The sequence below is a fragment of the Vitis vinifera genome, chromosome 1 (genome assembly GCF_030704535.1).
Source record: "Vitis vinifera cultivar Pinot Noir 40024 chromosome 1, ASM3070453v1".
Lineage (NCBI taxonomy): Eukaryota > Viridiplantae > Streptophyta > Magnoliopsida > Vitales > Vitaceae > Vitis > Vitis vinifera.
This window is the reverse complement of record NC_081805.1, coordinates 10,397,583-10,455,710: the sequence shown is the minus strand read 5'-3', so window position 1 is coordinate 10,455,710 and position 58,128 is coordinate 10,397,583. Positions and strand designations below refer to the sequence as shown.

General features: G+C 33.1%; 4 protein-coding genes and 1 pseudogene across 5 annotated transcripts in view; 2 read left to right on the top strand and 3 right to left on the bottom strand.

Annotated features, from left to right (window-relative positions):
* The window catches only part of LOC100241580 (disease resistance protein RPV1), a 9,404-nt gene extending 8,313 nt beyond the window's left edge, over nucleotides 1-1,091 (bottom strand). For both annotated transcript variants that reach the window (XM_010654472.3, XM_010654475.3), the window contains exon 1: nucleotides 456-1,091. In XM_010654472.3, the coding sequence (XP_010652774.1) occupies nucleotides 456-937 (482 nt within the window). In that variant the 5' untranslated portion in view covers nucleotides 938-1,091. The remainder of the gene's footprint in view (nucleotides 1-455) is intronic.
* Nucleotides 1,092-17,347: 16,256 nt separating this feature from the next.
* Nucleotides 17,348-22,723, bottom strand: LOC100246714 (5-formyltetrahydrofolate cyclo-ligase, mitochondrial-like; annotated as a pseudogene).
* A 6,333-nt stretch (nucleotides 22,724-29,056) lies between these two features.
* LOC100854096 (CLAVATA3/ESR (CLE)-related protein 25) lies at nucleotides 29,057-31,663 on the top strand. Its single transcript, XM_003631241.4, has 2 exons — nucleotides 29,057-29,989; nucleotides 31,138-31,663. The coding sequence occupies exons 1-2, from the start codon at nucleotides 29,709-29,711 to the stop codon at nucleotides 31,190-31,192; spliced, it is 336 nt and encodes a 111-aa protein (XP_003631289.2). The 5' UTR covers nucleotides 29,057-29,708; the 3' UTR covers nucleotides 31,193-31,663.
* Nucleotides 31,664-34,204: 2,541 nt separating this feature from the next.
* LOC100256981 (serine/threonine-protein phosphatase PP2A-2 catalytic subunit) lies at nucleotides 34,205-41,971 on the top strand. Its single transcript, XM_002268180.5, has 6 exons — nucleotides 34,205-34,843; nucleotides 36,561-36,675; nucleotides 39,835-39,943; nucleotides 40,027-40,104; nucleotides 41,229-41,420; nucleotides 41,521-41,971. Exons 1-6 carry the CDS (start codon nucleotides 34,591-34,593, stop codon nucleotides 41,692-41,694), a joined length of 921 nt encoding a protein of 306 aa, XP_002268216.2. The 5' UTR covers nucleotides 34,205-34,590; the 3' UTR covers nucleotides 41,695-41,971.
* Nucleotides 41,972-43,250: 1,279 nt separating this feature from the next.
* Nucleotides 43,251-47,717, bottom strand: LOC100248470 (uncharacterized). The gene is made up of 4 exons (XM_002272338.3): nucleotides 47,105-47,717; nucleotides 46,878-47,016; nucleotides 44,800-45,108; nucleotides 43,251-43,578 (listed from the first exon to the last, which is right to left on the bottom strand). The coding sequence occupies exons 1-4, from the start codon at nucleotides 47,218-47,220 to the stop codon at nucleotides 43,462-43,464; spliced, it is 681 nt and encodes a 226-aa protein (XP_002272374.1). The 5' UTR covers nucleotides 47,221-47,717; the 3' UTR covers nucleotides 43,251-43,461.
* Between the last annotated feature and the right edge of the window lie 10,411 nt (nucleotides 47,718-58,128).

Below are 58,128 nucleotides of genomic sequence, written 5' to 3'. Positions count from 1 at the left end.
CTGGAGTGGTCACGTCTTCTAGTTTGTCAATAAGCCCTGACTAATAGCCCATGTAAGAAGAATTAATATAAGATACAAGCAATTACATTAGCAGGCTAGTTTTTCCCTCTTAATTTTGATCAGAATAACCTGAATTATGGTTTCAGTCGAGTCTCTCTTAACTGAATCTGACCAGATTTTGGCAGAGCTTCTCTCTAAAAACTGAATCGAAGGACCAGGACTGGAGTTTTACTATGGTTTCTCTCTCTAAAACTGAATCCATAACTCAAATACTAGTGTTTCTCACCAAACCTGAATGAGAAACCCATAACAAGTGCCTATCTTCCCAGACCATGGATCAGTTTAGATAAATAAAAGTAAATAAATTTCTTCCCGGTTTCTCCTACAAAGTCTCATGATCCAACCGAAGACAAATCGTGCGAAACGCGGAAAAAAAAAAAAGAATAAAGGGTTACCCATTGAAAACCCAGCCAGCGATTCCGCCGGCCTTTTCCATAGCCTTTCTCCATCTCAAAACCTTGTCTTCTCCAAATCTTGCCTCCAGCTTTCCAAAATCTTCGTGGAAACGTCCTTTCTGTCGCCGGACGTCCGAAGGGTCCACTTGGTAGAAAACGGGAAGGATGAGTCGGCGGCATTCGCAGACCTTGGCAAGTTCCTCCAGGCACCAGCGAGAGGAAGCGTAATTGGGTGAGATAATAGCGATGAAAGCGGCCGAGTCCTCAATGGCGTCGAGTAGACCGGAATTGATATCGTCGCCTCGGTTCAAGCCTTCGTTGTCACGAAAGGCTCGGATGCCATTTCTGTCGAGCTGGGTGTAGAGATGGTCGGTGAAGTTGTGGCGAGTGTCCTCGCCCCTAAAACTCAGGAACACGTCCCACCGGTGTCTGAATGCCGTAGTTGAAGACGTCGGCGTTGATACAACGACGTCGTACGACATCTTTGGCTTTGCTGAATAGTAGTCAGTCTAATGACAAAAGTCGAGGCCGCTTTTTACTTAATGCTTGAACCATAAGCAATCCGGAGTGGATATTCTCCTCTGTCATCGCGTTTTCCCCACACCTTCCATTCCACTTCACTTTTGACAGAGTTTCAACTGTATCAAATATGAAGTATAAAAGTAACTTTTTTGAGTGTAAAGGCATTCACGTTCCATATATAATTCAAATTAATCAACCAACTACCCCAAAATAAATGTCGAGATATAATTCGTGGGAGTTGAATTCAACCTCTGAACAAAAGTTGCATTCGTTATGAGTTATAAAGTCTTACCAGCCGGATCTTAATGCAAAACTCAATGCAACGTATACGTATTATAATCTCAGGCATGTTTTAGTTACCATGCAAAGTTATTAATACTTCAGTGATGAGTGTATTGTGTTGGCTCCACTTGATTCCTATAATCCTTCCAATAACCGTGGTCACAAGGGCTTCCCTTGGTCAACTAGCTAAGTTTGCAATCTAGAGTGAGGAAAGAGACAGAAAAGACCATGAACCAGTAACGTATGTGTGAATCAAGGCTAACCAAAGTTTAGAAGTGAATCCTGGTTAAGGTCATATGATCTTCATTAATGAACCAGGAAAATACAATGTTCATTAAATATTTGACAAAATATCATGTTCATTGAATAGGATGTAATGTGTCTCTTTCTTTGCCAACGCAACTAATCGTCTTCCCCACGAACACAACTAGTTTATGGGGACCGGTTCGATATGATGAAGGGAGTTAAAAGGCTAACCTATCTATCAGTATGTCTAACCTGTGTTAACTCTAACTTGAGGTCAGGTTAGGAATTACCAACCTAAGACAAGGCCATAAACATTTCTAGTTACCATAGGTTACCAAGGTTCTCATGGGTAATAAAATAATTATTTTAAAATCTATTCCATATAACCTATATTATAGAATAAAATGTTAAAAACTAAATGTCTTAAAGCTCTAAAATACGTCCATTAGTTATTGGTTTAATATAAATGATAACCCACAAACTCAAATTTTAATATTCTAAAATACTTTAAAATTAAACAAAAATGACATAATCATTAGTAGAAGATAATTAAAAAGTGATAAACCTAGTCAAAGATAATTAAAAAGTGAGAAATGTTTTATTTTATTCCATACCATTTTTATATATATTTTTTCATATTTTAAATAAAATAATAGATTATATAATTTAAAAATAATGATGTGAAGGTTGTGAGTTTGGGTGGTTTGCCCAAACCTTCAACTTACATCATCTCTAATATTTTTGGGTTAATATTTTTCTAACATGAGCTTGACCTTAACTCATTCAAACCTTACCCATGGTAGCCCAAACCTTGGGTTGGGTACGTTAGACACACCCAAGTTGCAACCTTAGATTCTTCACACACCTCACAAGGCACCTCTCAAATATATGAGGTAGAACAATTTATTTTCTCCTTTATCTTTGCTTTCCAAATCATTCTCGGTTTTTAGCAACAAAGGTAAAAATATTGGTTTCAATGGATATATCAGTAACCCAATTTTATGGATATATCAAGAAATATTCATGGATATTTTAATACGAAATATTTATAAAACAAAAATTAATCAAAACTCATGAAAATATAGGGAAAAACTCTTTAAAATGACATAAGAAGTAAAATAGACATTTTAAAGTTGTTTTGTTGAAGAGATTAATATATTTGTGATATAATTTGTGATATTAAATTTAATTATATTGTGTGATATTAAATTGTGTCAATCCCATTCAATAGCTTTTAAGGCTCGAATTACAACTCAATAAGCATCATGCTCATCACAATGCATAATTGTTGGGTACATTTACACATCATCATCATCCTTATCCTTATGTATGACATATCTTTGACTTTCTCCCATTGTGTCATGTAATTGAGCTCCAATTTCTTAAATATTTACAGCTTTCACTACTACAAAAATAATCTATGGTGTCACTATTTATGGTGTCACTTTTAAAATAATGACACCATAAGGTTTATAATTAATAAAGGTGACATCATATTAAAAATCTTCAATTGAGGTAGTTAGATGATGTTAGTTTTATATTAATAGTGTCATTTTTCGGGAAGTGACATTATTATAACTTAATGAGCCTACTTGAGCCCACTTTTAGAATTAATAATGAGGGCCAATATATAAAAAGCCCATTGTTTCCACATGACACCCACAATCCAAAAAATCTCAGTATACAAACCCTATATATAATAAAAATCATAATCTTCTTCTACATTTCTCTCACCCATAGTCAACACACTCACAACCGACATTCTTCTCTTTGTGGACTCCCAGGTAAGCCAAAATCTCTTAGATCTATCATCTTTTTTCTTTTATTAATGTCATTATATTGATTGTTTCAACATTTTTGTATTATGGTTTTTATGAACTGCGTTTTTTTGAGTTGTAGGAAAGAAAAACTTAGGTATAAAGTTCTAGTATAGAAGAAAAAACCTGTAGATTAATTGATTTTTTAATTTGAACCAAACACACGATCTACTCCATAAAAACAAGTGGAAAACAAGAAAAAATGAATGATTTTTAATATGTATTTGTGTGAGAACAATAGGTATAGATTTTTTTTTAGATATACTGCCACATAATCTTCATCCCTTCTCAAAAACGAGAGAGAGAAAAAAAAAAAGAATGATTTTTTTGTTTGTATCTAAGTGAGAATGAGATATAAAATTTCATTAAGAGTATCCAACCCCAAAAGGACCAATCTGGGAAGACAATATCCAAGGTGTCATCACTTGCACAATAGCGAAACAAAGATGGCACTTTCTTATGCAAATGCATTAATTTTATCTTATACTGCCATGCTAAACCAAATCAGCCCTTAACGACAACCACACTGTTTTGGGGGGGCTACTTCTGTTCCATTATATTTAAGAGGCCGTTTGGGGTTGTCACAAAATCTTTAAATCCATTCTTTGGATTAATCTGCATGAGGAAATCTGTTACTGTTAGTGACGGAAACCTGTTACTGTTAGTATCGGAGTCAATTGTTTGACTGGGTGGGTTCCAATCGGACCCTAAGGAATAGGTCCAAAGGTCATCCATCAGAGTTAATGGAATTCATTGTTGTTCTTGTGCCTTGATGTGTGAGCCCAACACGCACAGATGCAATAGTATGAGTCATGTGCAGGTAGATTTGAGTAGACACGTCTTGGCATCGGGATGGCTTGAGCAAGGTGTAGTCTCCTACAATAGGAAGCATGGTGAACTGATGCATCACATGACCAAGACTCCTATTGCATGAGACATACTCCTATCACATGAGACTTCAGTCAAAGTGGGAGATTGAGACCTGATACAGGAAGAGAAAAAGACTCTTGACATGAGAAGACTCCTAATCAGGATAGTAAACTAAATCTTCATGCATAAGGAGATAGAGAGATGTGGCATGAGAGTTTTAGATTCAGTAGGACTTGGAGTCCTACTCAAATTTGTCATCTGTTGAGCTTGAGTTAGACTCAAACTAGGACTCAAAAGTTAGTCTCTTAGTAGGATTAGGACTGCTTGGTGCAACCTTTATAAAAGGAGGGCCTAACCTTCTACAAAGCAAGTAAACTACTTAGTAGGAGTCTTTACAGAGAGCCTCTTGTATTCTGTTGGAAATCAATAAGTTACAAGTTGGGGAGAGCCCCGTAATCTATGTGTGTACCTTGTGGTTTGGAGGAAGGCTAGTCTAGAGTGTGTTTAGGTGCTACACAAACACAAAAACTTAGACCCAAAATTTGTGTGTGTGACATTTAGCAACAACACATGATGTCATTGTTTCAGCACTCTATCTCTCACCCACACTCACTCGCTCTCTCTCTCTCTCTCAAACTTTATGCTCTTATCTTTTGTTTTACTATAGGAAACACTCTTAACACATTTTTTGTTGTTTGAGTTCAGGTATGCAATAAATGAAATTTAAATCAAGTGATGTCTTCGCTCTTAATTAACACATTATAATAGTTACAAATTGTGTCATTTCTATTCGATCTCCCCCACATTTGTATACAATGCTTCCAAGCAAGATCTCGTCCTATTGTACCACTCCCATCTACATTTGTACTTGTACTTCCACTAGTTTTTTTTTTACAACTTGTAAAATTAAACCATTAATTTAATTTACCTAAATAAATTGAAAATGTACTAATTAGGTGCTTTAAATACAATTAACATTTAAACTTGACAATATAATTAAAATTTTATATTAAACTATTATTAAAATTAAACTAATAATTTCAAGCATTAAAATTATTAAATTCTACTAATTAAATAATCTAATTGAAATAAAAACAAATATTAAGTAATTGAGCAACTGTGGTTTGGAGTTAATCCACAACTTGAGCATCAAATTCCCAAATTTATAAGATTTTGAGAGTAATCAAAAATAAAATTTGAGTAATAAGAGATCAGGAGACTTTGAATAAATTATGGATAAAATGAATTGAGAATATAGTATTTATAAAAAAGAGCCAAAATAGCAATTGGAATGTCATTTTAATGTTATAATTCATTTCTGATCGTTAGATCAAAATCTGGATGAAATCCGATCATTAGATCTTAAAATGACCATTGGAATCACTTCTCAACCGTTGGATCATATCCCAAATTGAATTTTGGCCCTTGGATAAATTATTGTACCATTGGATGAGCTATAAAAAACATGGGCATAACTAAGGTTGTTGGATCAAGTGGACGCCATTGTTGATTTATCCCCAATTTATCATTGAAAAATCAATGGTTTTTCTAATCCTAGAGCAATTTTCTCCTTGTGTTGTCAAAATATCTCCAATTATCGATATATCATTGATATATCAACAATTTTTTCCAAAAGAAAGAGAAAAATCGTCTGGTCAATGTTTCTTTCTTTCATATCACTTTGGTGGCTTCCAATATATGATATTTCTTCAATATTTTGGCAAAATATCATGATTTTTTTTATCCTTAGTTAGCAACATAGGTGTCTTAGAGAGTTTCTCCTTCACTGTACTCATCTCTTATAGGTATGATTATTTACTTTGGTTATTTCTTTTCTTGTTTGTTTCTCATGTTTTGGCTTCATTTTTCCTCAAGGAATCATAAAAATATGAGCCACTAAATCTTAGGCATGTACATCTTAGGATTTTTCTTTTAAGGTTTTCTTTATTTTCAAGGTAGTTATTGGTTTATTGTTGGAACAATGCCTTAGGGGTTGCCATAAAGGTTACTAAGGTTTTAATTTCAAAAAAAGAATGTTATCTAGGGTTAGAAGCTCCATGTAGTAAAGCCTTTCAAATACATCTTGTTTTTTTATTTGTAACTAAATTTTTTAGGAAAAAAGTGAATTTTCATATTGATGTTCATTTTATTTTGTTTTGTTATTTGGGACTTGTGTCGTCTCTAAAATATCAAAGTTAGTTGGTTTGAGGTTGAATTATTATCTGATTTCATGAAAGAGGGTGATGGAATAACCTAATCAAAGGACAAAGAGAATAATTTTCTACTCTTAAGAGCTCAAATGGTTCGATAGCAATGATTCAAATAAGGATTTAATTTTGCTTGAATGGCTAGAACAGAACTTTCATGTTTATGACATCCCTAAGAGCATTAGAATAAAATTTCTTAAAGACATGGATGAAGTTTCGGACATGTCTCCCTTAAGATTTTCATCTAATTAGACCTACTTTACTTGTAAACACTTTAGATGTAAGATTAAGTTATTTCTAACCATTGTTCAACAATTCCTATTTTACACTCAAATTAATCTAACTCATTGTCATTCGAAGACAATGACGACACTGATGGGTGTTTCTACCTTAAACCACTTGCATTATCTAAACCTAGGACTAAAGGAGATCTTGTTGATATATACCATTAATGTTGAACTCACATGGGACATTTTTATTTTAGTCGATAGTTGTTCTTTGCAGTTCATCTTAAGATTGCTTAACACCAATAAAGGTTATAATTAGGGAAACATAATCCTTTTAAGGGCTTGAGAATGTATTTTAAGAGGCTTCTACTTAACTGTTTGTTGACTAGTCTAGGTAAAAAGAAATAAGTTATTTAAAAATTAGATATGTTTTCATTTTTCTTGTCATGGTTGTTAACCAATCTTATCAATGTTGCAAATCAAAGTCAAAGAGGGAGATATGTTAAATAGTTTAATAAGAACAAATTTGATCAAGTGAATTGTTCATTCCATACTGATGTAGTTAAGCATCATATTGATGTGTACCTCTAAAAAAACTACAACGGTTTTAGAAATCTAGTTTGATTTAAGACCTAACAAATTCCTCACCTACTATCCACAACCGTTGAGGTCACTTCAAGGTTTAATTGGTAGTTAATACACCTAGCCAATTATTAAGAATTAAAGAAGTAAAGACAATAGAACATCAAGCGGAATCAAATAAGAGAGAAAAACAAAGAACTGAAGGAAATATTTATCGAACTAAGAAACAAAAAACAACTACTAGTTTATTTGTTTCTTTAAGGCAAGATGTTGATTGAATTATTCAACTTTAGTCTTCAACAAAAAGCGAGTATTGATATCATTTAAGGAAACATGAGAAACCTGCCACAAGCCATGGGTGAGCTTGCTAGAATTCCAAATGTAACAATAATATTAACCTTTTGCATAAGTGACGAAAGTGCTTGGCAAAATTCTATCATATAATAATCAACAAGAAAGACAATGATATGTGTCAACACTAATTTTTCATCTTCTACTCGCTTACAAGAGGTGACATCGAAACCCCAACCCTCCTCCACCTTAATCGTTTTTTCATAAATTTATTTCTCTTCAAGATAAATCAAGCCATAAAATCTCATCAAACTGAGATAAGTGGCCCTTGCATTCTGGATCATCGAACTCAATAGTGGAGATTCTAGAGAGTTTTTTTACCTAATGTGTTCCTTTTTTTGCATGTAGAAATTCTTTCATTCATCATGACTAGTACTTGGTTGAATTTTTCATAAAATTCTATTTATTTTGATTATAAAGTTTGATGCATGCTAGAGTTGAAAAGTTAGGTTCCCAAATGCAAGAACCATGTTAAGAAAACCAAAATCATTTTCCATGGGGATTTTAGTGATATTTAGTAACCAAAAGATATTGTCGGCTCTTATGAAAGAAGAAAAAAAAATGCAATATGTTGAAAAATAAAAATAAATGAAGTACATTAATGGTGGAGAATGGTCATTCATTAGCGTTAAAATGAAAAAGGAATCGAGAAATAATTGAATTAAATGTTTTCATTACCTAAGTGTGACCTATATTTATGATTGACACCATTGGATAAGTTCCACTCCCTCGATTAATCTAATGACTTTGTAGTTGATTCGAAGCTAACTATGTAGAGACTCTTCACCGTAACCACTACTCTACCAACCACCATATGCTTAGGGCTCTTCAAGCAATTGCAACATGTGATACCAACAATAAAGTTTATGTTCCTTGCCCCAATTAGTCTAAATTCAATGTAGGAATAGTTGCTCTATGTATCCTAATTCACAACAATAAAGCATACAATTCCCTTTTTCCTTTGATTCAATTTAAACACTAATATTGACTAATTTAAAATGTACTAGTTTGAAAACTAAAGTGCATAAAAGAAAATTTTAAATTCAAAGTAACTAAAATACATTTGAACTAAAATTGAAATGACAATACATGGAAATAGAAATGAGAATTTCAAAGTTTTATAAATCAAATTTACATATAAAGTTCTAAACGGAAAATCCCAAGTGCCTGCAACATAGAAAGGATTGCTCTATTACTAACTATAAATCAAAAGAACAAAGAATGTTCTATTTCCTTTATAGTTCTTACTTATTCTCTTCCTCTGGTGAGGACTATTTATAGGGAAAACTATGGTTGTTGATTACTACCAAAAAGTGCTATTTTGTAGACCTAATTATAATGGTTTTAAGCACCTTTGAGTAGTAATCATATTCATTTAACCCAATTAATTCATTAAGGTCCTTAGTAATTGGTTTTAACCATTTTGTGGCAAGTTTACATGTTTTTATCAGCTTATGAATCAATTCAAGCATGTCAAATGGTGGAGGAGCTACTTGGACAAGTTATGGCAAAGCTTTTGGAAGCTCAAATTCATGAAGAACCAAGCTTTGGAGCCTCATATTCCTTTTCCTTAGTCGTTCAAAGTATGCAAGGAAAGAACAAAGGAGAGAGGAAAAACAGAGTGAAGAAAACAGAAGACAGCAGCTGCAGTCTTCTTTTGCACTTTTGGAGCACTTTCTGAAGTCCATTTTCTACATTCTATATACCATTTCAAAGCTCAAGAAGTCAAGAATCCAACGCTTCAAACCGTGTATGATTTGGAGCTGAAATGAGAAAGTTACAGCTTTTGGAAGATGACTGCTCCAAGCTGAAGGAAGGATTCAGCAAAGTGTTGCGAAATCACCCTTTTGTTGCGGAATGATTTCGCAGCCTTTTTGTACAGTGTTGTGGATTCCCTCCTGAAGTTGCCCGACGTATACCGCTAGAAGGAAGCTTGGAACCTCAAGGTGGAAGCCAACTTCGCAGCCTTGCGAGTTTAGCTTGTTGTTGCGAAAATATTTCGCAACCCTCTTGAGTGTCTGCGAAATCTCGCAGACACCATTTTCTCTTGCGAAATGGTTCCTAAAGCACCCCGATATTTGTGACTAACACTTTGGGATATTTTTCTTCAGATATTTTTGTATGAATTTCCATTCTTCTCCTTGTAATCCACCAACCATAAGATTTCTTAGTTAGGAAGATTGGAAAAATGTCTCTATATATATTCCCTTGCATCCACTGTAAGAGAATGATGTAACATAGAAAGATATATAGATATATCATATATAGAATCAACGAACAAAGCACTTGCTCTGTTTTTCATATATATTCTTGTTTTCTCGTTAGTTTTCTTTCTAGCCAACCAAACTCTGAGGATTTTTCCTAAGAGGATGAGAGGCTAAGCTTTTTGTCTCTTGGAGTGAGGAAAGCCGGGTAAGTTTCCACATGCATAAATTGCAAGTTTTGTTGTTTTAGTTTTTAATGAAGAGAAAGTGTGACCCGTTAATGGTTTTTATCTTTTTAGTTAACTTAAAATGCCTTTAAATCACCTGGGCCAACACTTGGTAAGGCAAGTGATCTCCGTCCGTGGAGATTCACTAGTTTATCTCTTGCGAGCTTCTGGGAGGTGACTTCAAGGTAGGATTTTCTAGAATAGCCAACACTTGGTAAGCTTTTGGACTCCAAGGAGACATCCATTAGTTATCTCTTGCGAGCTTTTGACGAGTAATCCAAGGTTAAAGATCATCTTGAATGGTTAAGGCTTAGTGAGAGGCTTAAACCATTGCAAGTTGCATCAGTGAGAGAATTAAAGTGAAATCTAATTGAAGGAGTCTCTGTACAACACCGGTTAGAGATTTGACTATATGTTGAATCTCTAACGCGAGGAAATGAACCATCTGACCAGAGCCGTGTCTTTTGCATGAGGAACCACCCCAGTGAACCTAAATCTCCAAGGAATGCTTTTCTTCCTAAATTATTCCAAACTTTTGTTGTGTTAGTTAGTTTAAGTCTAAACCTTTACCAATCAAAGTTTGTGTTTTACTTCTTAAGCTAACCATGAAATGAAACAAAACCAATTCACTTGGAATTGGTATCATTGAGAGCTTGTTAATTTTTCCCAGTGGATGATCCTAGAGCCACTATACTATAGTAGTTTTTTCTTTGCTACCCTAGTATATGGTGTTATAGGTTATAAATTTTGTTGATTACTCCCTCAATCAAGGAGCACCAGCTGGACACAAATCAGCTGAGACACCAATTGGGCACGAATCAATTGTCAGATTCGTTCAGGTAGTTCAAGCTCAACTTATAATATACAAAAGAATAAGTAGACCATCAATGAACTCATCTCTATTTGTGTACAAAAGAAAGATAGATTAAAGAAAGAAGGATTGTAATCGATTCACATGATATCACAAGGTCATAATGGAAATGATCTAAGGCCAAAGGTTAGGAGATAAAATCGCCAAATAAAGGAAAGCATGAAGGAACATCTTCAAATTACCTTAAAGATGATAGATGTTTTTCTTACAAAATGAAAAGACATGAAAAACAAGATTGCTTAAAACAAAAGGCATGGTTTGCGAAGAAAGGTAATTTCATATCATCAGTATGTTATGAAACTAATTTAATTGAAGTATCTTCCAATACCTAGTGGTTAAATTCTGTTGCAACTATTCATGTTTCAAACACCATGTAAGTATTTCTTACAATCTGCAAACCAAAGATACAAGAAAGGACAATAGTTATAGAAAATAAAGTAGAATTACTACTTAAAGCAATTGGAACTTACAAACTTCTTCTTTCTATCAAATTTTCTTTAAACCTCCACAACACATTTTATGTTCTTGATTTGACCAAAACTTTAGTTTTCATGCACCAACTTGATTTGAAAGAATATTCTTTTAAAATTAGAAAATCATCATTTGGAATTTATAAAAATAACAATGTGATTGGAAATAGAATACTGTGTGATGAGTTATATAAGGTTAACCTTGATTCTTCTTTTTCTAAATCTCTCCTTGTTTTACATGTTGATGTAAAAGTTGGCATCAAACATAGTTGTAATAATGAAACTTCATCAATGTTTTGGCATAAATGCTTGAGTCATATTTCAAAAGAAAGACTTAAGCGATTAGTAAAGTATGAAGTTTTACCAACTCTAGACTTCAAAATTTTTTATACTTGTATTAATTGTATTAAAGGAAAACAAGTAAAAAATACCAAGAAATGTGCCACCAAAAGCTAAAGACTACTGAAATAATACATACTTATATTTGTGGACCATTTTCTCTTTTTGGTTTAAGTAGAAAAAAATATTTTATTACCTTTATTGATGATTTCTTAGATTATGGTTATATCTTTCTAATTAAAGAAAAATCCAATGCTTTGAATGTCTTCAAGATTTTTAATGTAGAGGTAGAAAATTAACTAGATGAAAAAAATTAAAGTTGTGATCTAACAAAGATGGTGAGTATTATGAAAAATATGATGAAATTGGTCATAATTTACGTTCATTCATTAGATTCATTTAAGAAAATGAGATCGTTGTGTAGCATTCAATGTTGGATACCTCAGCATAATGGGTATAGCTAAAATGCATAATAAAATCTTATTAGATATGACAAGGTGTATGATTAGTAATTTAGTCTTTCTCTAATTCTTATGGGGTGAAGCCATGAAAACTTCTATGTATACATTATATCAAGTTCTTACTAAAGTTATTTCAAAGATCCCTTTTAAATTATGAGTTGGTAGGAAACCAAGTTTAAATCATATATATATTTGGAGTTGTTCAGCTGAAGCATATGACTTTACAATCCACATGAAAGAAAATTCAATCTAAGGACTATTAGTTGTTTCTTTGCTGGATATCTTCAAAGGTCCAAATGATATAAATTTTATTCTCCTAATCAATACACTAGGATAATAGAAACAAATATTGCCACGTTCCTAGAAAATGAGATTTCTTGTAGATGATATATGAAATTACATCTATAAAAGTAAATCAAGTCTAGAAATTGGTTGTATTACCTAATGGATTTATCCTAGTATAGTGTAAATGGTATTCAAAACTTAAAAAGACTCCAAAGGTAATATCGATTGATACAAGACTCGATTAGTTGCTAAGGATTTACTCAAAGAGAAGGTATTGACTATAATAAGACCTTCTCTCCAATATCAAAGAAGGATTCATTTAGAATTTTTATGGCACTTGTAGCTCATTTTGACTTAGAGTTATATCAAATGGATGTGAAACAACTTTTCTAAATGAGAATTTAGATGAAGACATTTATATGACATAACTAGAAGGGCTTGAAAAGAAAGGTAAGGAACATTCAGTATGCAAGTTAAAAATTCCATATATGTCCTTAAGCAAACCTCTTGCCAATGGTATATTAAGTTCCGCAATACCATAACAACCTTTAATTTTCAATAAAATAAATTTGATAAATATGTATACTTGAAAGTTAGTGAGAGCAAGTTTATCTTTTTTATGTTATATGTGGATGATATCTTATTTACCACTAATAACTTAGCCTTGCTACATGAAACTAAAAGTTTTCTTTCAAAGAACTTTGAGATGAAAGATATAGGTAATGCATCATTTGTACTTGTAATTGATATTCACTAAGGTGTCAATGTCTCATTGACTTATCTCAAAAAGCTTATAGAAACAAAGTTCTTGAAAGATTTCAAATGCAAAAATATTCACCAAGTCTAGCTCTCATTGTTAAAGGAGATAAATTAAATCAAAGTCAATCTCCTAAAAATGAATTAAAGTATAAGCAAATACAAAATATTCTTTATTCTTTTGTTGTTGGTAGATTAATGTATGCTTCAATAGGTACGCCCTAGATATTAGTTTTATGGTTGGAATTCTTAGTCAGTATCAAAGCAATCTTTGATTGGATCATTGAAAAGAAACTAAAAAAGTGATGTGTTATCTATAAGGTACAAAAAGACCATATGCCTACCAATAAATGTAATGATTACCTTGAGATTATTTGTTATTCTGATTAATCAGACTTTATAGGGAGTACCGATTCTCTAAAATCCACATTTGGATATATTTTTGCTTTAGTCGGTGGTGATATATTGTGGAAGAACATTAAACAATCATAATTGTTTCTTCCACAATGGAAGTTGAATTTATAGCATGCCATCAAGTAACTTCACAAGTTGTTTAGTTACAAAACTTTATTTTAGGCCTTAAAATTATGGACTCTATCTCTAAATCAATTAAGATATATTATGATAACTCTGTCGCAATTTTCTTCTCTAAAAACAATTGGTACTCCAATAAATCAAAACATGTTGAGTTGGAGTATCATGTGGTGAGAGAAGGAGTCCGGTTTCAAAAAGTGTCTTTTAAACACATTGGTATAGATATGTTGATAGCAGGTCCTTTTACAAAAGCTTTAACGCCTAAAAAGTTTAAGAACATGTTCATTCTATGGATCTTACAAATGTTGTATAATTGTTTTTGGACATACAATAATAGAATTTCTTGCTCCCTTGTGCACATTTTATAGGATAATGGTTATTTTTTCCATTAAAGTTGGGACCATCTAATGGATATTTATAGTGTATTGCTTCCTCATTTAAGTTATCTATATTGAGTTAACAATTGTGTGATGCATGGAAGGAATTATATTTAGTTAAATGATATATAACCGACATGATCCATATTTATAACTTCGTAGGATAAGCATGCAATGATTGTACTATTTTATGTGGCCACTTATTGAACTTATAAAAGTTTCAAGTCTCCATGTAGAGATTTGTCCAAGTGGGAGAATGTCGGAATTATTGTCACCTTCATGACCGCATAAAATTAATCCACACTATTCTAAAGGTTTATGACCAAAGTCATAAACCTAATGTATTTACATTTCCCATATTATACATCTAATCTATGTGTGAAGATTAAATGTATATTGTATATGGAAAAATAAAAGATATCATGACCAAAGTCATGAACCTACCAAATTATGTATAAGGTACAATGACCAAAGTCTTGTACCTACATTAAATTTTTCATATACTATGAATGCTACATGAAATTGGAAAAAGTGGATTCATATAATCTAGTAAAAAGTGTTTATTTGTGACTTTTGATGGAAAGTCACTTGATATGGTATAAAAGGGTTATTGGTCCCTCTCTCCCCTCATCTTAAGTTTATGAGGTTTCCTGTCATTTGTATAAACATTAAGTGAGAGAGTAAGAGAGGGAAGATACAAGGTGACAATACCAATACATAGGAAAGTTGATGCCAAAGTGACTCAATATTTTAAACAATCTACATAAGATTATAATCTTTATCACAATGTTACAAGGTGAGTTTTGTAGATCTATTTTGATTCATTAAACTAGAATTCAAGAGACTTTATTTCCTTAATTTTCTAACATCAACATATATTATTAGGTATAAGTAGTAACTATAACACAAAGTTGTTCGTTTTCTCTTCGAAGTTGCTTAAAGGCTTCCTATGCCACCTCAATTTAGTAGTGATGTTTAGCTTGTTGCGCCTCCATTTGAGACTATAGTGCATGCAAATGATCTGCAACACTGATTGTCTATAGATACAAATATGCTACACTGACAAGATTGATAGGTATAGTGGCAAAAGAGCTAAATAAATGCAAAACAGAATATGCTAGGATTTTGTTTTGCATTCCCATAAACAATACCAAATTATGGTGGCTTTACTCAATCTCGAGCAACTTTGTCTGACAAACCGGTTTCACTAAGCCACTTGCCTCCACTTGTCAAGCCAACAATCTAGATTGAAAGGAAGAAAATGAGAAAGAAAGAAAGAAATAGAGAGAGAGAGAGAGTAAAGAGTTGGTTTCACTAGGCCACTTGCCTCCAATTGTCAAGCCAACAATCTAGATTGAAAGGGAGAAATGGAGAAAAAGAGAGAGAGAGAGAGAGAGAGAGAGAGAGAGAGAGTAAAGAGTTAGTTTCACTAGGCCATTTGCCTCTACTTGTCAAGCCAACAATCTAGATTGAAAGGGAGAGTGGGAGAAAGAGAGAGAGTAAAGAGCGAGCTTCCATTCTTTAGATGAAAGAGCTTTTTTTTGAAGAAAAAATTATCCCCTTTAGTAACTTCATTTTTTGCTTATATGGCAAGGAACACATGTGAATCTAGGTTAACTAGAGTTTAGCGATTAACCATAGTGAAGGTCACACAATCGTCATTAATAAGTAAGAAGAGTAGAAAATACCATGTTCGTCAAGGCCCTATTTTGAAAACAATTTTTGAAAATTATTCTTTAATTTGTTGTAAAACAAAAGTCTGTTTGGAAACATGAAATATTTTTAACTTGTTTTTAGTGTTTTTAAATACGTTTTAAAAATAATTTTTATATCTAGTGTTTTACTTTTATTCATTCTTCATATTTGTATAATTATTTTTTGAAACAATTCTTAGAAAATAAGTGAAAACAACTAAAAAATGTTCTCTAAAAATACTATAAGTTTATTTGATAACTATTTTTGAAAAAAACTTTTAATAATAGTTTTTTAAAACTATTCTTTAATGTCTTGTAAAATAAAAGTTTATTTGAAAACCTAAACTTATTTTTAATATTTTAAAATAAATTATAAAAATACTTTTTATATCTATTGTTTTATTTTTAATCGTTTTACATATTTGTATAATTTTTTTAAAAAAATTGTCCTTAAAAAACAAGTGAAAATAATTGAAAACAACCAAAAAATGTTCTCTAAAAACACTTTTTTTTTTTCTTAAGAAAAAACAAATAGAAAACGGTTTTTGTTACCAAATATGTTTTCATAATTTTTGTTAAAAAATAAAAAAAAAAATTTTGAAAACAGTTACCAAATAAACTCATATTTTCTATTTTTTAAAACAGAAAATAGAAAATAGTTTTCTAATTGTCAACCGTGTTTTCTTGTTTTTCTGTTTTAGAAAACATAAAACAGTTCTCTAAACAATTTTCAAACAGGAGCTAAGTATTCTAATATTCAAGAAAATGTCATGTTATGTGCCATGTTTGCTAAGAATTCGAGGATGTGCCTTGTTCGCTAAGAACGTATGGACCCTACATTGATAGGCCTCGTATATCTTCGCTTGGTTCAAATTCATTCACATGAATAAAAGATAGAAGATAGAAGAAATGAAATAAAATATGAAGTAAAAATAACTAACCTTCATTAACTATAAACATACATTTAATTAACAAATAAATGGATACAATGTTAAATGCGAACAATTTTTTATTCAATTCAAGATTGTATTGTGTCATCAATGACTGTTTAGGCTCAGACTTGTATTGGAGGCGTCAAAAAGAACCAGGCGTTGGGACATCCTCTCATCCCTTAGAATTTTTATGTCAATGCCAATTGTTAGAACATTAGCATGGCAGTGATGGCAACAACTAACACAAGTAGTTGCATGTCCTGACGATGGCTGGTAGTTGAGTCTCTTTCTTACTTCCGCCATTTTTTGTGAAGGGACTCGACGAGCTAATAAAATCTAGTGATAAACTCTTGGACGATTGCTTGTAGTCTTGCATGGACACCAGCAAAGCAACAATTCTCCCTCTTTCTACAAATCGTAATCACATCCCCTGCCACTGCGGCTATCATGTAAAACTCAATTCTATGCGTTGTAGCATTATTATTTTTATTTTCTGCACGACCATAAGCTTAGGCGAGGAGTCCTCTCTTTGGATGTTAGAACAGTACACTCAAGCAACGCCATTGGATTATTTTCAATGTTACTATATGCAGTGGCCATTGCTCAGGCTAATAGATGCACAGGATCAATCGAGGAAAGAAGAAAAGGAAAGATTTTGCCTTGTTCATACAATTCATCCTCAATTTAAATTAGTCTAAATTCGGTCATTACAAAGTTTGAAACAGCCCAAAGTCATTGCATATTGAGCCCATTTCTTCAAGTTAAGGGCAGGTAAAGGAAATAAACCAGTAAATCCCCAATCTGCCTACATTAATCAAAAGATGCCTTCGATTTGTGCATCTTTCTAATAAGAAACCAGTTCCGGGAAGAGAGAGATTTCATGGGAGTAGCATAAACAAAAGAGATCTATTTAATTGTATCTCTCCAAGGCAGCTGGGCTTATGGGAATGAAGCCAGATGGGGATACTAGAGCATCCACGGGAATGTCAATGGGGGTAATGGCTATGGCACCCTCTCCTACTACCTGTAGAGAATATGACAGTGCAACTGCAACAAATAACAGGTAGACCAGCAGTTAGCCTATTATATAAATCCTACATACATAACTGATAAAGGGGAGACCAAAGTCATTGGGTCATTACCAAGAAGGGGTTGCTTCCATTTCCACTCCTTGGTGAGCTCTTGGTATTCTTCAAAAATACATCATAATAACTGTTGAATTTTTACCATGCAATGCAATGACAATGCCAAAATTAGAATAGGATTCCAATAAACAACTAGGATGCAAGTTCAACATAGTAATTGAAAATTTCGGTATTGTGGTGTATAGTTCTATCAAATAAACAATTGGACAAGATGGCATTGAATCTCATGCAAAAATTTGTTAGACTCTGCAGCAAACTAGTGGTCTGGTATGTTCAGAAATTGCGAAGGGCATATGTAGAATTTAGAACGAGTATGCTGGAGAGTGTAGTGACAAGACTGATTAAAGTGCAGATTTTAGTAAAGAAGTTATAGTGACCATAACCTATCTATAAAGAGAGAGTGATGAGACACCATTATTTCTGTCAGGGTACTTCCCTTGATCGGGTTGTTATCTTATAGACTATGATTGGCAGGGTACTTCCCCTGTAGTGATGGTGCCATGCTGGCCACCATGTTTGACACCTCATGTCCATGTCAGAACATGAAACTCATGTAAGTATTGCAACGAATTACCCCATCAGAGATAATGATTCATTTGTGTCAGCTTACTAATCTGATACACCTTCTGGATAGTCCAGATGAGTGGCAAAGTATTCTGCCTTCCATTGAGTGTATACGCTTCCTCACTAAAAGGGGGAAGTGAAGTTTGAATACCCCCACCCAGAAAGGCATGTTTTCCATTTTATAAATAAGACATGTAAACCTCTTTGCTCCTGGTGGCTCATTGGAGGTATCATGTTCAAGTCTCTACTACTGTTTATTCCCCATCTATTTATCATATCCATGTGCATCAGCAATTTGGGCACTTGCAAGCTGTCATCTCTATCTACTCTCTAAATTTAAATTATACCTTTTACAATATAGAACCTACTATAGAATTATTTACCTCTGTAATATCATCTTTCTATGGTTCTGGGCACTTGTAAGAGGTCATCTTCATCTACTCTAAACATGTAAACCATGCCTTTTACAATAGAACCAATTATAAAATTATTTAACTATGTAATATTAACTCTCTATTGCTCTGGGCACTTGCAAGAGGTCACCTTTATCTACTCTAAAAATGTAAACCAAGCCTTTTACAATATAGAACCTAGTATATAATTAATATCTATGTAATATTGACCCTCCATGGCTCTTCTCTGAAAACATGATTCCTCAAACAAATATATAAGTTGAATATATTAATTTCATGATGCACAAATCTAGTCATGTCTATGTTTCTATGTCAGAGAGTTCCCATGTTTGACACCTCTTCATCAAAGTTGATGCACATGTCTGTTTACAAATTACAGTGATGAGATGAATACAAGAACTGAAAATAACAACAATTAGAATTACTGTAATTTCTACTCTCAATTTTTTACTTCTAGCAAGGATTTTAATGTTTTTTTGCAATGGTAAATTTTTCCTTCAACTTAAGTAAAACATACATGCTATATTTCATGCATCAACCCACCCTCCAATGTGGCCTAAACGTCTTCCAGATCTGTCAAATGCAAGCCCTGGCAGGCAAACAGATGAACTAAGATAAGAAAGATTATAGTATTGGCCTCCTGAAATATGGTCCCTGCTGAAGGTGATGTACAGGAAGGATGAACAAATTATCAGGAATGATAAACAAGTCAACTGGGTTGCTTGCCTGCAGAGCTGCAACCAAGAAGCCCTTTAATATAATAGCCTTTACCAACTGCCCAAAAACAAACCAATACTCCAAAGAGAAGTTCCAAATTCGATCATATCATGGGAAAAGCAAAAGATAAAGAAAAGAGGTCATCAATCTAGATAACAAGAAAGCTTTATTACAAAGCAGTAGCAGGTTTAGGTGCAAAGTAGGCCGCAAAAACTATTACCTCCGAAATTAAACCTATCCTAAAAAGTAGAAAACAGATGCAAAACTCAAATAGTTAAATAGGTGTCAATAGTCCCAATGCTTCTTTGTTGACATGGACTTACATATTTCTAAAGGCCTATCATGACACCGGAAAGGAATAGTGTGGTTTAAGCTAAAGGAACTACAAGAATGAGCAAATGCCAAAGGAAATTTGTGTCAAGTTTAGGAAGGAAGACTTGATGGCCTATAATTTCACAATTCGAGTAGATTGATGTGAGAGAGCCAGTGGCTGCAGCTAATTATCAGTGAGCCTGGGTCAAGTCATTGTTGAAGCATTAGGAATCCATATTAATCTGAGAAATGTTGCATATTTGATCCTATAATTGACATGGCAATTTATATAATCTCCTACCCCAATTTATCATTACAAGTTAAAAGACAAAATGCAGACACGTCACATAATCTCTATTCTTACCCTATGTTGTGAAATAAAGTTTGGTGATCTTACTTTTGTCAATCAAAGAAATAAACAAGAGAAGTAAACAAAGGATGAACCAGTAAGAAAACAATTCATAGATCTCAACTGAAAAGATGGGGATAAAGCTTGATAATGATTAATCTTAACAACCAGTAGAGCTAGTATCGTGGATCAGGGAAAGGAATGCATACAAGGAATAATCAACTATCAATATAAATGCGTGAGAGTGTGTCAAGGAACAATACATAAGAACTTGAAACTGTACCATCTTCACGTTCATTTCCATCACAATCTACTGGGGCTGGTTCCAAAATATTCATTGAGCTTGCAACTAGATCATTAATACTTGATATTTTGAGCATTCTCATGTTACATTTCCTGTCTTCCAGATGCAGAACATAAAGCTTTTTCCTGACCTCTGTATAACCCACTTGGGTATAAATGAACAGTAAGAATCACCAGAACAATTACAACAAATACATTGTATTGCATTTTAGTGAAGATGTTATTCATAGTTAAGTTCTGAGAACATATAGGGTAGCATCTCTGAGAAATTTTAAGCAAGGTCTGACAAACATGTGCATGCAACATGCTGGGAGAAACGAAAGCTAGACCCATATGTGGTGGGTCCCACCTAACATATCTTGCATCACATGCTAATGTGCTTTTGATTATTAAAAATTTGGAAAAAAAAAATCCAAAATCAACCCCTTAAACTTTTCAAAAAATATGCTTTGTTTGGATTGATACAAAACTCACTATCACATGACACAAGGCCCTCTAAAACTTACTAATTTGACAACCTATCTGTTGAGGGATAATTACCATTCTTCTTGAACGAGTAAAATCTACTAGGTGCCTGTTGAAACATAAAACAGACCTTTAGCTGGGCTGCATAAACATTCTGACAAAATTCTTGATGTATCAACTTCTTGCAAAGTAGCACAGCTGACATAAGCAAATAAGCTTTTACTAGATTTGAACCATGGAGCTACTAAAACAATACTTTGGATTGCATCATCTGAAAAGATAAAATTTAGTAAGTGAATGCTGGTATGGTGCAATTAAGGAAGCAACATGTATTTTATGTAAAGAGTTTCAACATAATGTTACATAACTGCTCATTTCAGTTAGTTATAGTGAACCACAGTAATCCATGATCGGCATAAAAATTGGGCAGAGATGTAATCCATATGAAAAAGGAAAGATTATAAACCACTTCTATAACTATCCACCAGTTTAACAAGGAAAGGTATTGGCCCACATTAGAAATAAGCTTCACTTCACATGTTAATACAAGCCATCTAGTGTCCTCAAGACACGACTTCCCCAATAGCCACCACCTATAACTACAAATAGGGGACCTCTCATAGCATTTCTGATTCGCTCAATACGTTCTTTCTAATCCTTCTCCATTTTGTCACTCACCTTTCAAGTCTAATTAACCATTCTTTCTAGCAATCAAGTCCAGTCAAACTTTCATTCAATCAAAAATTCAAAAGAGTACAAATCATCGAGTGACTCGTTCTTTCTTGTAATTCGGAGTGTCACTATTACAAGGTCATCATTGTATCCGGGGAGACAATCACCTTTATATTGCAAGCACCTGAGCAGAGTGAAATTTGTCTTAAAGACAGAGTCAAACTCTAACCTGAATCGACCTAAAAAAAATAGAAGTTCATCTCCTTACTAGTTGAACAACATATTCTACTACAAGTTCTATAAGAGTCATCTATTAAAGGGTATTCAAAAACCGGAAACTCCACCAGGTTTAAACCAATCCATCTACTTCTGTTAGCAATCAAAATGTGTACTTTCTGATCTAAATATGGGGAAAATCATTTAAAAGTTTTTTCCCTAACCTCCAGCTTAAAATTAGAGTAGGTTCGTTAAAAGAATTCAAAAAACAACCTTGTTTCTATTTTCTTACTATCATTTTAATGATTTCAACACTCTAACCACATAATCTGATCAACCATTTCAACTGTTTACAGCAATAAATACACATTCTATAATTAAAAAAAGAAAACACAATCAAGGCTTCGTTAAACAAACTGACATGTAAATGCATTTCCGATGATTATTGACCGAGCTCACCGCCACTAAGAGATTCCTTCAATCAATTTGAGTTTTCAATAAAACAAAAACAGAAAAATATACAACTCAATTCAATTTCAAGAGAGAAAACCTTCTTTGGATCTCTGTATGAGGTCCATGTTCTTCAGCTCTCGGCGTATTTTGGATCTGAGAGATCCTTTTTTGCTGAAATATAGCGTCGAGCTGAGAATCGATGCCTCTGCTCATTGTGACAATGGAAGGTGGAGAATCAGATGAACAGCGTACGGTTGGGGAGAGGGGTGAGGGAAAGGATGTGCATAGTGCTATTGTGCGCGGGGGACTAATTAGCAACCCCTTTGCCTTGATCATCAGCCTACCTGTACTCATTCTGCAGTGACGGGGCTTCTGTTTCTTGCTCTATTTGGAGATAAATGTTCTTCTGATTTTAAAAATTAAAAATAAGCTGAAAAACAAAATTTTGAAAATGGATTTTTAAAATAAAAATAATAAGGCTCTGTTTGCCATGTTTTTTATGATTGTTTTTAAATACAGCTTTTAAATTTAAACAACAAAAAAGTTTTTTTTAGTTTTTTTTTAAAATAGGGTGTTTAACATTAAGTGTTTGTTTACTAACTATTTTAAAAAACAATTCCAAAAAATTATTTTTTAGATTAGTTTTTGAAAATTGTTCTATAATTTTTATAGAAAAAAAAATTGTTTGAAAACATAAAATGTATTTAATTTATTTTAAATATTTTAAATATGTTTTAAAAATAATTTTTATATATAGTATTTTATTTTAAATTTTTTTATATATTTATCTAATTATTTCTTAAAACAGTTATCGTCTATCTGGAAAGACTAATCAAATTATAATAACATAACCAAACCTTTCACAATGTTGGCATTAAGGCTTGTACGAGTTCTAGTGACTTCATCCATCAAAGAAGTTGTTTCTACCTCTAACATGATCAAAAAACCCAGAACCACTTTTGAGACAAGGATTGTAGTTTTGGATACTAGGATTAAAATTTTGATGAAAATTAGAGAATTGACCATTAAGAAATTTCTTCTTCCCTTGTTGAGATTTATGGCCAATCATTGCCATATTGGTATTAGGTTGAGCAGAATCAGGACTCTTTAGGGTGCTACTCTATACGTGTTTCTTTAGCAAGCAAAAAACGATTCAATCTCATATACTATACAACAATGACCTTTCAACATTGCATCAATGTGATCATTAACAGTAAAAGAATGACCAACTAACCCTAAAAAATCAATAAGACTTGGAATTTTCAACTATTAACCATTCATTGTCAAAGAATTCTTTTTAATATTTTGCAATAGAGTTTTACATTAATAGACTTTAGACCTAATTTGATTAGAGAAGTATACCTCCAAAGTTTGCCACACTTGAGCTAAGGTTTTGTAATTTATCATATGTGCGAAGATGTTTTATGACATTGATGAAAGAAATCATGAAATTAGAAGAAGATTCCACTATTCCCAATCAAGAAACTCGAGATTCACCTTATCAATTTCTTCATTTCTTGCTTCAAGAAACTTCAATGGCAGAGATCTTATCTCAATTACGAAATGTTGAAGTTTGTAACCACGAATTTAAGAAAGAACTTACTTCCTCCACAATAAGAAATTGTTATTATTTAAGAAAACTATAACAATGACCTCTTAGTAATGATTTGCTTCTTCAAGAAGATGAGCGCAAGGATGTGAACTGCAATTTTACAATTGCAAATAATGATCTAGAACTAGAATTTGAAAGTTAGGGTTTTGTTCTTTGTTCTTTGGGACAGCGAAAGAGATGAAAACTTATTACAAAATTAGAGTTCCAATTTTTTTTTTTTACACCAATTTGGGAATTAAGGGTTTTGATAATTTCAACTATTTAGGAGTTTATGAGGTTTTATTCCAATGTATCAAAACACTGTATTTTGACAAGCATATTTAATGAAGAGCAATAAAGAATTTTCATTAAGGTCATTAACCCCATTAATTAACAAAGTTTGATAGAGGGTGTCAATGTGATTTTAAAAATTTAAGGGTATATAAGTATAATTATCAGTAACCTTAGGAGATGTCTATATACTTTTCCCTTTGATAAATACCCTAAATTCAATCAATTCCCAAAAGCAATATCTAATACATAAAATGTATCTATTATATTAGCATAAGCATCATCTTTTAGAACAAATTTTAATGTTACCTTTGCCCTAATAGAAGCTTTCGGATTTTTTTAGAATTAATTTACCATAGACTAATTCATCTATTGTGAAAACAATTCATTGTTACTATACATGTGGTTGCTACATGCTCTATTAAGGAACTAAACATCTTTGTACTCCATATCAACTAAAAATGTACCATAAGCCAACAATAAATTTTCAACTACTTCCATAGTGTTTGCATGTTTGTTTGTTCATTTTAAAATTTTGCTTGATATCCAAACTTGTAACATATATATATGTCTTACATATAAAACATTGAATTTAGATATTGTCTTTAAATCCAACTATGTTTCCCCTTTCTTTAGGAAAATTCATCACTATCTCTATCCATGTTGATGAAGTTATAATACAATCTTCTACTTTGATATGATCAAGGCCTTGTTAGTTTGTTGATCACCATGACCTCTTATGGATACCCTATTGTGTAAAGCATGCTCCAAATCAGTGTAATGAATTGTCTAATTTATTTATCGCTTATGCGAATATAATAAACTCATCAAATTTTCAATTCTATGACTGTCGAGTTTCTTTCATTTAGTAGTCTCATTCAATAGCTAAAATTCATGTTTTTGATGTGGCATGAAGAGTTCACTTTTCTAACTTTGGAAAGACTAAATGGGAAACGCTCTCTCCTAGCTTTGCACCATTAAGCTACATTTGGTTCAAAATATTTAGAGGTCAATATTCTAGATAAAATAAGAAATCTAAATATGAAAAAAAAATTTAATACTTTCTAAAATTCATAATAATTCTTAACACTTACTACTTACCTAAAATTAATATCAAATTAAAATTTTCAACATATATAAGATTCACCATTCGAAAGAGCAACAAAGTTTTGAAGAATATGTTGCATGGGGACATAAAAACTTAAACTATTTTATAGATTTTTATTTTTTATTTTTAAAAAGAGTTATTTTTAAAGGATTTTGGCTAAAACATTTTGCAAAATACCCTTTCGAATATGATTTCTAAGTAATCTTCATTATCACGATTTTTTGAGACCTCGTGCTACGACAAAGGATACAATACAAGTATCTTAATTAGAACTTCTTTAGAGATTCTTTGAGGAGGTCAAGAACATTCCCTCTTTCACTTTACATCTCATAGAAGTTTTTCCAATTTAATCCCTTGGAAAACAACGTAGAAGCAACGCTAGAAGTTAGCCCTCTTTCGAGGCCTAAGGGAAGTTCAACTTGTGCCTCATTTCATAAGATAATCAGCCACTCTCTTGCCCTCATTATATATATATATATATAAGTTAGTTTTTAGATTCAAAATACTACTCATGAATCGTAATCATAAGTTTTATGATTTGCAAAAAGGGATCAAGGTGTTGGAATTTTACACTATGCTATGTTTAGTTCTCAAAAAGTTTGAGGAAAAATGTAAAGGAAAAAAAATAAAAAGGAAAAGTAAATAAAGAAAAAGTAAAAGAAAATAAAAAGTAGATTTAAAGTTAATAAATTATTTTTATATATATTTTTAAACTCATTTTACTCATTTAACTCCTTTCTCTAAATATTAAATAATTTAAATATATATAAACTTTTTATTAATTTTAATTATATTTAATTTTCTTTTGTATTTTTCATAATAAAACTAAATATGAGAAAATAATTTTTTTAATACTTTCATATAACTAAACATAACCAATAATTTAATATGATATAGGGACTTAATTTAATTCATTTGAACATATTAATCATGTTACTTAGAAATCTAAATTGAGTAAAAGAATCGAAAATAATTGTCTTCAGTTAAAACTCCCAGCATCTTGATTCTTGTCAAGGTTCAACAATAACCATAAGCCCTTTCCTCCCATGTTTATCTTCTCAAACAAACAATCTCAAATCGGTATATTGAATTTATTTATTTAATAATAATATTAAATCCATAAATTTGATAAAATTCTTTCTTTTCTTTTCTTTCTTCTTTTTTTTTTTACTGAACAACGTTAATTTGGTATTAAACTGCAGTCTAATGACATCAAAATTCGTACATATCTCTCAAATTAGTGTTTAGTGAATATGTATATATTCGCTAGGTTCTGGTATTGTGCCTCCCCCGAACCAAAAAAAAAAAAAAGATTTTATGCTAGGAAGTAGTCAATTGCCTGCACACTTGCTCTTTCTAGCTAATTAAGGTATAAGAAGAATATTTATATTCCAACAAAAGACACCTAACGATATTATCATTCTGTTATATATAGTTATTGGAACACATAATTTATCTAAAATAACTGTCCTTATACACCATATGTATATTACCTATATAGTTTTTCATATGGGTATCTGGAGTAGCTTGTTGTAGCTTTCAGTTTCAGGTTAACCCTATGGAAAAAGAAAGAAAAAAAAAAAGCATTAGACATATGTTTGAAGATGGAAAAAAATAATATATAGTAAAAAGATACTGGATAAGGCTTCTCTTTCTTTTAAGAGTTGTTGATATCCAAATATGCAAAGAAGCTTGTTCAAGAAAAACGGTCTGCAGATGACCCCACTGGCACTTAAACCAAATATGCTTCTTTAGTTGGCACCAGGGAGCGTGATTAAGAGTGAAAAAAGAGCATGCTTTTGGGCATAAATCTATTGGTTTGCGTGGCATAGAATCAGGCACTTGGGAGGAGCCTTTCCTCTACATGTTTGATTATTCCTGTCTTGATACAAAATCAAATCGAATTTGAGGGGACAATGCACAAAGTTGTTATGTACATATCCTCAAAGAAGAAGAGATTTTTGTATGATTTGCAAGATGGGGGCCACCCCCTGTACCCTTCTCCTTATTTGATTCTGCTATGTTAAAGGAAGTAGGGCCATATCATGGGGTGAACCTATGCTAGTGGTTGGCCATATTTCACCCCATAAAACGTCATCTGGTTTGGTTACAAGTTTGGGTAAAACTTCAGTGGTCGTATAAAGTTGATTGATAATTGTATGATCTCTTTACTCTTTAGCATTGGTCACTTGCATGTTAAAGGGTTTGTGAATCCTCTTAATTTCCCATTTCTATGATCCTATGAAGGAACTATAGAGGTCAAACAAGGCAGAAAATCATGGTAGAGAACTGGTCACAATTATTGGTTATGCCTTTGTTGCAGGAATAATCTCCTTGAGCTTATAAAGGAACAATCTGTCTTATACCATCAATCCAGCCACAGTGATGCGGTGGCCGCTTTTCAAAAAAATATCCTCAAAGATGAGAAAATCTAGTGGTATGGACAACATCTTTCTAATCGCAACGCTTGGGGATGGCTTCCAACTGGACTAAATCGTACAATTGGGTAGCCATGTCGTAATGGATTCTGTTCCAAATAAGCCTTTTTCAAAGAGTCAGCATATATTTATTTTAGCATAAGCCTGGCAGCTGGGGATAGTGACTGAGCTGATGCAATGGAAGAGATGGCGGATTCCAGAACATTGTATTATGAACCAGCTCATCCACGCTGATGATGTCTAATACCGAGAAAGGGGGGAGGAATGGACGAACTACAGTGTCAAAACATGTTTTATTAATATAGAACATGCTTCATGGAGAACCATGTGATTCCAAAACAAAGGACAGAGTCCCAACTGAAGCTTAGACGACTTTTTTTTTTTTTTCTTTTTTTAACAGAATTAGCTTTACATTGTATCGTGAAGTTGAAGGCCATCAGATTTCTGGCTCTCTGAGTAACAAGCCGCCTCCCCTGTTCTCTCTGTACTGGATTGGTTCATGACGCAATACCTATTCTAGAATTCCCAGTTTAATCTCCCACCAACGGCTTATATTAAGGAGCATGGTTTAATAAAGCAGTACGGATATCATGCATTGACAAGGATTGAAGATGGAGTGTAGGCCAATGGGGTAAAGGAAGTACTGAATATTATGTAGTCATCAAATCCAGTGTTCAGATCACAAAACAAGAAGAGAGATTGATCTATTCCTCGTTAGACCCACATAGAGCAAAATTACACATGAATAACAAAACTATCCACCTTGAACAAGAAGCCACCGAGCTATAAAAATGAGTTGATGAGAAGCATTTGATTCTCCCACCACAAAACTTTAAAATGTTTCTACTGTGAGATCCATATGGTGTGGATAAGACAAATTGTGCCATATGCTATACCCAAATGGAGTAAGGTGTGCTATATTCCCTAATCAAAGCCTCTTAAGTAAAGGAACCACCTTCTTTCTCAGTATATTCTAATTCATATACATCTACATTTTAATCAAAACCTTCTTTTCTATATATATTTATATGTCCGTATATTTTCCTATTCCTCACTACTGGTATCATATTTCCATTCCATGGAGTAAAGAGAAGGTCAAAATGAGGTACCCCCAACTAAGAGCGGTTCAAGTGATTAAGGCATATATATGTGGACCATGGCTAGCCGGAAAAATTGTAAAGTAGAAGCAGCCAAGCGTGGTGGGGAACAGGCAAATATGCCTCACCCCGACCATCTGTCCTCGTCCCATGATGTGTGTCTTCTACAAATAAATAAACAAAAGCCAAACACTGTGAAAGATTTTCTATCTGAGTCTTAATTGATATTTGTCTCAGCTAAAAATTCTCTGATGTGTATCAAATATTTCTCAACATCCGATGTAAAAATATACGTAACGGGCATGATTCCTCGTTATGCATGTCACTATCTTACCTCAAGAGGATGAAGCTTTCATGCCACTCTTGGTGGCGGAAGCCTTTTACTTTCATAACATTGTACGTAAGGGATGTAAGTAAGCTGTGTTTGGCATCGTAGGTGCATGAAAATACACAAAACAAAGCAAAAGAAGAGTGTCGTATTAGGAGCTTACCAGTATAAAAAGCAAGATGGTTCCCTCCATGTCACGTTCCAAACCAGCTAAGACCCCTCCCAAGGTTCGAGAAAAGTGCAACAGAATCACTCCAACCTAGCTATAAAGGAAAACCAACCACCCCTAACCCATGAAGTGAAAAAAACTACCCCCACCAAGGAAAAAAAAAGGAAAAAAAAAACAAAGGAAAAAAATTCTTGCCTTAGCCCACTCTCCCTTCTCAACCTTTCTTCTTCACTTCTCCCTCTTGAAGATCCGTGTGTATCTCAGTCATCATGGTATAATGATGAGCTTGTTCTAAACTTCTGATCTTTTGTTTTATCCATATCACCTTGCAAGTACAAGGCATCTTCTTGTAGAGAAATAAAATATATATGGCAGTAAAGGAGAGAACTATGGGGAGTAGTCGTGGGTTGTTTAAGTCCTTGTTTGGAGCACTTGCATTTGTAGGGTGTGTCTGGCTTTTGCTGGGAGGAGGGATCCTGGAAAGCGGAGGAGCAAAAACGACATCAATGTTAGCAGCTCACTACTCCTTAGAAAATCTCAAGCACATGAAGGTGATCGACAGAGAGAGGCTTGTTATCCGTCGACAATTAGATCTCAACTACATGAGCAAAAGAAGAGTTCCAAATGGACCCGATCCCATACATAATAGGTATTTATATATGTCCACCCCATACACTTATGTTCGTGATCTTTTTCCTTGGTTTTCATACAACAAATTTATGTAGCACAGCATATATCTTTGAACTTGCATATATGTTATGCATATGTGAGAATTCATTACCATGGTTTTCCTTGTTTCTTTCAGAAAGAATCAACCAACACAGAGAGAGAGAGGGAGGGGAGGGGGGTGGGGGTGGGGTTTGGAGGCATATAAAAACTTAACTTCATTTATTTTTTTGGCTCTTGAGTGTTTTCTCAATTTTAGAAGGAACATAAAGGCTGCATCATGTGAATTCTTGAAGAAAATTTTTGAACTTTCAACCCTAGTCAAAATTAAACTGCATGCTTTGAACAGCTTGCAAGGCATGCTCTGCCCTGGCTTTGCTTTTCAAATATGCCATAGATTAGACCAAGATCTTTCCGGCTCTTCTTTAACAAAAGAGTCTGAAGCAAATATTCCCCTATCATCTTTCATTTCTTTAGATGATAATAATATTAATAATATCACGTATCAATTCCAATTATGGGGGTTTCATGCATGCTTTAACTGCTACATCAAGTTCTTAATTGTTGTTTCAAGTTCTCTAAGGTCCAATGTGCCAAAGGTTGCACCACTACTATAAAATATGGTTAAGTCCCATTTAACCATACAAAGAAAAGGGGAGAAAAGTAGGTCTCTTCACTTTATTCCATTCCTTAATCATGCTTATTTAAAGCTAATAAACATTTCATCATGTTCTCTGCCTTTGCATTTATGGGGTCTTTAACCTTTCCATGGTGCCTTTCTTTTTCACTTCAATTCTTTTTCTCTACCCCTTCAATTATTAAACTATATATTCCTGTGCTTCAGGACAAGGACTATGTACTTAACGCATTCCTTTCGTCAGCATATTTGCTTTCGAAAGGAGGCGGAAGTACTTTCAAAATTAGAAGCCAACTTGATATAACCCGAAGCACTGTTTAGTTGTTTTCTAAAAAATAATCGTGAAATTGGAAGAAAATTTTCCCTTCATCTTTTGCTTCGCAAAGCAAAAAAATTACTTCAAAATTACATTTGGCCAAATACTGCTATCAAAATGAACTGAGATTGCAGATTTATTTCATTCTGGCATATGCTTCCACTGTTTTTTTCTGCAGGAGAGCTGGGAACTCGAGACAGCCTCCTGGTCAAAGCTTAGGCAGCAGATATTGAGAAGCTTCGGAAAAAGAGCGGAAGATGAGACAAGTTGTCTGCCATCTTCTATGTAATTTCTTAAAAATGGGGCTATAAATACTTCTGAAAACATTGGAGGAATCCCAGTTTGCAAGGTTCGTTTCTACTTACACGAATTGTTATGGCGATAAAGAAGAGGAAGCTTGTCTCACACAAAAAGTACATTCAAAATTAGAATCCTCAGAAAGATTAATCACAGCCTTTGCAGACACTCCACTTTAGTATTCTTGGTGTTTCTTTATAATTTATTAATATCAGAGAGGGAGAGAGAGATGATCACCGTCATCAATCTTGGCATGTAAGAGAGACCAAATAAGAAAAATACTATGAGTGCAAAAGTGGATGGAACAGAAGCCGATAAATGTTCTAGCAGCCCCATGCCTGCAAGCATGTACGGGGGACATGTGCTAAACTCTTATCTATCAATCAATCATCTCTGGTTTTTGGCTTTGTTCAAGCATCTCTATCTTTTAAAACTTGGAGGCATTTTCACCTTAAAAAAAAAAAAAAGATAAATAAATAAAAAGGTGTTCGCATCTTGTGTTAGTCTTTTTCCACGGATTCTTTGTTGGGCCTGCGAGAGACTGTTTTGGTCTTTGGTCCATTCAAATTTGTGTTAACTACATGAGATTCTTCTAGTCTCGTGGCAATCAAAGAAACGAAGATAAAAAGAGGAAAAGGAGGTAACGGAGACACATGGGTCTCTGTTCTCTCAAAGTGGAAATACAGGGGAGGCTCTGCCCTCAAGCACTTCCCTTTTTAAACTTACTCCAATGACTACTCTCTCTCTCTTTTCTTGCTTGCCTTTGATTGGATGAGAAACTAAGACTTGGTCTAAAGTTTTTGAGACTCAAATTAGAGCCATTAGCAAAAAGGGCAAAAGGGAAAAAGAGATGAAACCCTGCCTTTTGGAGCATGTGAAGCAGCCAAGGAGTAGCCCCGTATTATTGTTCCATTGCAATATGTGCTTCGTCTTCCCTAGGGTTGCATTTTGAGTGGAGTGGACATGCCTATCAGGCTACTACTTTTCCAAGCTATCGTCAGAGTTCAGTTGTATGGTTTTCCTAGGCCTGCATTTTTGAGTGGACAGTGACGCCTTGATCCAAAGTCTTCGGTCATTTAAGTAAACATTAGTAGAAAGATTCCCACCAAGCTCCAAATTAGTCCATGTCACTGATCCCACCTATTGCCTATACAATTATTAATACTTTTTTTTTTTTGACACGCTTCTCAATTCTTTTTTTTTTTTAAAAAAAATAGAAATCAGCAATAATTCTTTTCTACAAAAAATAAACAATTCATTTTTTAAAGACTATTTCAATATATATGATTTCACTTCTTTAAAAAATGAAAACTAAAACTAAGAACATAATGTTAATATAATATTCCTTAATACGTGGCATTGCCCCCTAATTGCCACCCTCACTCAAAGACACTTCAAAATAAATAAATAAAAATGCTAATTCAAGGAGTGGAATAAGTCCAAAGTCATTAAATTGTCTCATTGAAAAGATGCTCCGACAAAGAGAAAGCTAAGCAGCCGCCTCCCAATTACACACACCATTTGTAAATCAATACAAGTCAAATGTTCAAAGGCCTCAAACCCAGCCCTTCTCCAATCATCTATATACACATTGGTCTAGGCCCATATTCTCTCTTCTATATATGATATATCGTATGAATAAGAAATAATTTTTTAGCATTATTTTAAGACTCACATATACCAACAATTTTAGTCTTAATATATATGAATATTGCAATAAAGTAGAGTTTATAGATTGGTTCATTGTTACCTTTTTAACTTCTTTATTATAATTTGATTCATTTATGGTATTAATAGGCAAGGAAAATTATTTTTTAAATTTTAATTTTTGTCATTTGAATTCTTCTTGGATTCATAAAATAATATTATTTATCTCATTCCAACTTTGAAATTTTCAAATGTGATTGATTTTTTTTTTCAACTATAGCAGGATGACTCCTTAAGTATATATATATATATATATATTATAACCAATTAACCGTACAAGCCTTTGTCTGTTTGATAAATGTTTTAAAAAATAATTTTTGATAATAGTTCTTGAAAATTATTATCTCATTTTATAAAAAAGAAAATCTAAAAATTTAAAATATTTTTAACTTGTTTTTAATATTTTTAAACGTTTTAAAAATAAAATTTATATTTAATGTTTTCTTTTTAATAATTCTACATGTTATAATTATTTTTTAAAATAATATTTATAAAATAAAGGAAAATAATATAAAATAACTAAAAAATATTATTTGAAAACATTTTATTTTCTATTCTTAAGAATAGAAAATATATAAAAAAAATTTGGTTTATCAAACATATTTTTTATGTTTTCTATTTTAAATAATAAAAAACTATTTTAAAAAACAATTGTCAAACATGTATCCTAAGACTCTCCATAGGATTAAAACCTTAGGATGCTTTGATAATCGAGGAATCTTTCCTGACAATTCTTTAGGATTCTTCATGGGAAGATAAATTTGGGGATGCTAATCATTTTGCAACAATTAAAATTAAGTAAATTCAGAATATTCGAACTCTAGACTATGTGTCATTTATTTAGACATTATGATAACTTATAATAATATTAAAAATAATTAAAAATTAATAAAAAAAAAATAAAGGATTCTTAACACTACAGTTGTTATTTTGATTTTCTTGCCTTATTGTTAAATAATGATAAAATTATTTTTATTTTTTATTTTTTAAAATAAAAAAATAAAATGAAACCCACAGAAAATCTATGAAACTAATGAATCTTATATAATATTTTCTCGAGGGCACTGTAAAATCAAATAGAAAAAGGGGAAAAAAAAAAACACAAGAGGAGACACGTAGAAACCAGAACATTCAAAAAGAACAGCTAGCTTGCCACGTGTCTCAACGCCATGATTCGACTCGGCGGAGCCACCGGGGAGAGTGACTTCGTTGCTTACAACCAATATTGACGAAAATGAATTCAAGGATTTTAGAGATATGGCATTTCATTTGAATTTGAGTTTCATTTAGCATTTCCTGCATTCCAATTTCATTTATTTATTTCTCTTTCTCTTACGCAATAATATAATTATTTTTAGTATTTACTTATATATAATTTCTGTTTTTTCTAGAGAGAGAAAAAGGAGAGGAGAGAGAGTTTCGTTTCGATGGAGACGAGTCCATCTCCTATCGATTGGTTTGCTTCGTTCACCGATTCGGAAACCTAACCCTAGAATTTTCAGATCGTCTCAGATGCTCATTCGATCCAATCGAACGCTCAATCTCTGATCAAACGCTTATCGTGGAATAACCTTAAGCGGATCTTGGATCTCTGATCGAAAGGTGTTGCAGATCGCATAGAGAAACGATGCCGTCTCACGCGGATCTGGACCGTCAGATCGAACATCTGATGGAATGCAAGCCTCTGTCGGAGTCTGAGGTGAAGACTTTGTGCGATCAGGCTAGGACAATCCTAGTGGAGGAATACAACGTGCAGCCGGTGAAGTGTCCGGTGACGGTGTGCGGAGATATTCATGGGCAGTTCTACGACCTCATAGAGCTGTTTCGGATCGGAGGGAATGCTCCGGACACGAATTATCTTTTTATGGGCGATTACGTGGGTGAGTTGATAGCTGTTGTATCAAATTTTATGTTTGGTTTTGGGATTTTTTTTTTCTGTTGTGACATGATTCATAAGCTTGCAATCATTGAGGTCGTGCGGTTTGGTTCTGTACCTACTTCAAAAGAAGAAATTGCTTTCTGATGTTTCTCGGGTGGCTATGTATTGGTTGGATGTAGAATTTGACATGGGAATTGCCATAGCATTTAATGTAAATGTCGAGTTGCCTTTGATTTTCTGTTCTCTTTTAAATTTATCAATTTTGATAAATTATTGGATAAATGAAAGCCCTTTTTAGGTTCCGTGTGGATCTCGGAAAGAGGTGGAAAATGCGAATTTAGCTTGAAAATAAATGATTTTTAATTTCTTTCCATCCTTTCCTTGATCTTTCTGATCGAGATCCGAATGGACCCTAATGATGGTTGGATTTATGTTTGATCCAGTGGCCTTTTCTTTCTCTTATTTTCCCTTTTCCTTCTGGTGTCTTTTGGGGTTGTGGAACAAGCTCCCTCGCTCCTCTGTGTTGATCAATTTGACAAATTGATTGATTATAGCACTCTGCCTTATACTGCTTATTCTTTAATTTGTGAAAATATGTCTGCAAGCATCATTTCCTACCCTTTTCGTGCCCAAAATTACCTAACTCACTTTCCACTCTTCGTTTCCCACCCCACTCAAGTGAGGCTGACCTGAATCCAACAACACCAACATGAATGCAAGGTTGGAGATTTCATAGGTAATCCATAAATTGGAAATTTTGTATCTGGAGTCCACAAGACTGCTGAAAGTGTAATGGTAAAATGCAAAATTTTCCAGAACTTCTCTGTGAGTGTGTGTGTGTATCAGTTGAGTAACATGTAGGCCTGGGTTGAGTTTCAAATGAGCTTGGTATATGCTTAGAATATGTTGATGATGGTTTGGCTAGCTCAGTAACTGCCCCTCACCCATTCTCCTGAAACCCATTTCTGAAGTATCATAACCCCTCATTTCAACCAAGAAAGACCTACAAATAACATCTGCAAAAAAAGCTTAAAAAATTTCCATGGAACATCTGTTCCACACTTTGCACCCATGAATGACATGGTTTAGGTTGAAAATGCTGCAGTGACAACTGATGGACTGAAATGGATGTGGTTTAAGATATTGAGAGGAAAATATAACCATAAATAGACTGAAAGACATGATGAAACTCATAACCGTAAATAGAGAAAAATTTAAAAAGATTTGATGTGATTATGGTTTGTTAAGGCTTTGTCCAGTTATATTGATGTGCAAGATTAATAGATTTTTAATGCATAATGTAATTGGTGACAATACATGAAAATATTGAGTGAGGGGTTGAATAAGTGCAATAATTCCTGTTAGTATGTTAGTAGGAAGAAAGTGGCATCATTCTAGCTGAGATGCTGAAAGGATAGGGAAATGCTAAAAGGGCTCCTCCACATCTGATTAATTTATTGGATCCCATTTGATGGCATATGTCAATACGGGAGAACACATAGTGAAAGTATTTTTTTCTTTCAATTCTTTCAGCATGGTTATTGTAGTTAACTCAACTGTGCTTTTAATTAACTAATGAGTCCCAGATAGGTTTTATGTTCAATTTAATAATCAAATGGCATGTATGATGTGCCACACAAGTTTTGTAAACCTCGTTGGAATTTCACCTTTATGGATGTACTAGAATTTTGTTCCTCATTTTGGTTATTTTGATGCAGATCGTGGGTACTATTCGGTGGAAACCGTTACACTTTTAGTGGCTTTGAAGGTTCGTTATAGAGAGAGAATTACAATCTTGAGGGGAAATCATGAGAGCCGGCAAATAACTCAAGTGTAAGACTCTTTTTAAGTCTAGCCATATTAATCTAATGAGCATAAATGTGTTCAATGTGCAAAGCACAAGAGGTTATATTATTTCTTTCTTTCATATAAAGTATGAGCAATGGAAAGTGATCTGTTGGCTGTAGGAACCCATCATACAAGTTATTTGTTAATTAATTTTTTAATCAGGATGGCATCTAGACATCTTTCTCAGGTAAAAGATATCTGTGTCACTGTCATTTTGAGTGGAACTGTATCCACTCAGCTGGTCTAATAGTTTCATTACTGGGAGGTTCTTTTTCCCCACTTTGATGGTGATATCCCCTGAGCTGTTGACAGGTGGCTGCTTCCTAAGCCAACCAAGTGGCCTATTCTGCTATGCTTTGAGTAGGGTTATCCCAATTCTTCACCAACCCCCTGGGCCACACACAAGCACAACACACACACACACACAAAAAAAAAACCTTCAGGACAAGCCATGGGATGTTGTAGCATGAACATTGCATCAGAAATTAAAAAACAAAAAGGCAATAAAACCAGTGAACAAAACAACTTGTTGTTCACTGTACTCACAACTTGTGGATTTTCCATGCTAGTGCAAAATATTTTGATTTTAAATAATCAATGCTATGTTGAAGTTCTTCCCACTAATACTTTGAAGAAATGGTTCCTTACAGTAATTTGCATATTATCTATCATTCAGCATAATAAAAAGAAAGAAAATGCAAATTCATATGAATAAAATATTCCTTTATTTTTTTACCAAAAAAATCAGCACTCTAGTTATCCCACAATGTTTTGTTGCATGTCTGATACATTGCCAAAACTTTAGGCATTCCACTGAAACCCAACCAAATGGATGATGGTTGAGGCTGTGGTTTCTTTTCTTTATATTGCAATATATGTCTAGATTTGTCATTAAACAATATTGGTATGTATTGGCTGATGCATGTGCAATACCTAGGAATGCATATTTCTGTATGAGTATTCTGACCTATTTTACTCCTTGGGTGTTGAACATGATTGTCTAGTTTAAAATATTTGCCCTATCTGGTTCTTTCCATTTAAATTCTTTTTTAACAACACTGCAAATTCTTTGTCAAAAAACTGTGACCAAATTCTTTGATTTGACTAAATTTCTTGTCTTACCTTAGAAAACCTTAAAACTGCCAAAAATCATTTCTCTCTAGTCTTTTTTTTTTTATTCCTTTACAATAACATGCTTATTTTCTTCGTGCTTGCTCAAATAATTGGAGTGGCTTCACATGGCATTGTTCAATTGTCTTCAATTAATTTGATGATTCTGTCTGTTGAGTGTTGCCGATATCAAATGAAAGCACATTCTTGATATATGAAACTACCTAGAGGGGTAAACAGGTAGTCCGAATTAATTAATTAATCCTAATTTCAACTTTATTGATTATTATTAGGCCCCCTTTGTCCAAATGTTATTAGAAGAAATGATCATGACAATGGAACACAGATGTATATGGAAACTGTCCGTGAAAACCACCTACAGAAATCTATGATGTTTTAAAACTATAAGTAGATAAGTAGATCTAATCCACTAATTATGAAAAAGAATTACATAGTCTTAGCTAATCTAAACACTACCTCTCTTGACAGACTCGTACCAATAACTTGTGGCTACTCTTGCTCTTAAGCTGAATGGCTCATCTCCATGTTGAGGCCAACAAATTGACATAACAGCTCACCTTTTTGTTGATAGATCTTCCAATGCTCATTTTTTAAAGCATTTAAGGGATTTAAATTGTAGGCTAAAGGTAGTTTTTCATTATCTATGATACACAAAAACTTTAATGTAAGCCAAAATACCTATATCGACAACACATCTAGTGTGAGATCTGTAAATACATCAGCTATTTGTCTCTTTAGCTGCATTATCTATCTTTAGGTGCATTATCTCTTTCTTAATTTTTTGTTAAATTTTTCTAGTTAAATGTAAAATAAATTATAGTAAAAATAAGGAGTTTTTAAATTAATTTTTAACTTGTGTAATTGAAATGTTTTCTCTATTTCTTAAATTTTTAAAATAAAATTAAAAGATAAATATTATAAATATAAGATCATATTTTATTAACAAGCAATCTATTAGAAATTTTTTATTACAAAATCAACATAAGTTTTTAAAATTTTAAACTAATCAAAGTTTACTGGTAAATATTGTCTTAAATATTTTTCCAAGCATCATTTTAGAATAAAAGGCATAAATAGGTTTTTCATGTACAATTAGCAATAACATTAAAGTAAAATAAGATTAGCATCTTATTAAAATAGAAAAGATAAAATAAATATATACTCCAATTACAATTAATTGTGTGGTATAATAGATGACTTATAATTATCATACAATGCTTGTATTAAGTGTTAATTTATTTTTAATTAATGTTGCATCCAAGTACTTGCACCCATAGTTGAGATCCTTCTCAATCGATTCCTTGTGTCCTAAGATTTTAGGATGCAAAGGATTTGACACCTAGACATGTGCTCGCACTCAACACCTTAACACTTGTACCTAAACCCACGTAACATAGTTCATAATGTGACTGTATGAGATAAAGATTTAATCTTAGGTAAATTATATGCAGACCCTAGGTTCTTAGGCTAAGTCTAATTAGAAATCACTTAATATAAAAAAAAATAGAATATTTGGAAGTTTAAAATAATTTTTAGAGAAAAATAGTCTAGGGTGCTTGAACTTTCTCCTTGGGAATTGGATGTTGAGGATTCCTTTGAACTTTCTCCTACCCTAATTTTCCATTTTTCTGTAAGTCATGTTCAAGTTCTCCAATCAACTTTCAAGCATACTTGGCACATTTTTTGGCTCTAATTTGACTCTAAATCATGTTCAACTGTTATCTTGACCCAAATCCGAAATTTGGAACTTACCTTGCTCCCTTCTTGAAAATCTTTGACTTGTTCTTGGGATCCCATCAGAATCTAGTACTCCAGAATCGCTGCATTTTTGAAGTGAAATTGCTAACTTAAACTAATACATTATTACCAAATAATTGGTATAGAACTTTGTTGGGTTTAGTTGATTCAAAGGGGAAAATGATTACTATCATTTGTATAGGAACTTCATTCTTTGTATTGGTTATTTCCATACTCAACCTTCATTTTATTTGTTTCTTTTTCCCTCTTATTCAGGTATGGTTTTTATGACGAATGCTTGAGAAAATATGGAAATGCCAATGTCTGGAAGTATTTTACCGACCTTTTTGATTATCTACCCCTTACAGCCCTCATTGAGAGTCAGGTTTGAGTTGTCCATGTTTCTTATGTTTTACTTTGATAAATTTCCTGACTGATACTGACAGCCATATATTGTTTATACCATAGGTATTCTGTTTGCATGGAGGACTTTCACCATCTTTGGATACATTAGATAATATTCGAGGCTTGGACCGTATACAGGAGGTATGTGCACAGTTTTGGTTAGTTTATGTGCTTGACCATTTAAGATCTTATGCATTGATTTTTCATGACTGATTTCTCTCTATTGCAAAAAGCTTTATCTCCATTTTCTTCTGTTGATGACTGAACTAGCTTGTCACATTGCAAAGAGGAGGCCCCTCCTTGCTTTTTCAAAACATGGATAAATCACGCTGGGGAATGTGAGGTCTGCTTTTGAGAATATATACAAACATCCTTAAAGTTTAGCATTTGAGAAGTTCTCCCAAACAAGGCTTAAGGAACCATTTGTCTTCCACATTGTGTTAAATTTAGGACTTGTTGGTAGTTTACATGATACACAAATTTGATGAGAAAGCTGGTGATCAATTATCATCTGAACTAGCATGATATTTTGGCCTTATTTCACAAACTCATGCTGTTGGTAAAACAAATAAAGTATTTTGTCTGCTAATTAGTCTTTCTGTACTACTAACATGGATTTGGTGTTTGTACAGCCTCCTGAGGTAGCATTAAAGAATATGGGAAATTTAGCTGCCAATACTAATTACTCATTAAAGGATGTTAATTATTGAATTCAATGTTTAAATTTTTTACCCATAAGAATAAATTAAGGGATGCTAATTATTTTGTTTGCTTTTGGACTCGACTAAGATTATGAACACTCCAGTATATGCCTTAAGTCTCACTTTATGAGTTTGATTAAGTTCCAGAAAATGCTCCGAAGATGAAGCATGCTAACATGGGAGCTAATGGTGATTTTCTTATCTATCCTAGACCAGATGTATGAGGTAGTCTAGAGAATGTTGCAATGTAATATGGAACTAAAATCATGGGGACCACTAAACTTGTCACAATGTTCAGCCCACTGGTGCTTATTTTTACCTTCTGCCCTGGGGTTAAAACTGAAATGTTCCTCTTCCTTTTTCTAATTAATTTTATGCCTGAATTTGGATGAGAATATATCTTCTTATTTTCTTCTCCTCCCACTGGACCTAGTAATAGCTTTACGTTCATGTGTGATTGTTGCATTCTCTGTCAAACTTCTCATGGTGTTCTGATTTCCTTGTTTTCCATTTATTTTTTTCAACCTTTCACAATTGCTGATGGATTTGTTTGTGGGTAAGTAGGTTCCACATGAAGGACCTATGTGCGATCTCTTGTGGTCGGATCCTGATGACCGTTGTGGGTGGGGTATATCTCCACGTGGAGCAGGCTATACTTTTGGACAGGATATAGCAGCTCAGTTCAACCACACCAATGGGCTCACTCTAATCTCAAGAGCCCATCAACTTGTCATGGAAGGTTACAATTGGTGCCAGGTGAGAAAACCCAACAGAATTGACTTTTGCATTTTCTTGTATCACATTTTTTTTTTCAATTATTTATTTACTATTGTAATTGTTCTAAACATTTTTCTAGGAAAAGAATGTGGTGACTGTATTTAGCGCTCCAAACTATTGTTACCGGTGTGGGAATATGGCTGCAATACTAGAGATTGGGGAGAATATGGATCAAAATTTCCTTCAATTTGACCCGGCACCTCGGCAGATTGAACCTGACACCACTCGGAAGACTCCTGACTATTTTTTGTAATTTCCATACTTCTGTCGGCTGTTTGTAATCCTCGTTTGTTTTCGTGTTACTGTAGATGTGTTAAAGAGGAGTTTTGTTGTTTGAGGATCATTGCCAAAATCATTCTTTTGTTTGGAGTTTGCACCAGTGCTGCTTTGATTATGTGCTAAAGAGACTCACAAGAAAAGTGATTAGGGGCATCTCAAGTGTCTTCTGTATATTTTTTTCAAGAGGAAGCAGCAATAACGTGGTTTATCTTGTTCTGTAATTCTAAAATTTAAGGAAGATGTTTTCTGAATATCCCCTTTCCAATGTTGTCGCAGCTCACGAGGAGGGTAATCAATCAGATTGCTGAAGGCAATGCAATAAATGTAAGATTTGGGTTGTCTCTTGGCAGAAGCTTCTTTGGCATTTTGTTTGAATGCTACTTTAGTAGTCATTAGCAATGAGCTTCTGGTTTTTTATCAGAACATCTTTGGTGTTTTGTTTGCCCATCGGCTTATACTGCTGCTATTTTATATAGGACGCTATAAACCAGTGTAGTTTATATGGACATGGTCTACACGTTACATCAGACTTCGGGGCACAATCATCCAGCATGAAAATTTGGAAATAAATTCGTAGAATAGGTTGTGAGAGCCTAGAGCCTATACTTGATTTACATGTAACTCGTCTTTTTAAACGATAAATTCACACTTTAAAGAATAAATTGGATTTTTTAAAAGTAGTTTGAAAAAACAAGTTCCACACGAAATTCAATAGAGTATCAAGTAGGTTTACAATTGTTTTAGATAGAATAGTTTATAAATGTTCTATTACTTCAAGTTGCAATACACTTGATTGCCTTGCCCAGTTTTAGAGTAGGCGTTTGATTCTTTGTATAGAGTGAGATGGGATTATATTGGATAAGATATCATTTCTAGCTAAATATAAGCAGATGAAAATTATCCTTGTTTGATTTGCTATTTTTTTTAAAAAAAAAAATGAAATGAAAAATATAATGTTTTTTAATTTTTGTTTAAAAATTAAAATTTAGCATTCTAAATTTCTATTAAAAAATATATTGTTTAGTATTATTAGGAAATTGTTTTACAATTTATAATTTAGTAAATAATTTTTTATTTCTATCAATAATATTTTGGATTGAAATACTTAAAATTTATATTATGTTATTAAATGTACAAAATAATTTGTACATATTAAATAATTCATATCTCAGTGTGATTTAATGATATACTTTACACATTTTTTAGTTTTTCTAGGAGGACAAATTAAAATTTTTTAATCACGTTTATTTATTTATTTTTAGAAAATAAATAATCTAGAAAAATTGAAAATAAATAAGAGTAAATTTATAAAAATCTCATATTATATCAAATCAATCAAATATAACCATGATATATATATATATATAACATTTAAATTTGAAAACGATTAAAAAAAATTTATAACCATTAATTAAATCATTTTTATACTTTAAAAAAAAAATAAATGAATTTATTTAATTACCATTTTTAATTAAATAAAAGATCCTTTGCTATAATATAAAGGATATATATGGAACATTCCAAAACAGATGGACAAAATCTTGGAAACTTCCTATAATTTAAGTACAAATACAAAATACATGACAATTTGCCACTACATGAGAGCCAGAAAACAGCGATTGACAATTTGGTTATTGATTTTACCCTACAAATTCAATGTTTCAAGAGTTAAGATAATCCTTCAAGAATCATCTCCATGGAAGGAGTAGGACTTGAAAATACCAATCACAGCCTGCTGTATTTAAAATCTAGAACTGGTGGGGATTCTCACAGGCCCAGCCCCGGGCACTGCAACACTCCGCTTGCGTCTGAAGTATACAGCTGAACCACTAACCAGCAATAAGCACACCATAAAACCCTGTTCAAAATTGTTCAAATAATATGTCAGACTTCAAAATGAAAATTAATCAAGTTTTACTTCACCTGAGAAAAAGGTGTCTAGAGGATCATGGAAAAGTTCAAAGAGAGGAGTGGAGAACAGAATGGACCAAGAACCAAGTACAATGGCAACAGAACCAAAAAGAAAGGAAAAAGGAATTCATAGGGAAAAAAACAGTTGATCTATCACTCAAATTAACGAACTCTTGGGATACAGAAAGGTAGGTTTGTTTATCAAGCATGTTAAATAAATCCTTCAATCAAAGAGTTGCAGCCATGATAACAACAGAGCTAGAACGAAGTTTGCTTTTATGCTTTCTAGGGGTTCAGTTTAGTTTTAGTGCATACACTTCATTTATTTGTCTTATTGAGTTCCAGCCAACTTTACATTTTATACCACAATTAGCTACTATGATTTAGGGTTAAGACTTGAACTAGTAAGCTTTTTTTGGAAAAATATTGTTAAGAGTCAGTTTGGATACAATTGCTGCTCTATTTTTAAAAACAAAAAATAACAGTAATTTCTATATAAACCACAAGAACTCTCCTAGAGGCTTACATTGAAAAATTGATATATATTAAAAAAAAATTCCTACCTTAAATTTTAAAATTTTTTAAAGTAATTTTTAAGGATATAAGGTAAGTCTATACATAAGACTTGCTAACTTTTATGTAGAAGTTTCTATTTTTAAAAAGAAAAAATATAAAATGTATCCAGACAAAAACCTACTATTTTGTTTTCAAGTTTTATTTCTTAAATATATGTCAACTAAAAAAATATGAATATAAATCTTCTTGATATTTCCTATGTGCATGACCACGATATACTCCCAATTTTACTTGCATTTCTTGCCAGGAATTCCACAACCAGTGTGCCACATTTACACCATGTTGGTGAAAGCTTGATTACTATGAATATTGGATTTTAGTTACATAACAAGAATCATTAACAATAATTTGGGAGACTTGGGGATCAAGACATATGTATCAGTGAAGATTTGGCAAATGTATTAGCCTAAAAAAATATTCATGGCTACGATGTCTGTGAGTTGTTGTTTAATGATCATTACATCATGCCATGTTAATGGGATCTAAAAAGCATGAATAGCATTGTTCTTTAGTATGATTTTGTCAAGATAACCAAGTGTTCAAAGGGCCAGACAAATCACAAGAAGAACAGCTTTGGAGAACATTAACATACCTCAAAGCCAAGTACCGACAACTTCTCTTCATTTACAGGTGGTATACAGCTCCTGTATGTAATATATGCCTTCAGACCATCTTCTAATGTGGATGAATCCTCCAATAAACTTCTATGTCTTATTGAAGCATAGAGTTTTTCTGCTTCATTTTGCATTACATGTGGTTTTATTTTCTTGTAACTGTTTTCTAGGGCAGATCGACTATTTGGTGATTTTTGGCTCTTTCCTTTCTTTGAACCATCTTCAATTTCTACACATTTCAGAGGAATACGGTAGCCAGTTTCACTGCAGCGATATTTTACATCATTCTACAAGGATACATATAATCGTGAAACTCAGTATAAGAAAAAGACTTAGATGAAGACAAGATGCTTTGAAAGAATATCCTAATATGACATCATAAGGTATATGAAGTTAAACAATAAGCTGAATCTAAAATGATATGATCATTTAATACCAAGAATCATGCAGGTGACTTTGATTGACCATATTTTCAATTAAAGATCTTTGCTTCCTTCTATCACTAATTTTTTGTTTTGTCTTGAATAATATTCTTCTAATGCAACCAAGATTTTTCGTACAGGTAGTTGACTATTTGCTGTTGTCTTTTTTTTCCCTCCTTTCTCTTTTCCTTTGAAATCTAAGAAAATTGAATGATGCTTGTAGTATTAAAAACAAATACTAATCCTGCGAAGCTGTTTAAGGTGTCAGTCAGCTACAGGAACTAGTCTGCAGATTACAACTCTCAAAGATTAAACTCCGGAATCTTTTTTTAGTGTCCTAATCAGGGCATATGATCTGAAGCAGGAAGTCATCATAGGGAATACTAAAGGCAAGAACAAAATATCACCACCAAAAATAGTTATGATGGCTACAAGCTTTAAGGTTTCAATTTTGTGGGTGGTAATAGAACTATAACTAACCTCTCATTGCTCACAGGTTCTTGTTTTCAATGAAAATTATTATAGCTGATATCTTTTAACCAAAAAAGTTGTCTATATGTAACAACAACTAAACTGAACCAACATAAAAGTTAATGGTAAAGAAATCACAAATGTCCTCCCTCAGTTTCTAAGAAACGTATATTCAAAGCATACAGTCCAAGAAAATTACTCCCACGCAATCTTCTGCCCTTCACTATCAAACACTAGTCATTTACAGATAATCAACAATTAGCAAACAATATTGACAGCTAAACATTTCTAATGCAAGTAATTGAATAAGAGTGAGCGAATTCTGTCCTAATAAGAAGTTATTAATGAAGCAAATTTATAAAGGAAATAAAGGGAAAAAATCCTCGATCATATAATCCTCATTTAGCTAACTCTTGAATGTAAAACAAGGAAAGCAAATCAAAGTCTATAAAATACCACTGAAATTTTCATAAAGCAGGGCAAAATGAGATCCCGTTTCAAGCAACCTTATCTTTAAAATAGGAGGTGATTATTTTTGTTGTTATAAGGATAATAAAGATAAATTAAGTGTAATGAAGTAGGTGTCCTGTGGAAATAGAATCAGTCCACTGTGTTTTACATAACATTTGAACAATCTGTAACTAGACAGTTTCACTAGGAGATGCTCGTAATCATTGAGAAAAAATTGAAATAAGCACATTCCCCTAAACAAGGGCTAACAAATCGAAATGAAAACAATTAAACACTATACAAAGCAAGCTGAACTCTTTTAAATCCCATGTAATGCAAAATAAATCATAGGGGTTCGATTTCTACGTGATACACAAATGCCCCATTAAAGTTCATCCTGCTATACAAGATCACTCGGAGCATTTCTCGGACGCAAAGCAGGATGGAGATCTACTATACTAATGTGAGCCCCTTAATTTCCCTTAAAGAAAATTTTGATTAGGTTTGTATTTTTGTTCAGATAAACCTCTATGTAAACAAATCGGCATGTAATTTCAAACACAATTTTGATATAATAAGCCTCGTATAATTCAATCAAAATGAGTCAAAAACATAAACTAAAAACAATAGTACATAAGAAAATGAAGTGGCATGGATCAAACACAAGGGAGTGGCTTAAATTTCATATATGAAGAAGGGGAATAATGAGAAACCTTTTCGGAGTATTGGCAAGGAACGCAGGGACCCGAGATAGAGCAATCGAAAGTGGCGTTACTGCCCTTTGGGGTTTCTCTGAAACTCAGCAGAACTCTCCTCCCAACAGCGTCGTTTGGTGATTCAGATCTCCCAATCCTGCGCAAATAATATAGAAGCAAAAAAAAAAAAAAAAAAATTTAATACGAAGAGATGGGATGATCAGAGAGAGAAATTGAATTGTTACGTTTGGTGCCCTTGCGAGTGATGTGAAGATCGGGAGACCACTCCCATAGACAAAAGGTGGATGATCAGAATCCACGCTGCTGAACTTGAACGCGTCATGCCTCTTTCTTTTGCCATTTCTCTACTCAGCCTCTTTCCTCACTGCATAGGGGTTTCAAATTCACAAACAGCACCTTCTCTTTCCTCTGTGTTCCACCTCCATCTGTTGCTCTAATTTTCTTCTTATTATTTTCTAGGGTTAAAGCATTAGAAAGCGTCTGTATATTTCTTTTTATAAAAGATATTACATAAAATATTTATTATATTAATATATCACTATAATAGTAGATTTTCTCATAAAATAAAAAAAAAATTAAGAATATCTTTAAAATATTTTTCATCATAATGAAATATAGTTATGCTATGGAGATGAAATTACGCAGACAAGATGTGATGCATCACACTATAGGGAAGAGCAAAAAAATGCTCAACGGAGCGAATTATGGTATAGTGAATGATTGTGCAAATTCAACACTTTGATAGGTTATCTGAACCCATCTTAGTGAATTTGAGTGCTTATAATTCATCCAATGTCTATGCTTATTGTCAAGACTTTAAATTTTGCATTTAGTGCGTTTTCCTAGTATTTGTAGTTTTTTTTTTAGAATAATTTGGCTTGAAAAATTCATAAAATGAGGTAGTCATGGATGATTATCGAGGTTTAGATGAAAAGGATTTGAGAAACTTGGTGAAAATTGAGAACTTGGAAGAGCATAGTGTTGTACAAATAAGTGCACAAGTGCATGTAGGCACACTTCACTTGTGCTCACTAGTCCTTCAGCATAATTGTGCATAAGTTCTAGGTAGGAACTCAACACACCCACTATTAGTCTATACAAGCACAAGCACCACACAGAGCCAAGTTTGAGTTAGCATAAGTCTACATACATCATCTACACAAGCACAAGCTTCATCAAGTCTTGCACACTCTTTTGCATATTCATCTCCATGTGAACACCAACCCTTATCATAACCTTTGTGCACAGTCTTCTACTCAAGCATACCCTCCTCAAGTTTGCATACACAAACTTGCACTTTCTTAAGCAAAACCTTGTGCACACTTGAACAACTTTACCTAAGACTGTTATTCCCAAACCAACTAGTTGCTTCTAAGTACTCTTCTTCTGAAAATTCTATTAGATTAGATTTGGAAGGAGCTTAGGGAAAAAGGAACTAGGGAGAATATTTAGACACTAACATTCATTCAGTAGAGAGATGATCAATTATTCATACTGGAATTGATTTTCCATGAACCAGTGTGTGGGGTGAAGCAATAGGCTTAACAATGGAGCTAACTTGACAATGAACAAGCACCTGCAAAACAAAAGCTTACCTTAGGTATTCCAAGAGAGGTTTCTTCAATGCCAAAGTAAGTCAGGTTATTGAATATATGGAAAGTTTTGAGAAAGGGCACATACATGTTTCCTGTTTTCTTTCTTTATTCATATTCACTTAAGGGAAGAGAGGCAATCTCCTACACCTACTACTTTTGTATACCTACCACCTTCTATGATGCATAAGGTGTAAGCGTCCTGTCGATGATGGATGGTAGAGGTTGCAAAGAGTACTTTTTTTACCTATGATGACCAATAAAGGTTGCATGAACAAAGCCCTATTGCTAAGGTGATCACAATAAGAGTAAGGATGGTTCCTACATGAAGCATACCTCTCGGTTTGCCTCCAAGTTTGGCCACAACCTTCGAATGAGAATGATAAGGTCTAGTTTCCGCATACACCTTGATAGCTTTTGGTCTCCACAACTACCTCATTTTTCTGGATGATATGATCGGGTTAGGCTAAAAAAATTCTTTATGTGGCCTTCAAGTTTTATTTAGTACCATATCTTACGTACACATTTTTTTTTCTTGAAGTGAAAAGACCATTTAGGTTGCCCTTAGGACTTGCACCTCATGTTGGTTCACTTTCACTGTAGTCATAAGGACATCATTCCATTTTTTTAAGGCGCTTTCCTTTGTCAATGTACATGGATTTAGGGTTATTTTTCCAAAACTCAACTTTCTTTGGATTCCTTACAACACTTTGAATTTTTCAACGTTCCTAGCAAGGGTTCTTCTGTGAGTCATCATCCATTTCTAGAAGTTATCCATAAATCTTTGGAGTTTGAAGCCTTGACAATGTAATGGTAAGTTTCCCTATCGCTATATTTCCCCTTTTTGTTTGTTCTTGTTTTGTTTTATTGTTTGATCATTTTTTAATTTTAATTATTATTATTATTATTATTATTTTTGTCCCCCATGAGCTCTTTCTACCCACTTTAAGAGGGTTTAGGAAGGTCATCTTTGGTGGTGTTAACCTTCTTACAAAGGAAGAGGTACTCTACCTTGTAATGAGCGGACACATCACTAAGGCCATAGTTCCATACTACGAGTTTGGTTTGTGTGCAAGGACGTAGTGAGTAGGAGTCCTTAGGTCACATGGCATAATCCTGTTGCCTTTTAAGGCATTGTTGGGAGAATTCTTTCCTTGGATGCCAACTCCTAATAAGAAGCTTTTTTTGTGTTTCATGATAATTGGCTACTTGATTTACAATGTTCCAAGATCCTATCTATTTGACTCTACAATCAAAATGCCTAATTAAGAGAGTGGAAAGGTAATAGGAGACGTCTACAAGGAGTCTACCCTCTGCTCAAGGTGTGTCGTTGAGGTTGATTGATGCTTTTTTAATAGACAAGTTTTGCACTCGGTTTTCCATCATTGCCACTACATGCATTCAACTCCCTTGTGACCTTATCAAGGCTCTTTCAATTGACGAGTCTCTAGTTGGTACCATAAATTTCACCAATGAACAATTTAATGCCAGGTTAAGGTATTCGTTGCCATCTTTCTTAAGGCAATTTCTCCTTTAATCCCAGATTCCTCTAGTTCATATACATTCAATGTTCATTCAAATCTTAATGGGTTATAACGTGATGAATTGGTTGTACCGACTAGCTTTACCCTACTAGAGGTTCTCTTCATCTACACCATCAAGCTTAATTGGTGGGAAAAGTTTTTGTTTTTCACCCACAACCACTTTTGCAATTTGTTACCAATTTGCCTCACTCCAACAAAAGGTGGGTTTTTGGGAATGTCATTGTGACTGACTAATAGGAGCTTTTGGAAGGTGTACCTAAAAATAAATTTGCTCTAAATCATACACTCAACTTTCTTAGTATTAGAGACTAAAATTCCACTTAGTATTAGAGACTAAAATTCCACTTTGTTTCCATTTACTTTTGTATGTGGCTACTTCTAATAAATTGACTATGGATTATTTTCTTATTTTCTATTATTTTATAGATTAAAAAAAAAACCGAGGGAAATTGGTGGAGTGGGTTAATGAGGTTGCTTTTGACAAGTTGAACCACTTATCCATGATATATCTTTACTAGAAACATTATTATTTACTATTGACAAACAACAATTTAAGCGATGTGCTAGTGCACTCAAAGCCCATTGTTTTTTAGATCATATCAAGGATTGCTCTAGTTTGCTTAGTTGTCAGCAAGCAATTCTCTTTAAAAGACATTGGTTTTTTTGTGTTGCCCGAGCTATTGACTCAGAGGGCATTTTTAGGCAGGCTAAAGCGCAATATCTGACCACTCACACCCATCCTTTAAGCCTTAATGCTTAATTGAAGAGCTCATGTCTTGCTCTCTACCAAGATTCATGGTTTAGTTGCTACAGGAGCAACTCAAAGACTGCATTGATTTTATCGAATTAATGGATTTAAGAGTCATCTATAGAGAGAGGCTTAAGAAGAAAGCAAAAAAGGGGAATCTCGGGTTTTTCATTTTAGTTGTTAAGAAAGAGTTATTTGAGGACAACATACATTCATTCGTTAAAGGCTTTGTGTCCAATACAACGCCTCTAACTATCACTACTTTAAAAAAAACTAGTTTCTCTATGGTAGAATCAATAGGTTTAGTGGGCTTAAGCATGGGTAGCATTTTGTTCACCCGTTCTCTTAAAGAGACCCTTTATGTTGTGTTAGTGCAAAACTATGTGCCTAGTCTTTGGGTTCGCAAGGTATCACTGCCCAACTAGGTCCCATCGCCTAGCAAGGAAGAGTTCAATGCAGTAATGGCCCGATTTCCATGGTTTGTGGATGATGATTTCACTACTTAGAGCTTAAGTAAGGTGTAACCCCCTCCTTAGTAGGTCAAAGTATCCTAAGTTGAACTTCCAGGTCAATCTTTCGATTGATGTTCCTGTTCAAGCCATCGAACCAATGTTCGCTTTGTGTAAAATGAACACCTTCATGGTAGGGGTGTGCTTCTTCTTCTGTTTTATTTGGACACCCCACTCTTAGTTCTTAGATATGTCTGGGGGTGAGAAACCTACACCATCAACTCATACACCTTCACATTTCGTTGAACGCAATACATCGTATATGTGCTTATGTAGCCACTATGGCTCCACACCTTAAGGCATCTGAGGGATAAGTTGCAATATTGGAAGTCAAGCTCACGTTTGAGGTGCAGTTGAGGTGAGCGTGTAAGAACGAGTTAAGGTTTAACTATAAAAAGACCACCTAATGGTTGAGTAAGGGTTCCTTATTTTTTTAGTGTTAAAAGGTCATTGAGGCCCTTGAAAATGCAAATGTGGATTTAAAGAAAGAAATCAAGGCTTTGGTGAACCAAAATTAGGAATTAGTCATTGACTTCCAATGCCAAGTGGACAATATGTATTTCTTATGCTATTAGCATTGCATGGAGAAAAACAAGATCACCCATGATGTTAAGTTAGATGAAGAGGATGGGACTGAGGGTACGTCAATGGGGAATGACTAATTTGAGACTTAGCTTATCAATATCTTCGAGTAGGTTGAAATAACCTTTAAGTTGCCTTTCTTTGCAAGCTAGATGATTTTGTAAACTCCTTGAGGGGTTTTATCTAAGACACTGGATTTTTGTACCTTTTTAGATAAATTGTTAATCTTTGATTAACTTATATTTCTTAAGTAATTTTCTTTTTGAATGTGTGTCTTTATTCAAGCTCACATATATTCTTCCTACTATTTTATTTTATTTTTTTTGTTGAATTGGTGTGTTATGCAAGAGGTCTTTTGTTTCTTAAAGCTTTTGAGCTTGGCCAAGTGGTTGTTCAAGGTGTCTTAGCGTAAAACTTGTTAGGAAGCCTTACAAGGCTCTTATATTATAATAGAGCCCTTAAAAGTATGACATAATAAGACAAATTTTGGAATTTATTATTTATTTAATGACATTCTAGTTTTATTTTTATTTATTCTTTTTATCCATGTATTATATCTTATGAGCATTTTGGCTTGACATATCTTGCATTATACATGACTTGGATGGATTAAGAGTTACACGGAAAGTCCAAGTCATAGGTTCCTTGCAAGTAGATTATTTGCTCATAGCCTATTCATTGAATTAGTCAATTCATTTAAGGTTAAGTACACTCTCTCTTAATTAGAGGGATAACTAGTCTTGTTCATTGGGATGGGGTTCCTATGGTGAGTGCATTAATGTGTATTGTTACACATTGGATAAGACTTATGGTGTCATGATATAAAGTTATCAAGTAGTCATGAATTTACCAAGTTGCTATACTGTATTGTCTTTCAACCTTAAAAGAATATTAAGTTTGTGTCAAAGTTTGTAGTGACTTTGACTTATAAGTGAGATCTTAAAGTGATCATATATTCCCTATGAATTTAGTCACTATTGATGAAAGCCAATAGAAACAGATATTTTCAATAAAGACACTGACATCTTATGAACTTTGAGATAGTGTGTCTCTTTGAGTGATTTTGAGGTAGTGTGTTCATGTAAACTATGGTCATAGTAGTTCCTTAAGTGGAACTTGACATAAACTCTTTGTGAGCTAGGACATGTAAGTTAATCATACAATAAGAGGATCTGTAACTCAAGGATGGTAGACGTAATCTTGCAAGGCTAACTATATTCACCTTTAATAGATTACAGACACTAATTCATGGTGAGATTGTATATAGTGGATAGTAAGTCTTAAATCTAAGTATCTTGTGTCTCGTTGTTATTTATATAGGATACTGCAGTGCAGTTAACTTTCTATAGTGGAATATTGAATCAACTTTAAAATTGAATTTTGAGGAAGCCGATACTTTTCTCTAGGTCTCAATGGTCCTTATTAAAGCTTATATTTTTTGATGGCATGGTCTATATTGGATTGGTTATTGGTTCACTTATGTGGATAAGAGCATTTTGATAAATACACAAGGTTACATAAGAGTTAGTGAATAGTATCTTTAGATTGGGCTAATTGATTAAGTGAAACCCAATTTGTTTAATTAATTAATTAGAACCATTTCTAAGCTAGATTAAGTCATCTAAGCCTAAACCTAAGATAGACTTAAGTCACTAAGCCTAAAAGAAGCCAATAAAAAGCCCTTTGAAGATTAGGGCTTCAACTTCTTTGATTTTCCATTCTCTCCAGTACATTTCATAGAAAGAGAGAGTCATAAACCCTTTAAGATTTCCACTATCTGAGTACTAAGATTTAAGGATGAGTCATTGGGTGGAAGATTGTTGAGTTTGTTAGACCATCTACATATCTACAACAATTTTTGTTGACATGAATCAATTTGGGAACATCTAGAACTTGGTAAGCACTCCAAACCTTTAATTAAATCCTGAAAATTGTTTTGATATGCATATATGTTTCTGCTCGCTAAGATTTAGTTGGCTTAAGAAGCATACAGTTAATTAGATCTAAGACCAGGAAACAAAGTAATCTAGTATTCCCTTCAATTGGTATCAGAACCCTAAGTTAAGTTTGGCATGCTGGAATCTTTCTAAGATATGCTTACCTTTGCTTTGCAAGGTATGTTTATTCATCCTATAACCCAAAAGGGTGGTTGAATGAATAATTATTAATTGTTCATATATTGAATATTGATTTATTGGATTGTTGTTTTTTGTTTTTCTAGATGGGTTGTAAACCCATAAGGGGTATAAGAGTTTTCTTTTGAATATAAAAATTCGTTTTTATTTTTTTTTATTTTCATAGATTGGTTGTAAACTTTGATTTGAAAGGAACATAGGATTTTTGAGTTTCCATGTAAAAATTCATGTTTTTATCAATCTATGTAACCCTTAACAAGCATGGAGACAATCTAGTCATTCAAGAAACATCCATGGTGATTTCCTAACTAGTAAAGGGTAAATTTTCTTATGTAATGGCAGTTAGAGAGGAATTGGAATACCTTTTAGATTGAATACTACAATGACAACACTCAAGCACTAACCCAATCACTTGAGTGATCATCGAGTGCTTAAGTGCACATCTAACACTATTTAGCGCTAAAAGTCTTTTAGAAATCTAGAGAAGGTTCTAAGGCTCATGGTGGCTAAAAACGCATCTTTTATAATTTCATATTTTAGAAAATCCAAATATTCAACGTTGACAAATATGTAGTATGATACCTAAGGCCATGAGAATCTTTTTCCTTATATTTGTTATTTTATTTCCTTATTTTGCAATTTTTTTTTTTTTTTGTATTTCTAATTTAGAATGAGATTATGATTCCTTTAAAAAATCATAGTAGAAAGGATAAGTGGTTCTCTAAGCTTTTCTCTCTAAGATAAGAAGAACAACACTTAGGTGGTTCTTCATGATCTTCTATCTAAGAGAAGGAGAATAACATGAAAGATTCTTCAAGCTCTTTTACCTAAGAGAAGAATAACAATAATGGATAAGGAAAGTTAAAAAAAAAAAAAAGAATGAGAAAGAAAGCTCAAGGGCTATGAAAATTGTTTATTCCTTTTACACAAGCATTCCAATTTTAGAAAATAAATAAAGAATTTGGAAAATCTTATGATGGAAAATTTATTTTATGAAAGGTTACCAAAATTACAAGAAGTTTTTTTTTTTTTTTCAAAATATTAAATGGGAAAAGGCCATAGGCAAGCCTGTAACCTTTAAGATCAAGCTCATCTTGATTTTGGGACTATCATTATCCTAAAGATGGGGGGATCCAAGAACTCAAAGGATACAAACTATTCTACTTGGACAAAATTATATATGTTTGTAGTAGGAGTGACCAATCCTAAAGATGGAACTCTTCACTTAGTAACATTAATATCAAGGATCTTGGTTATACACTTAACTTAGATATGAAGAGGTAGAATCGCCTAAAGTGACCCCATTTACATGAGCTAAGGATTAAACATAAATGTATATTAATTAATACCTTAGAATAAATTTTAAAGTTTAAAGCGAGTTGATTAACTAGAGAGGATTTCTATCTAGTAATTGTAATCATGAATTGCCTGAAGTAAGTTTGATCGTTATAATACTAGGATATCTTGCATAGATACATGTAGTTTGAGAAGACTACATATTTACTAAATTTTACCAGCTTACCTTGGATACTCATTTTTTTTTTATTTACTATTAATGCATGTAATTTTTTTATCTATTACAGATATCATGTCTTTAACTGAATCACCTCTATTTTTTCTTGTAACTAAATCTAATTATAGACTAAAGAACATATTAAATATAGTATTAGTTGTAGAGTTATAGCTATTTATTCTTTTTTAAACATAGCAAAAATAAAGAGAAATGTATCAAATGTGGCTTAAGACGGATCAAAAGACCAAGTGTCTTATCCTTGAGTCTTTTGATAATGTGTTGCAACAACAGGACATGTCTATTGCTACAACCTATGATATTCTCTTTAAGTTTCCAAGGATTATCTAGAGATAAAGGCAATTTAACTAGGTAGGTTACCCTTAGGGCCATTATGAACACCAAGATTCATGTGATCTTAGAGACCTTACCAAATTCTTTCGAAATGGCTAAATGGATTCTCAAAGATTAGAAAGGCGTTCATATGGAAGTTAAGGGTTCTTCAGGTTCTTTTACTAAGAAGAAGAAAAATAACACCAAATAAGTAAAGTTCAAGAGAATGAATAAGAGAGCAAGCTCGGAGGCAATGATTCATTTATGACTTTTTGGGATATTGAAAAAGGAATGCCTAAACTACCTAAGGAAAGACAAATACACTTTGAATATATTGTAATGGATTTCATCAATTATGGTGAATAGATTCCAAGCTCACTACTTGTAATTAATTATAAGGTTTTCAACAAAAGAGAAAGTTACATGATGAGTATATTCCTATCTGAACTTTAGTTTTTTAACAAGAGAGAAGGTTACTTGATCAGTATGTTTCTATCTTAACTTTAGTTGCAAGATTAGTTGTGTAGGATAGTAGAAGGCTTCACCTCTTGTCATATATGACTTATTTATTACTTTTATTTCTATTCTATCTTATGTTGAAAATTATCAAGTCCCATTAAAAAGGAAAGTACGTAACCCCAATCAAACATAATTGTGGCATCGATGCCTATATCATATGAATTTAAATAGGATCCAAAAATTGGCTAAGTCTAGAACATTGTTGCATTCATTCATTCCAAAAGACTTCACAATTTGAGAATCTCATATAGAAGGTAAAATGACTAAGAAACCCTTTACTATTAAAGAGATTAGAGCCAAAGAATGTTTGGAGTTAGTGAATAGTAATATGTGTGAGTCATTTAATGTCCATGTGCATAGAGAGTATGAGTATTTCTTCACCATAACTGATGATTACCCTAGGTATGATTATGTTTACCTTTTGCACAGGAAATCTGATCTCTTGCATTAATTCAAAGAATTTAAGACGGAATCGAAAAATAAGTTAGGTAAACACCTCAAGGCATTTCGATTTGATTGAGGTAGATGGTACATATTAAGTGAGTTTGATTCTTTCTTGAAGGATTGTGGGATTATATCCCAGTTGATTGTCTTTGGAACTCCACAACAAAATGAAATAATAGGAAAAATGAATCAAACTCTTATGGACAAGGTGAGATCTATGATGAGTGTTTCAATATTCCCTACATCATTTGGGGATATGCTTAAGATACTACAAAATATCTTCTTAACCTAGTTCCATCTAAATTGATACCTTTGATTTCTATAAAGATGTAGATGGGTTGTAAACCTAGTTTACACTATGTTCACATATAAGTGTCCAACATATGTGTTGAAGTGAAAGGTAGTTAAGTTGAAACTAAGGTCAGAAGTTTGCCAATTTGTAAGTTATCCAAAAGGAATGAAGGTTATTACTTTTATAGTCAAATCGATCAGAAGGTGTTTGTTAGTACAAATGCTAGATTTTTAGAAGATGACTATATGATAAGTAATAAGGTCAATTCTCGAGCACTAGATGAGACTTTCACAATAGCATAGAAAAATATGGATCAAGTACCAATCATTCTCATTCTCATCATAGTGGGAGATTGTTATACAAGAAGACTAATTCATGTTTTTGAGTGAGTCTTTTGAGATAATTCTAGAAGAACATGAAATTAATACCATAGATTATGATGAAGCAATAAGCTATATGGATGCACATCTTTTGTAAAAAGATATGGAGGCAAAGTTAGAATATTTGTATTTTAATCAAGTTTGGGAGGTTATAAAAATACTTAAAGATATAAAACCCGTAGGGTGTAAGTGGGTCTATAAGAGGAATAAAAGAGTAGATAGAAAAGTTAAGACATATAAGGCTAATCTTATAATGAAGGGTTATAGTTAGAAACCTAGTTTTGACTATGAGAAGACTTGCTCGCCTATAGCCATGCTTTTATCCATCAAGATAGTCTTGTCCATTGCAACATATCTTGATTATGAGATATAGAAAACGGATGTTAAGACTACATTCTTGAATGACAATCTTGAGGAGAGCATTTATATGATGCAACTAGATGGTTTCATAGTAAATAACTAAGAGCATATGATATGCAAGTTGCATAAATCCATTTATGGATTGAAACAAGCATCCTATTCATGGAACAAATGTTTTGATTAGACAATCAAAACTCTTGATTTTGATCAAAATAAGGATAAACCTTTTGTGTACAAGGTGTAAGAAAGCATGGTGGTCTTTATGCTCTTGTATGTTGATGTCATTCTACTCATTGGTAA

Bases quoted from the DNA above. Each gene is read 5' to 3' on its own strand.
- LOC100854096 (XM_003631241.4), top strand. From the start codon at position 29,709: ATGGCAGTAAAGGAGAGAACTATGGGGAGTAGTCGTGGGTTGTTTAAG. The intron at 29,990-31,137 runs GTATTTATATAT...TTTTTTCTGCAG, and splicing joins CCCGATCCCATACATAATAG to GAGAGCTGGGAACTCGAGAC.
- LOC100248470 (XM_002272338.3), bottom strand. From the start codon at position 47,220: ATGGCAAAAGAAAGAGGCATGACGCGTTCAAGTTCAGCAGCGTGGATT. The intron at 47,017-47,104 runs GTAACAATTCAA...TTATTTGCGCAG, and splicing joins CACTCGCAAGGGCACCAAAC to GATTGGGAGATCTGAATCAC. The intron at 43,579-44,799 runs GTATGTTAATGT...AATTTTGAACAG, and splicing joins TGTCGGTACTTGGCTTTGAG to GGTTTTATGGTGTGCTTATT.
- LOC100256981 (XM_002268180.5), top strand. From the start codon at position 34,591: ATGCCGTCTCACGCGGATCTGGACCGTCAGATCGAACATCTGATGGAA. The intron at 36,676-39,834 runs GTAAGACTCTTT...CCTCTTATTCAG, and splicing joins AGCCGGCAAATAACTCAAGT to GTATGGTTTTTATGACGAAT. The intron at 41,421-41,520 runs GTGAGAAAACCC...ACATTTTTCTAG, and splicing joins AAGGTTACAATTGGTGCCAG to GAAAAGAATGTGGTGACTGT.